Source organism: Rana temporaria, chromosome 10, assembly GCF_905171775.1.
Source record: "Rana temporaria chromosome 10, aRanTem1.1, whole genome shotgun sequence".
Taxonomy (NCBI): Eukaryota; Metazoa; Chordata; class Amphibia; order Anura; family Ranidae; genus Rana; species Rana temporaria.
This window is the reverse complement of record NC_053498.1, coordinates 65,909,399-65,981,487: the sequence shown is the minus strand read 5'-3', so window position 1 is coordinate 65,981,487 and position 72,089 is coordinate 65,909,399.

Here is a 72,089-nt window from a genome sequence, read left to right as displayed (position 1 = left end):
GTGAATGGCGCTGGACGCCATTTACGTTAACGCCTAAACAAATGACGTCCGTGCGACGTCATTTAGCGCAATGCACGTCGGGTAATTTACCCGACGGAGCATGCGCAGTACGTTCGGCGCGGGAAAGTGCCTAATTTAAATGTTGCCCGCCCCATTTGAATTGGGCGGGCTTGCGCCGAGCGCATTTGCATTACACCGCCGCAAGTTTACAGGTAAGAGTTTTGAGAATCAGGCACTTACGCTGTAAACCTGCGGCGGTGTAACGTAAATGGGATACGTTTCGCCGCCGTGGAGTAACGTAATTCTATGTGAATCTGGCCCTATATGTGTATCCTAGCAACCATACATACAAAAAAAAACAATGTGCACATAGGGTAAATGCTCTTAGTCCATGTCTTCTATTTTATTCCTTCTCTTTACTTTATAACGGAAGTGAAACAAAGTGACAAAAAATAACCTTCACAGCAGATAATCGGTTCTAAAATTTTGGATTTTCATTAGCTGCATAAATATACCCTTTTTGTCCCAGTATATGTAGCTCCTCAGGGAATTTTTTTTTTAATAGACAGCAAAAGTGGAGAAATAGAACCACAATTAAACAAAAGATGTATGCAGTATATTATTACTCAGTTCAATGTGTCCAATCTTACATTATTTGTGTAATAGCTTAACAATTAATCAGTTAGAATGAACTACAAGGAACAAAGTTAAAAGACATTTATTCCAGTAATGCTACTTTTACAGACACATTTCATTTATTTCAAACTCTCTAAATTACATTTCATTACTTTGCCTACATAAGTGATATGACCTCTCATACGAGTTTTGGTTATGTGCTTGCAAATTAATCATAATAACTTGTGTTAATACTTCGGTATTTTAAGATAGACCAATCTCTATGTCTATTCTAGTAGAGATACCCATTAATGTTTAGGGCAGGGTTGTTTTCAAAGTTGGACTTTTACACAGTGGAGGGCATTACCTCTGCCTTAATCTACACAATCACAGGCATTTCTTCCTCTTTTTATGTTGCACTCCCCCCAAGGAAACACTGTTTTCTCAGGTCCTCTGTTCTCAGTGTCCACAACTCTGAAAGCGAAACCATGCTCTCTGTCACAGCCGGTATTAAGGGAAAATATATATTGAAAAAATATACAGCACTCCAAAAAAAAGAAGCTTAAAATATAAGTAAAGACAACTTAAAAAAAAAAATTTGGATAGAGTGGAGATGGTTTAGAAAACATATTAGATTTGTATTGCTAATAAACATTGCACTATCCAATTAAAGTGCTAGTGCATCAATAGTCAAATGAAAACAAATAAAAGTGTTTAGGCAAGCAGAATTCATGCAAGATAAATAATTTCATAACCATCCAAAGAAATTTCATACAAAAAAAAGTGCACAGTGTAAAACAGTTCACAATCGTGATGCCCAAATCCAAAGGCGCTGCATGTACATACACCACTTCATACCTGGGTGTGCACCCCACTCACAAGCTGCTTACCGACAGGTAAGACCCCAAAGATGGAGGTCTGGCTTCACTTTTAGGGAGAAATTCCACTGGGATGGATGGATGGCAGAGTCCCGTTCTCAGGAACGATGATTTAAAAGGTAACAAAGGCAGTCCACAAATGAAGCTCAGGAAGGAATAGATGTAAATAAGGGACCCATAGTGTAGCAATATAAGATAACAACATATATTTAAATAAAAACTGCTCACAAAGGCAGGTCAAAAACAGCATGTAAACCAGATCAGCAGAGTCAGCACCTTGGCGAGCGTAATTACATCACCGTTGAAGCTCCACCCGACGTATTTCATTTGGACATCGTCCAGGGGTACAGGAGTATATCAGGTTTTATTGCTGTCTGTGCTCCCATTAGGGAGATTCACCCTCTCTATTAGGGATGAGCCGAACAACCCCCCATTCAGTTCCAAATTTCGAAAATTGAAAAATTCGAAATTCTAAAATTAAAAAAATCGAAAATTGAAAAAAAATGTTTCAAATTTCGAATTTTTCAATTTCCGAATTTTCGAATTTTCGTATTTCAGAATTTTCGTATTTCAGAATTTTCGTATTTCAGAATTTTCGTATTTCAGAATTTTCGTATTTCAGAATTTTCGTATTTCAGAATTTTCGTATTTCAGAATTTTTCGTATTTCAGAATTTCGAAAATTCGAAATTGAAAAATTTCGAATTTGTTGAGAACAACGAGATTTTGTCTTGACATGAGCCCGCTGAAAAGTATTGCAATAACACGCCCCTGTTAAACAGGGGCAGAAAAATTGGGCCTTAGGCACTGGTGCTGGTGCCACAACACTGCAACCCCTCACAGATACTCTAGTTGGAGCGCAGGAATGAGCCCGCTGCAAAGTACTGCATCAACAATTGTAATTACACGCCCCTGTTAAACAGGGGCAGAAAAATTGGGCCTTAGCCACTGGTGGCGGTGCCCAGAACCAAAAATGTTCTTACAAGCTAGCAGCATGATCATTGAGGAGGAAAAGGATAGTCACTCAGCATTAGCATAGGCAGTCTTGAAGGTATCTGACATTTCAAAAAAAATGACTCAGTTACATCAGCATCAGGTGCTTGGTAGCTGGCGGTGATCCAAGCCTGATTCATTTTTATGAAGGTCAGTCGATCGACCTAGTCGGTGGAGAGGCGTACCCTGTGATCGGTTACAAAGCCTCCAGCAGCACTGAATGTGCGTTCTGAAAGAACACTGGATGCAGGACAAGCCAGTAGCTCAATTGCGTACTGTGCAAGCTCTGGCCAGTGATTCATCCTCAAGACCCAGTAAGCCGGAGGATTTTCGGTGGGAAAGGTGTCCAAGTCTGATCTTGCCCCTAGGTATTCCTGCACCATGTAAAACAGACGCTGGCAATGGTTGCTGGAACCGGTCATACCTTGGGGCTGCGGACTAAAATATTGTCTGAACGCATCGGTCAGACGGCCACCTTCTCCATCGCTCCTTTTGTGACTGACCGAAGCCTCAGCAACACGTTGTCCAGGACCTGGATTTTGTAACCCCCCAGTCTCTGGGAACGCGTTGCACAGACCTTTCTGCAAGGCCTCCCGAAGATGTTTCATCTTCTGCTCCCTCTGCGCCGGCAAGATAAGGTCCGCAACCTTATTCTTGTAACGTGGATCAAGGAGAGTTGCCAGCCAGTAATGATTCCTCTCCTTGATAGCACGAATACGAGGATCCTTCCGCAGGCTTTGCAGTATCAGGGAGACCATACAATGTAGGTTTGCTGAGGCATTCAGTGCGGAGTCCTCTGGGTCACTGAGGACGACAGGATCCGCAGCCACCTCATCCCAGCCACGTACAAGTCCATGGGTTCCTTGGGACAGTAATTGATCCCTTGAAGACTGCTGCTGATGCTGAGTGCTAGGCTCCACCTCCATGCTGACACAATCTTCCTCCTCTTCCTCGTCCTCTTCCTGTGTGATAGGTGGGCAAGCAGGACACTGTCTGGATAAAGGGGACCTTGAGAGGTAAGGAAGTCCTCCTCTTCCTCCCTCTGTTCTGCCTCAAGGGCCCTGTCCATTATTCCACACAGCATGTGCTCAAACATGTGAATAAGAGGGACAGTCTCACTGATGCATGCACTGTCACTGCTCACCATCCTCGTGGCCTCCTCAAATGGTGACAGGACAGTGCATGCATCCCTGATCATGACCCACTGGCGTGGGGAAAAAAACAAGCTCTCCTGACCCAGTTCTGCTGCCATATTGGCACAGACACTCATTGATGGCCTTTGCTGCGTGTGCAGCCGCTGCAGCATGGCCAACGTAGAGTTCCACCTGGTGGGCATGTCACAGATTAGGCGGTTCTTGAGCAGGTTGTATTCCCTTTGGAGGTCTGCCAGCCGAGAACTGGCATTATATGACCGTCGGAAATGCACACAGACTTTCCTGGCCTGCTTCAGGACATCCTGTAAGCCCAGGTACCTGCCCAAGAACCACTGCACCACCAAATTAAGGACATGAGCAAAACAGGGCACATGGGTCAGTTGTCCCTGTCACAGGGTGGAGAGGAGGTTGGTGCCTCCTTTCGCAAACCACCATTTCTGGCTTAAGCTGGCGTGGCGTCAACCACCTCTGAGCCTGCCCCTGCAGAGCTGACAGAACCTCTGGCCCAGTTTGGCTCCTGTCCCCCAAGCACACCAGCTCAAGCACTGCATGGCATCTCTTTGCCTGCGTACCCCCTTGAACGCCTATGGAGCACCGCTGGTTCCAAGGACACATCAGCACAGGAAGAGGCCAAAGAGGAATAAGAAGAGGAGGGGGTGGAGGAGAAAGGTGTGTCACAACCAGTAGTAGCATTTTGGAGGCGTGGTGGCGGAACAACCTCCAACACTACTGTACCCTGTTCTGCGTCCTTCCCAGCTGCCAGCAGAGTCACCCAATGCGCCGTTAAAGATAGGTAACGTCCCTGTCCATGCCTGCTGGACCATGAGTCAGCGGTAATATGCACCTAACCACTGACCGCCCTGTCCAGCGAGGCATGGATATTGCCTTCCACATGCCGGTAGAGAGCCGGAATCGCCTTCTGTGAGAAAAAGTTGCATTTGGGAACTTGCCACTGAGGTACCGCACATTCCACAAACTCACGGAAGGGGGATGTATCTACCAACTGAAAAGGCAGCAGTTGAAGTGCTAGCAATTTAGCTAAGCTAGCATTCAACCGCTGGGCATGTGGATGGTTGGGAGAGAACTTATTTTGGCGCTGCACCAGCTGGGGCAGGGAAATTTGCCCCGTACAATCTGCCATCAGTGTACCAATAGTAGATTGCCCACATGTACTAGGCTGTGACACACCTAATTCTACACCTTCAGTCCTATCAGTGCAGGCTTCAGAGAGGACTGAGGGTATAGTGGGGTTGGAGATCCCAGCTGATGAGGGGCAAGTGGAGGTCCGCTTAATTCTTTGGTGTGGGTCTTTGAGGTACGCTTGCCAACGAACTGCATGGCAGGTCGACATATGTCTGGTCAAGCATGTGGTGCTCAAGCAGATGTTTTAGCAGTGGTGCGATCTGATGCACTCGTCTCAAAAAAGGCCCACACCAAAGAACTTTTGGAATAACGCTGAGACACAGCAGCGCCCTGCATATGCGTAGCTCTGCATTGTGATGCAGTCAGTGTGCTGCCCTTAAGCTGGCCCCTGGAGGGCATCCTGCCTCGTTGGAGATGTGCCTGTGCCTCCTCCTCTCTCCTATCAAGCACCCACGTAGAGTCAGTGACCTCATCATCCCCTCTCGCATCATCATTGTAGAAAACCTGGCAGTATGCTGCAGCTGGGGGAACATGACTGCCAGATTGCTGTCCTTTTTGGGCACCCTCTCTCTCTGGGCTCACGTTACTGCCTTCCTCTATCTGTGTACCATCATCGGAGCCTTCAAAACGCTGCCCATCCTCATGCAGCATCTACCCAACACTGTGGTCAAACAGTTCAGGGGACTCCTCAGGAGGACATGGTGGGGCTAGGGAAGGAGTGACTGATGCCATTAAGCAGAGGGAAGAGGACGCCTTGGCAGCTGCTTTGCCAGACAAAGTACCCTGAGCCCAAGTAGCTTTAGGTGAAAACTGCAAAGGACAAAGGCAGTACACACACTACGTAGCTTTAGGTGCAAACTGCAGAGGACACGGGCAGTACACACCAAGTAGCTTTAGGTGCAAACTACAGAGGACACGTGCAGTACACACCAAGTAGCTTTAGGTGAAAACTGCAAAGAACAAAGGCAGTACACACACTACGTAGCTTTAGGTGCAAACTGCAGAGGACACGGGCAGTACACACCAAGTAGCTTTAGGTACAAACTGCAGAGGACACGGGCAGTACACACCAAGTAGCTTTAGGTGCAAACTGCAGAGGACATGGGCAGTACACACCAAGTAGCTTTAGGTGCAAACTGCAGAGGGCGCGGGCAGTACACACCAAGTAGCTTTAGGTGCAAACTGCAGAGGACACGGGCAGTACACACCGGGTAGCTTTAGGTGCAATCTACAGAGGAAACAGGCAATACACCATGTGAGAATACTGCAGCTAGCACAATCACCTGCCTGCCAGTAAATTAGGAATAGCTGATCTAGCTAAACTATACAGTGTATAAATATATGTACAACACCTGGGATGCATATATATCCTCTACACACTGTAACTTTAACTGACTAGCATGCCTGCTCTATGTACCTAGAAAAAATGACACTGTCTCTCTCTCTCTCTCTCTCTCTATCTGTCTTTAGCCACCGCCGCAACTCACTGCACAAGGCCGACCTGCAGGTGGCTTTTTATAGTGTGGGGCGTGTACTAAACTCCCTGATCCATAATTGGCCAAAGCCACTGGCCAATTATGGCTCTCCGTTTTTTTGCGCGCTGTGATTGGCCAAGCATGCGGGTCATAGTGCATGCTTGGCCAATCATCAGCCAACAATGCACTGCGATGCCGCAGTGAATTATGGGCCGTGACGCGTCACTCGAATTTGGCGCGAACAGCCCGTAATGTTCGTATTTCGACGAACGGTCGAACATACGATGTTCGAGTCGAACATGGGTTTGATCCGAACACGAAACTCAGCCCTACTCTCTGTTACCTGTTTATCATACTTATTGAAAGTGAAAGTAAAAAATTACCAAATTTCTGGTTGTCCTTTAGAAAAATAATAGAGTGGAAATCTACCAATTTGGAAACTAGTTCTGGTGATCTGGAGGGCCCCAATAGATTTACCTGACCAGCATGTTGGGGCCAAAACCCAGTGTTTTAGTGCTCTGAATAAAGTTACTCCGAACCCAAGTGAAGGTCCCTTCACTATGACCCACATAGGCAACACTGTTCCTCTTTAACAAAGTGTAGTGGGGTTGACCAATGGCCTTTCACTAACTCCTGGGGTGACTGCTGATCTTTCTCCGTTCCTCATTAGCAGCTCAAAAAAATTAGCAATCACAGCGCTTTCTCCTACAATTGGGCAGTGGGCTCAGTCAGCGACAGTGACAATCTGAGCTATCTGGGAATGTCCTCTTCTGTGCCTCTTTCCATCCCATATGCAGTTGTGAACATGTTGCCAGCATCTCTCTCAATGTCCTCCTCACATGTCCTTGAGCCCTCCACAGAGCTCCAGTGAACCTGGGAAATGTAGTTCCTCCCCCCAGACTACAAAATAGGCTTGGTCTATATAGCACTACCTCTCCCATCATCCTCAGTTCCTCCCAGCATTCACAGCAGGCCATGTAGTCCTCATTCTTTTCCTGTGTGATGGGTGGGCTTAAACAGGCTACACACAGAACTGCAATAACAGTCTCCTCTTCACAGATGTACCTTTTTCAGCTCAAGCAGGAACAGCACACTGTAATAACTTACAGCCAGGTCCATGTGGCTGCCCCTTTTCTGTCAGTGCTGTGGACTGGGGCTACATTTGTTTACTACAACTAACAAAAGACGTAAACTACTGTGTATATACTCGAGTATAAGCTGAGATTTTCAGCCCTTTCTTTAGACTGAAAATGTCCCCCTCGACTTATACTCGAGTCTATACTCCTGCCTGAAGATGAAAGAATGTCCGTGATAGGCGGAACACTAAACACAGTGTCTGCTGGGAAACTGCATGTTTCGCCTATCACAAAACAGAACGAGGAGGAGGCACGACTTTTCTAGAATGGCCACCCGCTGTCTGACTCTGCAGTGCACCATAATCAGATAAACAGAACGAGGAGGAGGCGCGACTTTTCCACAATGGCCGCCCACTGTCTGACTCTGCACCACAATCGGGTACACAGTCAGGAGTATAGAATCATTTATGACGATCAGCAAGGCTGCAATGGGCACATTGAGGTGAGATTGCAATGGGCACATTGAGGTCAGATTGCAATGGGCACATTGAGGTGAGATTGCAATGGGCACAGTAAGGCTTGCAATGGGCACAGTGAGGCATGCAAATGGGCATTGTTGACCCTCTTTTCCACTTACAGTAGCTGCTGCATTTCTCACCCTAGGTTTATTCTCGAGTCAATACATTTTCCCATTTTTTTTGTGGTAAAATTAGGTGCCTCGGCTTATACTCGGGTCGGCTTATACTGGAGTATATACGGTAGTTCAAAACAGATGTTTTGTCAGCTTTGTCTTGATCAGGGTTTCTCTTCAGTAATAAACACTTTCAAAGCAATGTAGAGGTAGACACAACAAAATGCCTGCTATTACCTTTGTGAACCAGAGAAGCCTCTTTTGTGCGCCCCTTGTACCTAGTTTGACTTTCTTATTAAGAGCTAAGGTTCATCGGCAGGACTCTCCTACCCTTTTTTTAACCCTTTTAAATGACAGTGCCCATATAGGCTATGGGGATGCTCTCACTGGAGTACATCAAAGCAGGTGAATGTTAATAAACGTGGTGGTAAACCAAAAAAAAAAAAGCCTGTATGATAAAGGTATAATGACCTAAAATGCATTGCAGAGTAGCTCATTATAAAATGCTAACCTTAGATCTAAGCTGTTGCTGCGGTCCCCTCACTCCGCTGTGACCGGCGACATGTCTTATGGGGTTATTTCCAGGTTTGTGGGTTCACTGGGATTGGACGGAGCCACAATGACTTCACTCAGGGGCGTCGCCAGGGTGGGCTGGGGAGGCTGGAGCCCCGAATGGGTAGCCGTAAAGCCCCGAGTCTCGGGCACACCAAAGTTAATTACGAGCCCCGAGCTGATTAACCTCCCTGGCGGTATGATTCTTTCAGAAAAAACATGCTAAAAGCGGTACCATTATTTGCAAGGAAATTTGGCGTTTTATATTGTAGGTCTGTAATTTTTAGAAATAACTCACTTAAATCTGACCAAACAAGATTCTAATAGGCATCCCGTGTATTACATTTTTTTAAAAACAAAATTATAAATTATAATATAATAAATAATTATAAATAATTATAACAAATAATAATATAATTATAATAAAAATTATTCAATAATGTAATCAAATCAAAATCACTGAAATTTGCTCAGTTGCAGAATTGTCGCTGTCATTACTTTTATTTTTTTATGACGAATTTCCCCACAAATCGCTATCGCACAATTCTGCAAGTGATTATAATTTATTATCGCTGTTTTTTAGCTGATCTAAAACTATTTTTGACATAAAGGGACACTTTTGGTTGCTATGGACAATCTACAGTTTGCAGGGAGAAAAAAAGGTTTTTATTATATAAAATGACATGCAGGACACTGGGCAGACCACTAGGGACAGGGGGGGTGTGTTTTTTTTACATACAGTACTGTAATCTATAAGATTACAGTATACTGTGTGTATAGTGTTTGTTTACGTTTTTGAATTTGGCGCCGTTCTCCGTCCCCGTGCGTCGTAACGTCGCAGGGAACGGAGATCGGCGTCACACGGAGGCACTATGTGAATCGAGCGAGGTCCCGCTCGCTCACACAGCGCGGTGGCATCGCTGGATCCAGGGACAAGGTAAGTAAAAAGTGCCTGTGGATCTAGCGAGGCAAGCCCGTGACTGACACGGGGTTACCGATAGTAGCAAGAAAATCTAACCCCGTGTCAGTCTCGGGAAGACCGCCAGGGAGGTTAAGCGCCGTGTTGACTAGTGTGGCCGAGAGACACAGCAGATCCCGCCTTCTGAACCTGCAGCGCCCATGAAGGACATCCCACTGGTCCAATCCGGGACTGCCGCCCGGCGCGCCATCCATCCCTGCTCGGTTCAGCAGCTCTTCTCTCCTCCTCGGCTCCTCCTGAGCCTGGCTGCATCTCATGACAGAGTCAGGCTCATTGGGCACGTCAGCACCGCACCTCACATCCCAGCTCCATGCAGCGGCTCGGCTGTCCTCCTCGGCTGTCCTCTGCTCTTCGGCTGTCCTGCTCCTTGGTTCCTGAGCCTCCTTGAGTCCTGGCTGCATCTCTACCACGGCTGAGGTAGGTTAGTGTATGTAGGTCAGTGATTGTGTATATTTACAGTACCTACAGGTAAACCTTATTATTGGCTTACCTGTAGGTACAAGTGGTGTAACAACCACTTTAATTTTAGAGGCTGAACTAATCCTAGTCAGAGATGTTGAATTTTGGGGGTTGATTTACTAAGGGAAAATAGGCTTGTCAAATTAGAAGGTAATTTGCCTCAGGGATTAGTAAATATGGAGAAAGCTCTGCTGACTTTCATCAGCTAATAGTGTGCAAGCAAAAATGCTATTGTTTTATTTACATTGCATGTGATTAGGTATTTGTTGTTGCAAAGTGAAACTTCACCACGATCATCATCAAGTTCTGGGGCAAACTCCCTTGCAAAGTGAACAGCCTATTTGCCTTTAGTAAGCCCACTCCTAAATTAACCCCTTAAAATCCAGGAACAGAGAAGTGCTCAAAGGAAACTCTTTGGTTAACAAAGGTAAAATGTAACAAAGGTAAAAGCAGGCACCCTGAGGTTATTGCAGTCTGCAAAGCTTTTACATTTATTAGTTTAAAATTGCTGTCGTGTAACCGTCTACATTTTGTAAACAGTTTTAAACCTCCCTAAATTACTGAAAATAAGTTTAAAAGCTAGGCAGCAGGATACTATAGGATTCTCATGCTAGCTGTCAATTCCTTGACTTTTTTATTCAAAAGGAAACAGAAAAATTTAATACAACAGCAGGGTAGACAAAGCTAAGAGAAGAACAAATGTAAACCTGGGGAGTATTACAGATCTCAGAGTGCAATAACAGAACATAACTAGATGGTATAATGATACTTGAACCTGTCTGAATGGGATTAAAACCTAACCAAAACTGTCATTTCCGCATAGTATACACTGAGAAAAAAATATATTTCTAGCTTGAATAGGAAAACATTAGCTGCTATAGGCAACAACAATATTTTTTTTTTATTATTGATCAGCTTTAAGTCCATTATAAAACGGATGCTTTAAAACACTTAGGAGTGTGTTTATAAAAATCCACAGAGCTATTCATCCTGTAAAACTGCATGCATGCTTTTTCTGTGCAAAATGTTATTAGACCATTTTCTCTCCAGTTCTAATTTTTTTCTTCTTTTTTTTTTTCTTTTCTTAATCCATACAGAATACAATGAATCAGAAAAATAAAGCATTAAGACCACAAGGTAGAGTTGATGCTCATAGGAAATAAATACTGATTTCCCTATGATCATCACCTTGTCTATTAATGCAGTATATTCCTGGTCCACCATATCCTATATGAATAAAGAACATTCATTCTGGCATGAAAAGAGTCTAATAACATTTGATTTTGCCGATATTCACACAGAAGTAATGTGCATGCAGTATTACAGAACAAATATTTCTGCAATTTTTTATTTATTTTTTATAAAAAAATAGCTAAAAGTTGCCGGACATCTTATTGCAAAAGTTTTTTTTTATAGCTTTGGATAGTGTGATGAGCAGTTAAAACACGTCATTTTTTTTTATTCATTCTGATGGACATTGTCAAAGAAACTCAAAATGAGAAACGTTTTTGAGCTGTCACCAGGACAAGATTGGAGTGGAAATCTTCCAATGGGGGAACATGTTCGTTTTGGTGACAGCTAAGATGGGTTTTCCCTCACTTTTAAAAGATTTATTTATTTCCTTTTGTGTCTTCAAGATAGAAAGTGAAGGAATAACTGTTGCAATGGACACAGATGGCAAAAAGTTTTTTTTTTACCATACTTTTGTTTATTATATAGGCCAAGAAATTTCAGCCTTTTAGGGGTTCGATTTATCAATGTTTTCACCTTTAAGATTCACATAATTTTTACCCAAGAGTCACATTATTAGAAGCAAGAATCAGGTTGAAATTTTGTGTCTCTTGGGTGAAAAAATTAATTAACCATTTGCCGACCGCCTAACATACTTGTACTGCGGTAAGTCGGCTCTATTGCACAAATTCACATACCTGTATGTGATTTAATGCAATAGTAGACACTGGAGGGAGGTGTTCGAGTGCCACGGAAGGTGCGATCACAAGCTGATTGGACAGAGGGGGAGCCAATCAGCGGGTCCAGCAGACCGGATGTCCACCGGCTAGCCGCGATTGTTCCCGAGAGAGGCAGAACGGCGATCTGCCTATGTAAGCAAGGCAGATCGCTGTTCTGATAGGGGAGATGATAGAGATCTTGCGATCTGTCTTCAACCAGTCAGAGCAACCCTCACACAGTTAGAAAGCACCAGCTAGGCACACACTTAACCCGTTCATCGCCCCTGGCGTTAACCCCTTCCTTGCCAGCGTCATCAGTACAGTAACAGTGCATATTTTTAGCACTGATCACTTTAATAATGTCACTGGTCCCCCAAAAAGTGTCAAGTGTCAGTTATGTATCAGATTTGTCTGCCGCAATGTCACAGTCCCGCAAAATACAACATGGCGCTGCCAGGACCCCTCAGCAGGGCAGCCATCAGAAATCTTGGGGCCCCTTACAAAGCTTTTAGGCCTGGGCTCCCCTCTCCAGCCGTGATCTGAGAACAGGGGTGCTGCCGAGTCATCTATCTCACCTCTCCTCACTCCAGCCAAGCTCTGCTGAGAACTGGGGGGGGTGCTGCCAAGTCATCTATCTCACCTGTCCTCTCTCCAGCTGAGCCCGCTCAGAACCGGGGGGATGGGTGCTGCCGAGTCTTTTATCTCACCTCTCCTCTCTCCTGTGGAGCGCGCTGAGAACCGGAAGGGAGGGTTGCTACCGAAGAAAGTGTCATCTTTAATCTCTCTAGCCACGAGCTGCAAACAGGGGCCCCTGGGGACATTTGGGCCCCTTACAGGTGTAATACCTGTACCCCCTGATGATGGCCCTGACCCTCAGCAGCGTGGCCAGCATGGCACTGAGAAGAAGGACACAGTGAGTAAACAGCTCAAGTCCTTTAAACCCATCGTCAGTGACCAGCCTAGGGACATGCGATTCTATGCACAGAAACTTGCTGGGATGGCTGACCAGGTGCATAGCCTGAGGCTATGGCAGGGGGTGAGGACACAAAGCATGAGGAGGGGAATGGTGATCTGGCACAGGCAGCCATTGCTGAGCAGCATGAGATGCCCTCATCTGAGCCGGAGGAAGAGAAAATAGAGGGTGAGGAGGACACTGAACAGCCGACTTTGGCTGCTATACTGCAAGCAGTTAACAAATGCACTGCTTCGGTGAACACATTACAGGCTCAGTTTGGGGGGCTGAAAGAGGAAGTGACCCATATCAGACAAGATTTGCAAAAAATCAGGGAGAGGACAACTGCAGCTGAAAGCAGGATCAGTGAAATAGAGGACAATCTCCCTCCCCTGATCCGGGAAACACAGGCTAATACCAGAATGATCAAAAAGGTCGATATGCGGGCTGATGATCTCAAAAATAGGATGAGCCGCAATAATGTGTGCATCATAGGACTCCCAGAGAAGGTGGAGGGGAGAGACCCTACGGACTTTGTGGAGCAATGGCTCCTGGATATATTTGGGAAGAAGGTCTTCACCACCTTGTATGCTATTGGCATATTGGCAAACAAAATCTAATGGAACCAATTGCCTTCAGAAGTCACCCAATTAGTAAATAGAGTCCACCTGTGTGTAATTTAATATCAGTATAATACAGATGTTCTATGAAGCCCTCAGATGTTTGTTAGAGAACCTTAGTGAACAAACAGCATCATGAAGGCCAAGGAAGACACGAGACAGGTCAGGGATAAAGTTACGGAGTAGTTTAAAGGAGGATTCGATTTAAAAAAAAAAATATCCCAAGCTTTCAACATCTCGTGCAGCACTGTTCAATCCATCTTTTGAAAATGGAAAGAGCATGGCACAACTTCAAACCTAACAAGACATGGATGTCCACCTAAACTGACAGGCCAGGGCAAGCAGAGCATTAATAAGAGAAGCAGCCAAGAGGCCCATAGCGACTCTGGAGGAGCTGCAGAGATCCACAGCTCAGGTGGGAGAATCTGTCCACAGGACAACAATTAGTTGTGCACTCCACAAATCTGAAGTGTTGCAAGAAGATAGCCATTGTTGAAAGAATGCCATAAGAAGTCCCATTTGCAGTTTGTGGGAAGCCATGTGGGGGACACAGCAAACATGTGGAAGAATGCTCTGGTCATATATGACGAAACATCACCCTGAACACACCATCCCCACCGTAAAAAATGGCGTGGCAGCATCATGTTTTGGGAATGCAGGGATAGGGAAGCTGGTCAGAATTAATGAGAAGATGGTTTGAGCAAAAAATACAGGGCAATCTTAGAAGAAAACCTGTTAGAGCCTGCAAAAGACTTGAGACTAGTGCAGAGGTTCAATTTCCAGCAGGACAACGACCCTAAACATAACGCCAGAGCTACAATCGAATGGTTTAGAGCAAAGCATATTCATGTCCAGACCTAAATCCAATTGAGAATCTGTGGTAAGACTCAAACTGCTGTTCACAGACGCTCTCTATCCAATCTGACAGAGCTTGAGCTATTTTGCAAAGAAGCATGGGCAACAATGTCACTCTAGAATGTTCAAAGCTGGTAGAAACATCCCCAAAAAGATTTGCAGCTATAATTTTAGTGAAAGGTGGTTCTACAAATTATTGACTCAAGGGGGCTGAACACAAATGCATGCCACACTTTTCATATATTGTATTTATTTGTAGAAAACTTTGAAAACCATTTATCATTTTCCATCCACTTCACAATTATGTGCCACTTTGTGTTGGTCTATCACGTAAAATCACAATGAAATACATTTATGTTTTTGGTTGTAACATGACAAAATGTAGAGAATTTCAAGGGGTGTGAATACTTTTTCAAGGCACTGTATGTTTGTTATTGTGCAGTACTCCTTTCAGCTGTTTCTATTTGTTCAGATATTGACTGTTCTGCATGTTAAAGGAGACGTATGGTCAGTTCATTTTGCACTCCTTAGACCTATTTTCAGCCGACAGTGGGCTAAAGTCCGATGTTGGTTGGCGCCACTGAGAGCTTGAGCCAGCCCCTCTCGCCTCCTCCACAGCCCAGTGTTCCAGTGAGTGCTGGAGGGGCAGAGCAAGGAGTCGGTAACTGACAGGCATTGGTCTCTGTTTAAAGTAGAGTAGAAGAGATCTGAGTGTTCAGCAATGTTTGTTCACTCAGTTACATAGTTACATAGTTACATAGTAGGTGAGGTTGAAAAAAGGTCCATCAAGTCCAACCTATGTGCAGTGCTCATTGCAGAGCTAAAATAGTTTGGACTATTGTTTTCCTATTTGTGCCAATTGAGAAAGTAAACCACCCTGTCTTGTGGAATCAAACATTGTACAGTAACTACTTGGGGTCTTAATTATTTATCTATGCCAATATAAGAAGGCACGGCCAAATGTTTCTTTCACTTTATGAAACATTACACTGATTAGTGTAACAGATTTGAGAACTACATATGATAAAAGTTTTTGCTGTCAATCTTCTGACGCTTTTACATTAATTGTGTCTATCTTTTCTGCATGTCATAATCTATCAGGCTGATAGCTTTATATTCTCTCACTGCCATGTCAAAATCTCTCCGCAAATTTCTTTGCTGTATGTCACCTCACATCTCAGTAAATGATGGCAGAAGGAGACATGCTAGGATTTTTCTCATTGTCTATATCCATCTCCCTTTAGGCTTATTCGCTTCCCTTTCCTTGTTAGTCTGAAAGTCTCATGATACACAAGGTGGTCGCTGTCCATTAAATAGAGTGTGTAATAAGTCTTGCATATTTAATTATCCTGAGAATAACTTCAGATGTTCTAATAAATATGGTTCGAAATCTGAACAATATTAGCACAATTCACAGACCATATGGTTTACATTAGCTATCTTTTTAATGAGCTGAAAGACAGCTAGTTTCAACTTACAGTTTTAAGTTTTGCTCCAGTTTATATTTATACATTCATAATGTGTACATGTTTTTCTATTTGCCTCTTGGGGGGGAGCGGGTATTCATTATGAGGCCAAAAGGAGGCTGTCTATTACCTATGCTTAGGCAGAGAGCCCATAGATAGACCCGTACAGGACTTCAGGGATGGGTCCTGTGTGGGAGGTATGTGTCTCCATTATTTGGGTTGTGGTCCCTTTAAGGAAGTTGACAAATAGAAGTTTGGATTACTCAGATAATCTCACTTGTGCGGCTTGAGAGAATCAGGGTGACCCAGTAAGTCCTGGTTCACATTGGTATGACAAGACTGTTGTAGGACTGTTGTCATCCTTTTTTGCCCTGCGACTTCGGTCCTACATCGGGCCTACTTTGGTACTACTTCCATCCGACTTGAATCAACAGGATAAGATTTTGCTCTGACTTTTGACCAATCAAAACAATCCCAGTGTGACATAAATTTCTTTTTCTGCTGCTGTAATCACCATGTCGAATGGTTAGGACAGGGATATAACTTTGATCTGACTTTAATGATATTCAATGGGCTGAAATAGAACAAAAGTTAGACCAAAGTAGTGCAGGAACCTTTTTCAAAGTCAGACCGACTTTTGTCGGACCAGTTAAGGCAGCTCTCATTAGGAATCATTGATTTACACACATCATGCGACATGTGCTCCCAAAGTCGGAAGAGGGAAAACTGACTTGAATATATCCTGGAATGGGTCCCGAAATTCAGGGGCTCTGAGAGGTTTTGTGTGGGAAAGAGCCTACGACCTAGACTCTGACCTCGTACACACGACCAAGAAACTCGTCGTAAAAGACTATTTCCGGCATGGACATTATCAACCTCTCTAGCTATGTATTATCCTTAGAAGAGAGAACGCTACTGGCCAAAGGCCTCACCTTCTGTCCTGAATCCCAGCTTGATACTTTTGAGATTACCAAAGACCTGCATCTGTTTGCACGAAAATTATTATTTAAAAATCTATACTCCAAACACAAAGGTGATATTTCACCTTCAATGACCCAACAGCATCAGGCTGATTTAGAACTACTTCTATCCCTGTCAGACGACGTAGATCTGATTGACACATTGGATCTCGAAAGCTTACCTGTTGAAGAACTATATCCAGACACCCCTGAGATTGCAACGGGTCCTCTGAAAAATAAATCAGACACATTTCCTCCTCTGTCCACCAATTCCAACCTAGCTGCATTTGTCGCCCTCACCTCTGCGGAAATCAAAAATTCAAAGACCTAAAACTAGTGGGAACCTCACCAACCCACTCAATGAAGCCCTTGAGAAACTCAAAAATTGTAATTCACTGACAATTAAACCATCTGACAAAGGTGGAAATATCGTCATCCTTGACAATGACCAATATAGGAACATGTGTCCAAAAATTCTCTCCAATACCGAGTGGTATATGTCGATACCTATGTCAAGTATTCTTAAATTTGAGACACAGTTCTATGCACTTATGGATGGAGCTTTTGCTCAGGGTGCGATCAATCAGGACACCTGGGAATTCCTTCGGACCAAATACCCAAAAATACCAACGTTTTATTGTTTACCTAAGGTCCACAAAAACCTTACTGACCCCCCAGGGAGGCCTATAGTGTCAGGCAATGGTGCCCTCACCGAAAATCTCAGCATTTTTATCGACACGCATCTACGGCCCTTTGTAATTAAACTCCTGTCCTATATTAAGGATACTATTCATCTACTTCAAAAAGTTGATTCCCTGCATACATCAAGTGATACATTATTGGTAGTCATAGATGTTGAAGCTCTATACAGCTCCATCCCCCATACCCTTGGGGTGGCGGCCATCAGGCATGTTATCTCCTCCATTTTTCAAAGGGATCGCAAATTAGGCGAATTTCTTGTGATGGCACTTGAATTTGTCCTCGAACATGGTGTTTTTTCATTCGATGGCTCCTACTTCCTCCAGGTGCAGGGGGTTGCGATGGGGACTTCTTGTGCCCCATCGTATGCCAACCTGTACCTGGGGGAGTGGGAGCACTCCTTCCTTTCCAGCAGGGGTGCCAGGCCGTGGATTCATCATGTATCGGCTTGGTTCCGATACATTGATGATATCCTTATGCTGTGGGAGGGATCTGCTGCTGAGCTGGATTTAATTATGTCTACTATGAACTCTAACGGCTTCAACTTGACGTTCACAGTATCTAGTAGCAACTCCGAAATTGCATTCCTGGACGTGCTCCTATCCAAAAACCCTGAAGGTGGCCTTTCTACTGGTCTATACATAAAACCCACAGCGGGTAACACAGTGCTACACGCTACCAGTGCACACCCGGCAGCACTCATTAAATCAATTACCTACAGTCAGTACCTGCGCCTCAAGCGCAACTGCTCAAACCAAGATGTCTTTCTATCGGAAGCTGCTGCATTGAGAGACAGACTCCTACTAAGAGGATATTCCATGAAATCTTTGAAAAAATCCTTTAAACGCGCAGATGGACAAACCAGAACTAGCCTGTTATTTAAGCCCAACCAACAAAAAAAGACCACGAGTGATACTCTTAGGATTATCACTAAATACCACGGCCAGCACCAACAAGTCAGGTCAATCATTAAAAAATTCTGGCACCTCCTATCTATTGATCCTAACCTGAGTCCATTTGTACCAACAGAACCTGCGATCACGTATCGACGAGCATCCTCCCTCAGGGACCAGTTGGTCTCCAGCGAATTCAGGGGTACCTTCAGAAAGGACCCTTGTAAACGCTGTGGAACCTTCACCTGCGGGGGATGTTCTATCTGTCGATACATGAACACTAAAGCTAACGTCACCCTACCCAATGGTCGATCATACCGGCCTCGACATTTTGCTAATTGCAAAACTGCAGGGGTGGTATACCTACTCACCTGCAGCTGTGACAGATTTTACATCGGTAAAACCAAATTATCATTTCACATACGTGCCCTAAGACACATTCACTCAATGAAAACAGCTAACCCAGATCTGCCTCTAGGCAGGCACATTTTGTTGCACCATGGAGGCAAGTTCTCGGGAGCTAATTTTCTTATTCTGGACAGAATCCACCCAAACGCCAGGGGTGATGACTGGAACAAAATATTACTTCAACATGAAACCCGTTGGATCGCTAACCTTGGTGCGAATATCCCCCCAGGTCTTAATGATCTGATTAGCTTCAGACCGTTCCTGGAGGGTTTTGCATCCGGTGGCTGTGAAAAAGATTAAGATCTCCTGATCCTTGACAGTACCTAGGTATCTTTTCATTTTGTCCATATTATGGGCATTTGTTTTTGGATTTTTTAGATGTTGTGATTTTACATGCTTTGTTCAATCATGTTTAGGGGTGCTTACCGGTGTTCACTGCTCATGTGTTGTCATTTTGGGACCTTGTCGCTGCTCACGCTAAGTGTCCCCTCCATTTGTTGCTGTTTATTTCATGTGAATTGTCTCTTTTAATTTATATTTATTTTTGGATTGTCCCTGTCCTTTATTTAGTATTTTTTTGTTTTTTTGTTTTCCCTGGACCCTTTTTTGGGCATTTTTTATATACAATACACAATTGTTTACAATATAATTACTCCAATTACCGATTATAAGGAGAATGTACCTTACCACTTTCCAAACTAATGTAATATCTCCTCCTAAATCTGTCATCAATCAGCCTCTTTACTCTTTATGCACATGCCTCTGCCTGCCTTCCAAACACCTTTAGAGCAGCCCCTTGTTTTTATACTTTATTGGTTGCCATGACAGCGCTCCCTGTCAGCAACGCCACCTGTGTGTGTATTTTTTCCACACAGCGTGCACTCCTCTATCTTCCGTATATGCTGGGCGTTCTTTGGAGATGGTAGGCACTCCCCCCCCCGGCCTCCGTGCTGTCTCCCCGCCCTTGTTGGGCGATCAGCTGCTCGGAGGGGCGCAGTGACGTCACACGCCGGGAACCATCGTGTTCTGAGCCCGCCCACCTGCGTGTCTATACGGAGCACACTGTACCCAGCGCCAATCAGATGCAGGGGGCGGTGTTTTCCCCTGTCCCTCCCCTATTACTGGACAGCTATTTACTCACACGAGCGGCCGCACTAGTACAGCGCCGACTGCTGATCTTAAACTACCTCTATCCTCCCTGTCCTGGTAAGACTGCTACTATCTTCCTTTTGCTGTTCTTTTACAAGCTCTTATCACAGTAACTTGTTGGGCTCTTACCTCCCTGGCTCTGCCCTCAATGATTTTAATATTCATGTGTTCTCCACAGAGTTGGATAATCTGTGCTGTCACACCACTGACCTCCTGAACCCCTGGGATCGTCCCTGGCTTACCCCCTGCTCCATTGCAGGTATGCAGTAATTTCTGTGCTCACAGTGAAAGCCACCGTTCAGTGTCTTCTTTGACATGCCAAATTAACTCTTTATTACCCATCTATACTTACATGTCTCTCCCTTGACTTTCTCAGGAGTCCCACTGATACCAATAATTCCTATTGGGGTAGCTCGTGTTTCCCTGCAGGTATGCCAATATCATGGGTTTTTAATGTTAAATACAATTTACGTGCAGCATCATTCGTTACGCACGGTAATTAACCCATGACTTTCATTTCTTACCATCCTTTTCCTGCTTGATGCCTTTAGGAGCCCTACTAATACTAATATACTCCAGTTTGGATTTCTCCTTCCTTGATTGTTTGTTTATGCTTCAAACACTGGGATCACACCTTTTGCCCCTTGGCTGCTTTCCTGCTCTACTCCAAGCATTTTAAGTTTCATTACAGGTATATACCCCCTTTTTTCCTAAAAACTTTTATACAATTGACATTTTTGTACATCGACATTAGTTATGTCCACCTTTATCATACTATATTCTTTTTTTTCTACTCTGCAGGAGCCGTGTGGCTCTGCTCCACATCTCCTCCTGCTTGCCCAGGGTTTGTCTTCAGGAGTTCTGGGACACGATCCTGTGTCCCCTTGGTTGGCTCCCTATCCACCTTAGGGAATTGGTGCCTCGGTGCTCTTCGGTCCTTTTTGGTCTACACAAGTGGTGATGGGTACGTGTTTAATGTAACGTGTAGATTTTTAATTTTTGCCTTCCCTTCTGATATATGAATACATGTTAATCTGCTTTACGATATATGAATACATGTTAATTTGCTTTATCATAATCTTTTACTGCATACAGTATAACTGTCGCATGGACTCCGGCCCCTGAAGAAGGGACTGAAATCCTGAAACGCGTAGGGCCTGAACTCATCCCTGCGGATATACGCACCACTTAGTGACGTACCTTGTTTTTACAATAATGTGTTGCTTATCATAATTTTTGCTTTGTATTCTTTCATAATAAATTTTACTATACCTCATACTTTTTCTTATCATTGTTACCGTTAAAGCCCCACCCTGGGGGAATCTCTCCTCTTTCCTAGCTTAACCAGGGGTGTTGGTAACGCAAAAGGGTCTTCCATCATAAAATACTTTTTCCTTTTAGTTTTCCTTGACGAGTTCCTGACGGCTTGTCGAGAATCTTGTCAAGCTTTCTTTGCGTACACACTGTCAAGACAAAATCTCGTTGTTCTCAAACGCGTGTTAAGTAAAAGTTTGGTAAGAGACAATTTGCGCTTTTCAGTCTGTTACAGCGTGACAAATGTGCTATCTCCATTACGAACGCTACTTTTACCGAAGGTGCGCTCCCGTCTCATACTTTATTCTGAGCATGCGTGGGTTTCTAAGCATACATACAAACTTGTTTCTCGTTGTAAACCAGCCCGATCAGAAACACGACGAGGAAACAGACTCCCGACGAGAAAAAAGAGAATTTGTTCTCTTTTTTTCTCGTCGAGAACCACAACAGTTTTCTCGACGAAAAACATACACACAACCGTTTTCCTCGGCAAAAAAGCTCTGCCACCAAGTTTCTTGATGGATTTTGTCGAGGAAAACGGTCATGTGTACGAGGCCTCTGAGTATTTTTTTGGTCCTGAAAGGGTTAACCCACCTGCAAGAGAGGACGGCTGAAAAGGGCAGGAAGCAGACTTTGGGCCAGATCCACAGCCCGGCAGCGCAACGTAACTTTTTAGATTTAAGTTACACTGCCGCAAATTTCCTAAGTTAGGTACCGATCCACAAAACACTTACCTGGAAATTTGCGGCGGTGCAACTCAAAACCGTCCGGCGCAAGGCGGGCCAATTCAAATGGGGCGAGTCCCATTTAAATTAGGAGCGCTCCCGCGCCGGACGTACTGCGCATGCTCCCGACGCTTTTTTCCCCGACGTGTATTGCGCGACGTGACGTAATTTTTTGAATGGCGCATAGCGTATTTCCGTATTCCCGTACGGCTTACGCAAACGACGTAAAATGTAAAAATTTGACGCGGGAAGGACGGCCATACTTTACACAGCAGTACGCCTGCTGTGTAAAAGTAGGGCTGCCTCACAAAAGTGTAACTAAGCGACGGGAAACTAACGTAGCGGCGACGTAGCGAACGCGAAAAAGCTTTGAGGATCGACGTAACTCCTCATTTGCATACCCGACGCTGGATTGCGACGCAAACTCCCCCAGCGGCGGCCGCGGTACTGCATCCAAAGATCGGGCAAGGGTAAAACAATTACACCTGCCGGATCTTAGGAATATCTATGCGTAACTGATTCTGTGAATCAGTCGCATAGATAGAAACAGGGATACGACGGCGTATCAGTAGGTACGCCGGCGTATCCCTTTTGTGGATCTGGCCCTTTGTTTTTGTTTCTGGTTGTGGTGATTTACAGTTTTGTTTTTATACCAGAAGAATAGGGACTTTTTTGGTTATGCTGAAGAAAAAATATAAAAACAAAGTATCAAAATAAATATGGAACCGTGGTTCAATGATAAAACAGCGCTAAGAAGTGTGTAGCCCCAGGTAGGAGCTTAAATATAAAAAACAAAGGTGGTGTGCTAGGTGATCAAGAAACAAGGTGTGAGTGCACCCTGTACCCTATTTAAAGATTCACCAAAGTAGTAATAATATTATTCCCATCTGGGATGCAGGCTTACCACAGCCTGTAAGAGGACTGGCTTGTTAATGTCAATCCTCTCAGGCACAACCTCCTTATGTTTTCAGAATCTGCCACAGGTCATTCCAAAGGGGGCACATATAGGCAAAAGAAAATACTCAATAGTGAAGTATGACTAAATAAATATCCCACACAATGCCAAGAAGACAGAGCCCCCTTAAGAAAATGCCCGTACAGAAAAACCAAAGTAAATGAACAAATAAGCAAGCCTGTAATGTTCTGCTGTCACCGCCGTCCACGAGCACCAGGGGCCGCACGAGTGTTTGTATCGCTGGTATCGCTGGTAACCGATGGTCAGCTTGTGGAGCGCAGAAAGACTTCCTGTGTTGCGCCGATGTAGCCACGCCCTGACGCGTTTCGTCACTTCCGACTTCGACTGATGGCGTGGCTACACAGCGCTGTCACTCTCCCTTTATTCCCCGACATCAACAGCTATTGGATGGAAGGCCTCCGCCCTCCGGTTTCGATTGGTGCACAACGAACCGGGAGGAGGGGCGGACGCCAGCTGTGCTGTTCGGGGCCAGCAGGGAAACGTAGACTATTGCTGCACGTTCTTTAATTGAGTACTATGTCTCCATAAAATAAAAATAGGATGCATCAGCCGTAGTACAGCCTACGGAATCATTGGTAAATGACTAATGCATTCCAAAGTGAAATTTTAAAAACGTATTATGAACACGGACACTGAGCTGGTGTATATGGAGTAACAACCAATCAGGGAAAAGCCTGTGCGGGAGTTATGCAAATAGATCTACAGACTGCGTTACAGGCATTTAAAGATCACACTGCCTCCAGCCAATCTGCAAGCACTAGGGCGGGTATAAAAGCTGTACACGATTGCAGACCAGAGTAAAACATATCGCCGATACCAACGCCACAGACTTTATACTGTAGGTATAGGATTGTGCCGTTGATCAGACAGATAGCCCAAAAAGGTCACCAGATATTAATATCTATAATCTATATGGGTTGTTATAATGCAAGCAAAAAGTATAAATATATATATCCCGCGTGTGGCTGGTAGTCACGTATATATATAAGTCACATACACATATGATTGCAAATATAACAGTAGGTAGAGTCTAGTGGAAAATCCATATTAGCTATGTACTCTCTTTATTTGTGGACCCCATATATACTGTACTGGTCATATCACAATGTAGAAGAGGATATAACCTGAGAGACATATATATACACTGAAATGGCCCGTATGGTCAAACTAATAGAAAGGTAGCTGAATAAAATAAATAAATTAAAATATTAATAAAATTATCAATATAAAAGAGTAATTCTAAATATAGATAAAATGAATATAGATAAAATGAATGAAGAATAGCCCTGAGGGGGGAGGAAAGAAGAGGATTGATGCACCCAGAATCACAGTGGGGATGCATTGCAACAATGGACCATAGGTTGCTAACGATTGTAAGGAGAAGGGTCAGTGGTCATATTAATAAATAACTGGCACTTTTTAAAAAAACCAGAACGGGTAAAAAGACTGTGATAATAAATAGATAAATATCAATAAATAAATATCAATAAATATCAATAAAAGAGAGGATATCAATAAATGTCAATAAAAAAGAGGGCTCAGGGTCTATATAAGAATATCCCTAGAGATAATAATGTGGAACACCATGGAAGATTAGGAATCACTGATAAAACAGTTTATATCGAGTTCTACATTCAAGCCTTTAGGCAAGAGCGTATCAGCAATGTAGATCCACTCAGTCTCACGTTTTGAGAGTTCCCTCACCAAATTAGAGCCTCTCCATGCTGGTTTAATATGGTCAATGCCCCAAAATTTCAGGCCGGCTGGATTTTGCTTGTGATGTTGCATAAAATGGAGCGACACACTGTGATCTCTGTATCCCAGCTTGATATTTGCAACATGTTCAGCAATTCTCACTCTTAGGGCTCGTTTAGTTCTCCCAATGTACATCAACTTGCATGGGCATTCCAACATGTAGACCACATGGGTGGTGTTGCAGGTAATAAAATCTTTAACATTAAAAGTCATTCCGTTTGATGTAGATGTGAATGTTTCAATAGGGCCTCTAGATCTATCAGCCTCCCTGCAAGGAAGACATTTTCTGCATGGGAAAAAACAGTCCTTATCCCAAAAAGAGGGGGGTTTCTTTGGGGCATCGAGTACTTTATTTATAATTTTGTCCCCAATGCTGACTGCCTTTCTATAGATGAACCCGGGATTAGTGGGTAATACTGTGTTTAAAACCTTATCTAAAAACAGGACATGCCAATGGGTTTTAAAAATTCTCTCCACTTCTTTGTACTGACTGTGGTACCCTGAAATAAAACTCCACTCATGCACATTGATAGTGTTCTTGGGCCTAGTTGTGAAAAGGCAATTTGCTCTTGGTATCAGGGATAAATCATTAATGACTTTGTCCAAATGAGCATCCTTATAGCCCTTTTCAACGAATTTTCCTTTCAGGATCTGGGCCTGTGAGATAAAGTCGGTGTCATTGGTGCAATTACGTTTCACCCTCATTAGTTGTCCTTTGGGTATATTTCTAAACCACATGGGATGATGTCCACTCTGGGTTGGGAGGTAGCTATTTGCATCAGTTGGCTTAAAATATACTTTAGTTCCTAATTTATTGCCATTCCTGAAAATATTCAAGTCCAAAAAGTGTATGCTCTGTAGATTGTATTCACTAGTTAAAACTATATTACAGGTATTGGTGTTGAGATCATTTAAAAACTTTTCCAACGTTAAAAGCGAGCCCACCCATATAAAAAACAGATCATCAATATATCTTCGGTAAAACAGTAACTCCTTGGGTCTCGCATTAAAAATGGTCTTATCTTCCCATTCTGCCATGAACAGGTTAGCTATACTGGGGGCAAATTTAGCCCCCATGGCAACGCCGTTCTTCTGGGAGTAAAAGCAACCATCATACCAGAAATAGTTGTGGCTTAGGCAGAAATCCAGACAGTTACGCAAAAATATTTTTAGGGTATGTGTAATATCATCCCTGACACAAAGTGCCCAATTAAGGGCCAAAAGTGCGTCATCATGTTGTATCACTGTATATAATGAGGACACATCTGCTGTTACTAAGAACACATCTTTTTGATCAGCGAGGTCTATTTCATCTAATTGAATGAGAAGGTCCTTTGTATCCTTCAGATAGGCTTTTGTGACCGTGACGCTTTTTTGCAAATAGTGATCAAGGAATTGGCCCAGACGTGATGTCACCGAGCCAATTCCATTTACTATCGGTCTCCCAGGTGGATTTTCTATGTCTTTGTGTATCTTAGGTAACGTATAAATGGTTGGTATCCTGCTGCAACTGGGTAATAGATATTTCCTTTCTTTAGTCAAGATGGCATGTGAATGGTAGCCCACCTGTACCAGAATCTGTAGGTTTCTTTCGTATTGTGTTGTCGGATCACTCTTTAATTGTGTGTAAGTATCTGTATCTGACAGCATCCCCATCATTTGGTTGTGATAGAAGTGTTTGGATAAAATCACTATACCTCCACCTTTATCCGCTGGCCTGATAATGATATCATTCTTCTTTTCCAGTAGCTCGATTCCGTCTCTAACATACCTCGGATTAACGTTTTTTTTAGGTTTTATGGGCTCCAAATCCCGTAAAAGTAGCCCCTTAAAAACTTCCAATGGTTGATTCGACCCAAGGAGAGGGTTAAAAAGCGATTTATTTCTTAGGCCGCTATCAGTTGGGGGTGCCGGTGTTCTGCTATTAATGTTCAGATTCCTATTAAGAAAGTACTTTTTAATATTCAGTTTCCTGATATATTTGTGAATATCGATAAACACATTGAATTTGTTTATTGGTCGATTTAATCCACACTTCAGGCCTAAATTTAAAACGTTGGTCTCTTTATCAGTTATAACTGCATCAGTGAGGTTAAAAATCCCTCCTACTCGTGATCCCTCACTCTTCTTCTCTTGTTTCCTCTTGATCCGTCTTCCTCCTCTACAACCTCTTGATCAAGACGGACCAAGAGGAAACAAGAGAAGAAGAGTGAGGGATCACGAGTAGGAGGGATTTTTAACCTCACTGATGCAGTTTTAACTGATAAAGAGACCAACGTTTTAAATTTAGGCCTGAAGTGTGGATTAAATCGACCAATAAACAAATTCAATGTGTTTATCGATATTCACAAATATATCAGGAAACTGAATATTAAAAAGTACTTTCTTAATAGGAATCTGAACATTAATAGCAGAACACCGGCACCCCCAACTGATAGCGGCCTAAGAAATAAATCGCTTTTTAACCCTCTCCTTGGGTCGAATCAACCATTGGAAGTTTTTTAGGGGCTACTTTTACGGGATTTGGAGCCCATAAAACCTAAAAAAAACGTTAATCCGAGGTATGTTAGAGACGGAATCGAGCTACTGGAAAAGAAGAATGATATCATTATCAGGCCAGCGGATAAAGGTGGAGGTATAGTGATTTTATCCAAACACTTCTATCACAACCAAATGATGGGGATGCTGTCAGATACAGATACTTACACAAAATTAAAGAGTGATCCGACAACACAATACGAAAGAAACCTACAGATTCTGGTACAGGCGGGCTACCATTCACATGCCATCTTGACTAAAGAAAGGAAATATCTATTACCCAGTTGCAGCAGGATACCAACCATTTATACGTTACCTAAGATACACAAAGACATAGAAAATCCACCTGGGAGACCGATAGTAAATGGAATTGGCTCGGTGACATCACGTCTGGGCCAATTCCTTGATCACTATTTGCAAAAAAGCGTCACGGTCACAAAAGCCTATCTGAAGGATACAAAGGACCTTCTCATTCAATTGGATGAAATAGACCTCGCTGATCAAAAAGATGTGTTCTTAGTAACATCAGATGTGTCCTCATTATATACAGTGATACAACATGATGACGCACTTTTGGCCCTTAATTGGGCACTTTGTGTCAGGGATGATATTACACATACCCTAAAAATATTTTTGCGTAACTGTCTGGATTTCTGCCTAAGCCACAACTATTTCTGGTATAATGGTTGCTTTTAAAGCTTTTGAAGGCCCTGGAGCACCAGGACAATGGAAACGCCCACAAAGTGACCCCATTTTGGAAAGCTAACACCCCAACGTATAATCTATGAGGCATAATGAGTCTTTTGAACAGTTCATTTTTTTCCAGATGTTTTTGGAAAATGTGGAAAAAAATAAAAACGCATTTTTTTTTACAGAAAGTTGTCCATTTATAGGATATTTCCAACGCATAGCATGTACATAGAAAAAATTACACCCCAAAATATATTCTGCTGCTCCTCCTGAGTATGGCGATACCACATGTGTGAGACTTTTACACAGCGTGGCCACATACAGAGGCCCAACACCGAAGTAGCAACTTCAAGCATTCTAGGAGCATAAATTACACATCTAATCTCTCAACCACCTATTACACTTTTGAAGGCCCTGGAGCACCAAGACAATGGAAACCCCCACAAAGTGACCCCATTTTGGAAAGATAACACCCCAACGTATAATCTATGAGGCATAATGAGTCTTTTGAAAAGTTCATCTTTTTCCAGAAGTTTGGGGAAAATGTGGAAAAAAAATGAAAACGCATTTTTTTTTCACAAAGTTGTCCATTTATAAGATATTTCCAACACATAGCATGTACATAGCCAAAATGACACCCCAAAATATATTCTCCTGCTCCTCCCGAGTATGACGATACCACATGTGTGAGAATTTTACACAGCCTGGCCACATAGAGGCCCAACATCCAAGAAGAACCATCAAGTGTTCTAGGGACATAAATTACGCATTTAATTTCCTTACAATCTATCCCATTTTTGAAGGCCCTTCATATTTCTAGCATATACATACCAAAAATTACACCCTAAAATACATTTTGCTGAGTAATGGGTAAACAAAATATTACCTGTGGTTTTAGTAGTCCAGTTGTCCACAGGAGGAGAGCCCTGATCCAGGCAGCAGGCAGGGACGTGGTCAGCGTCGGTGAATGGAATTGTCCAGGCAGAAATATTGTCCATAGTCAGTACTGGCAGGGTTACAGTCCAGGGTCAGTGCAAGTAGAGACATTGCCAGCAGTGCCAAAATATTGGTCCTGGTAGTAAGCAGGAACATGGTCCAAGTAGCAGGCCAGGAAAGAAGGGGGACAGGGGTAGAGGCTTCTCCCACCCAAATCTCTTTGAAGCCTCCGGGCAACCAGACCCTAATCCGGGAATGAGAAAACTAAAAAACTAGTTTTTTCATCCAGAAAAACAATTCTGGAGCCCCTCACATATGTGAGACCCCTGTGTTCCCACTAGCATAGCAGGGTAAAAGATCAATCCAAGGGGCAGGCAAAAAGCGTGGTCAAACAGTCCAGGGTCAGTTCCAGAGCGGGCAGAAGTAGGTACAGTTTAGTGTTAGGCAGAAGCATAGTCGTATAACAGGCCAGGGTCAGTTCCAGAGCAGGCAGAGGTAGGTACAGTTTAGCGTTGGACAGAAGAGTAGTCGTATAACAAGCCAGGGTCGGTTCCGGAGCAGGCAGAGGTAGGTACAGTTTATCGTTAGGCAGAAGAGTAGTCGTATAACAAGCCAGGGTCAGTTCTGGAGCAGGCAGCGGTATGTACAGTGGCATAAGAGGTGTGGCGGTAAATGACAATTACGTTTACCATACTTTCCTAATAATTTAGAAAAGAATGGTAACGGCGGAAACATTGATTGAAACAAAGGCCTGGTTGGGAAGGACAGTCAGGGCAATAATATATAGTGTCTCTTCTAGTTCCTGCTTTGGTGCACACACGGCATCTCTTCTGACGTTTTCGGCCTGATTCATGGGGGGGGATTTTCTCAATATAGTGTCGTTCATGGAGTCTGCTCACGCAATCAGAGCGAATGACATCTGGTGAATCGTCAGGGTACAAAAGGGAGGAGACAATTTCTTCTTGGTAATAAAGATAAGATAAGGGGTTACTTGTAGATTTACGGTAAACGACATAAGTGTTGTAAATGGCCAAACTGAAAAGATATATGGAGACCTTTTTGTACCAATAGCGGCTTTTTCTTGTGGGAAGGTATGGTTCGAGCATCTGATCATTGAAATCTACTCCCCCCATGAACAGATTATAGTCATGAACACATGCCGGTTTTTGGACAGGGCCGTTTCTTTTGGAGAGTTTCCACGTAGGTGTAATTATGTATCGTTGAGAGCATGTGGACGTTTCGTTTGTCCCTCCACCGGATAGCCAATACTTCTTCATTCCGCAAAGACGCCGTCTCCCCTTTTTGCAGTCTTTCCATAATGAGCCTTTGTGGGAAACCCTTCCTATTGGGTCGCACTGTACCACACGCTGGAGTGCCCATCCGGTGAAGGTTGCGGAAGAGGGGCAAGCTAGTATAGAAGTTATCCACATAAAGGTGGTAACCCTTTCCAAGGAGTGGATATACTAGCTCCCAAACAATCTTTCCGCTGGCTCCGATATATTCTGGACATTCAGGGGGCTGCAGTTGGGTGTCCTTCCCTTCGTAGACCCGGAAGGCGTAGACATACCCCGTGACCCGGTCACATAGCTTGTAGAGCTTAACCCCATATCGGGCCCTTTTGTTTGGGATAAACTGCTTGATGCCAAGCCTGCCTGTGAAGTGGACCAATGACTCATCCACGGAAATATTTTGGTCGGGGACAAATAACTGGGGAAATTTCTCTGAGAAAAAGTTTAGAAGTGGCCGAATTTTAAATAATTTGTCCTGTGATGGGTCATTTCGGGGAGGGCACTGGTCATTGTCATTGTAATGGAGGAAACGCATTATCCTGTGGTATCTGGTTCTTGACATAATGGATGAAAAGACTGGCATGTGGTGGATGGGTTTTTTGGACCAATATGAGTATGATTCATTTTTTTTTGAGAGCCCCATGTTGAACGTTAGGCCTAAAAATAATTTAAATTCCTCCACTGTCAATGCTTTCCATTGATAGGGACGGGCGTAACTTGAATCAGGGTTGTCTCTTATGAATTGCTGTGCATAGAGGTTGCACTGGGCCACAATGGAGGATAATAGGTCTGGGGTAAAAACTAAATTAAAAAAATCAATAGGGGCAAAGTTCTCTGTGTTCACCTTAACACCTGGCTGGGCGGTGAAAGGGGGGACGTTTGCTGCTCCGGAATTGGGGGGAAGCCACGTAGGGTTTTCAAGGGCATAGGGAAGGCTGGCATGGGTCCTAACCCTTTGGGGCTGAGATGACACTCTGCTGGTTATTGGCCTTTGCTGCAGTGGTACTTCATTTCTCCTGGATGGTACTGAGCTGCTAGTTGATGCCACTGTATTTCTGGTGGATGGCTGCGAGCTGCTGGTTGATGCCACAGCGCTACTTGTGGTAGCCTGCTGCCCCATGTCAGAACGCCTTCGTTTCATGGGCACACTTTGCTCTTCCTCTGAATCTGTAGAAGACCCAGTGCTTCCAACCGGTTCATATTCTGAATCAGAATCAGAGAGCTCCCCGCTGCTCTCGTCGGTCAAGCACATATGTTCGTATGCCTGCTGAGTGGTAAAAAACCTTTTTGCCATACTGGTGACTGTGGGCTGTGGTGACAAACTATGGTAGGGAAACTGGAACAGATATGGCTGCACTGATGGGTGCTGATGAGATGAGGCTGGTCTAATGAGTGTGCACTGATGGGTACTGAGGGTGCACTGATGGGAACTGATGAGGGTGCACTGATTATCTGCCACTGATATGCACTGATAAGGCGGCGGTGATGAGGATCCACTGATGAGCACTCACTTATGGGCACTATTGGGCACTCTAGTGGCACTGATGAGCGCTGTAGTGGTGTAGATGAGCACTATAGTGGCGCTGATGTGGTACTGATGGCACTAATGTGGCACTGGGCACTGATGGCACCGATGGGCACTGTAGTGACACTGGGCACGGTAGTGGCACTGACGGAGCACTGGTGGCACTGATGGAGCACTGGTGGCACAAATGGGCACTGTAGTGGCACTGATGGTGCACTGACGGACACTGGTGGCACAGATGAGCACTGGTGTAGCACTGATGAGCACTGACAGACACTGGCGGCACAGATGAGCACTGTAGTGGCACTGATGGAGCACTGACGGCACTGAGCACTGTAGTGGCACTGGTGGTGCACTGATTGGCACTGATGAGTACTGTAGTGGCACTGGGCACTGGTGTGGCACTGATGGACACTGGCAGCACCGATAAGCACTGTAGTGGCACTGGGCACGGTAGTGGCACTGACGGACACTGTAGTGGCACTTATGGACACTAGCAGCACCAATGGGCACTGAAGTGGCAGAGGTGGCACTGAAGTGGCAGAGGTGGCACTGGTGGGGACTGTATTGGCACTGGTGGAGACTGTATTGGCACTGGTGGGGACTGTATTGGCACTGGTGGGGACTGAAGTGGCACTGTAGGGGCACAGATGGGTACTGTAAGGGCACAGATGGGTACTGTGTGGCACAGATGGGTACTGTGTGGCACAGATGAGCACTGCTAGGCACTGCTGGGCACAAGAAAAAAATGACACTCACTTTAAAATGTCTTCTCTCCTCACACTCTGTAACAGGGTGAGGAGAGAAGAGAAGGAGACCTTTGAGTGACCTGTTTTTGTTTACATATTGATCGCTCCCTCATTGGAGGGAGCGATCAGGTGGTGAAGAGCCGCTTTCATTGGCTCTTCACCGCGATCTCTGTTGCGCCGGGTCTCCTGGACCCGGCAAGCACACACACTCCCGCGAGCGCGTCGCAGGACTCGCGCGAGACACGGAGGTGTACGAGGACGTCCCATGGACGTCCTGTCACAATAACCCGGCCGCGCTGTAGCAGTATTTCTGCTATGGCGCGGTCGGCAAAAGGTTAACTAGTGAATACAATCTACAGAGCATACACTTTTTGGACTTGAATATTTTCAGGAATGGCAATAAATTAGGAACTAAAGTATATTTTAAGCCAACTGATGCAAATAGCTACCTCCCAACCCAGAGTGGACATCATCCCATGTGGTTTAGAAATATACCCAAAGGACAACTAATGAGGGTGAAACGTAATTGCACCAATGACACCGACTTTATCTCACAGGCCCAGATCCTGAAAGGAAAATTCGTTGAAAAGGGCTATAAGGATGCTCATTTGGACAAAGTCATTAAGGATTTATCCCTGATACCAAGAGCAAATTGCCTTTTCACAACTAGGCCCAAGAACACTATCAATGTGCATGAGTGGAGTTTTATTTCAGGGTACCACAGTCAGTACAAAGAAGTGGAGAGAATTTTTAAAACCCATTGGCATGTCCTGTTTTTAGATAAGGTTTTAAACACAGTATTACCCACTAATCCCGGGTTCATCTATAGAAAGGCAGTCAGCATTGGGGACAAAATTATAAATAAAGTACTCGATGCCCCAAAGAAACCCCCCTCTTTTTGGGATAAGGACTGTTTTTTCCCATGCAGAAAATGTCTTCCTTGCAGGGAGGCTGATAGATCTAGAGGCCCTATTGAAACATTCACATCTACATCAAACGGAATGACTTTTAATGTTAAAGATTTTATTACCTGCAACACCACCCATGTGGTCTACATGTTGGAATGCCCATGCAAGTTGATGTACATTGGGAGAACTAAACGAGCCCTAAGAGTGAGAATTGCTGAACATGTTGCAAATATCAAGCTGGGATACAGAGATCACAGTGTGTCGCTCCATTTTATGCAACATCACAAGCAAAATCCAGCCGGCCTGAAATTTTGGGGCATTGACCATATTAAACCAGCATTGAAAGGCTCTAATTTGGTGAGGGAACTCTCAAAACGTGAGACTGAGTGGATCTACATTGCTGATACGCTCTTGCCTAAAGGCTTGAATGTAGAACTCGATATAAACTGTTTTATCAGTGATTCCTAATCTTCCATGGTGTTCCACATTATTATCTCTAGGGATATTCTTATATAGACCCTGAGCCCTCTTTTTTATTGACATTTATTGATATCCTCTCTTTTATTGATATTTATTGATATTTATTTATTGATATTTATCTATTTATTATCACAGTCTTTTTACCCGTTCTGTTTTTTTAAAAAAGTGCCAGTTATTTATTAATATGACCACTGACCCTTCTCCTTACAATCATTAGCAACCTATGGTCCATTGTTGCAATGCATCCCCACTGTGATGCTGGGTGCATCAATCCTCTTCTTTCCTCCCCCCTCAGGGCTATTCTTCATTCATTTTATCTATATTCATTTTATCTATATTTAGAATTACTCTTTTATATTGATAATTTTATTAATATTTTAATTTATTTATTTTATTCAGCTACCTTTCTATTAGTTTGACCATACGGGCCATTTCAGTGTATATATATGTCTCTCAGGTTATATCCTCTTCTACATTGTGATATGACCAGTACAGTATATATGGGGTCCACAAATAAAGAGAGTACATAGCTAATATGGATTTTCCACTAGACTCTACCTACTGTTATATTTGCAATCATATGTGTATGTGACTTATATATATAAGTGACTACCAGCCACACACGGGGATATATATATTTATACTTTTTGCTTGCATTATAACAACCCATATAGATTATAGATATTAATATCTGGTGACCTTTTTGGGCTATCTGTCTGATCAACGGCACAATCCTATACCTACAGCATAAAGTCTGTGGCGTTGGTATCGGCGATATGTTTTACTCTGGTCTGCAATCGTGTACAGCTTTTATACCCGCCCTAGTGCTTGCAGATTGGCTGGAGGCAGTGTGATCTTTAAATGCCTGTAACGCAGTCTGTAGATCTATTTGCATAACTCCCGCCCAGGCTTTTCCCTGATTGGTTGTTACTCCATATACACCAGCTCAGTGTCCGTGTTCATAATACGTTTTTAAAATTTCACTTTGGAATGCAGGAGTCATTTACCAATGATTCCGTAGGCTGTACTACGGCTGATGCATCCTATTTTTATTTTATGGAGACATAGTACTCAATTAAAGAACGTGCAGCAATAGTCTACGTTTCCCTGCTGGCCCCGAACAGCACAGCTGGCGTCCGCCCCTCCTCCCGGTTCGTTGTGCACCAATCGAAACCGGAGGGCGGAGGGAGAGTGACAGCGCTGTGTAGCCATGCCCTCAGTCGAAGTCGGAAGTGACGAAACGCGTCAGAGCGTGGCTACATCGGCGCAACACAGGAAGTCTTTCTGCGCTCCACAAGCTGACCATCGGTTACCAGCGATACAGGCGATACAAACACTCGTGCGGCCCCTGGTGCTCGTGGACGGCGGTGACAGCAGAACATTACAGGCTTGCTTATTTGTTCATTTACTTTGGTTTTTCTGTACGGGCATTTTCTTAAGGGGGCTCTGTCTTCTTGGCATTGTATGGGATATTTATTTAGTCATACTTCACTATTGAGTATTTTCTTTTGCCTATATGTGCCCCCTTTGGAATGACCTGTGGCAGATTCTGAAAACATAAGGAGGTTGTGCCTGAGAGGATTGACATTAACAAGCCAGTCCTCTTACAGGCTGTGGTAAGCCTGCATCCCAGATGGGAATAATATTATTACTACTTTGGTGAATCTTTAAATAGGGTACAGGGTGCACTCACACCTTGTTTCTTGATCACCTAGCACACCACCTTTGTTTTTTATATTTAAGCTCCTACCTGGGGCTACACACTTCTTAGCGCTGTTTTATCATTGAACCACGGTTCCATATTTATTTTGATACTTTGTTTTTATAGCTTTATTGGGTTTCACCCATTTTAAAATAGCAGCTTTTTGGATCTTTTTATCAATTTTAATCACTATTGATAAATCCAACACTTATCCTTCACTTCTTTTTCTATACTTGGGATCAGTTAATTTATTGTCCGCTGGCGCCGGAAGTGCATTTTAGTCCCCTACCTGTCCAGTTTATGCACCTTTATCTTTATGCTGAAGAAAAGCTACTTTTTTTGCCTGTTTTTTAAGGAATACCTGTATGTGCTTTTAGCAGGATGGCTGGTTTGTGATTCAGATCTTTAAATATCACAGACCTATCAGCAAGGGGACCATAAGAGGCGAGACTGTAATGGTGTATAATTATCACCCTTGCATGGATCTGCAAAAATGCCTGTGTTTAAAGCGGAGTTCAACCCAAAAGTGGAACTTACGCTTTAAGGACTCCTGACACCCTTCTATGCCACATTTGGCATGTCATCTTTTTTGGGGGGAGCGGGTATTTAGCTTTGACAGGTACCCAGCTCCCACTTCCTCTCATGGTGCTGTGGTGTCCAAGCGGAAGATTTCCTCTAGATATTTTCTACTTTTTGTTATAAAACATATCAAATACAATCTAATTTCTTCAAAATTTAGGCCAAAATGTATTATGTTACACGTCTTTGGTAAAAAAATATCAATAAGTATATACTAATTGGTTTGTGAGACAGTTTATTAGGTAGATTCAGAAAGAGTTAGGCCGGCTTATCAGTAGATAAGCCGATCTAACTCAGAATCTACGCCGACTTATGTTTAAGTGTATTCTCAAACAGAGATACGCTTAAACATATCTAAGATACGACGGCTTGCGCTGTCCTATCTTAGGTTGCAATATTGAGGCTGGCCGCTAGGTGGCGCTTCCATTGGGGTTGCAGTTTTAATTGGCCCTCGTATGATTCACCCCCCCCTCCCTTCCTGGCAAACTCTCACAATAATGGTGTGAGTGGTGCATGATGTCATAAGCCTAGTATAATGACCAGACAAAAAAGGGAAAGTGGGCTGTATAAGGTATTTACTGGCAGAAAAAAAATAAAGTTTTACTATCCAAAGTTAAAACAACAAGGGCAGAAGATTTAATAGATGGAAAGTTGAAAAAATTACTGAAGGTCCGCTTTAAGTAAATAAATAATTTGAACTAAAATTTAAATGCTACTGAACACCTCAGTGCTAATTGCACATTATAAAACAAATACACCAAATGTCCACAGTCTCTCAAGGCTATGCTTTCCCTCACAAATTAGCTCATACTGTTTATTAAACTAATTGGAAAAAAAAAAGTATAAACAGCATGTTTTGCCTTTATGATGCTTTTTATGCTGTGCTAACTTGACACTGTGACCTGTTTGGGGACTTAAAGCGGGAGTTCACCCATTTCTAAAAATTTTTTTTTTCTTCCCCTAGATTCCTGCTCGTTCGGTCTAGGGGAATCGGCTATTTGTATTAAAATAGGTGCAGTACTTACCCGTTTTCGAGCTGCATCTTCTTCCGTCGCTTCCGGGTATGGTCTTCGGGAGCGGGCGTTCCTTCTTGATTGACATTCTTCCGAGAGGCTTCCGACGGTCGCATCCATCGCGTCACTCGTAGCCGAAAGAAGCCGAACGTCGGTGCGGCTCTATACTGCGCCTGCGCACCGACGTTCGGCTTCTTTCGGAAAATCGTGACGCGATGGATGCGACCGTCGGAAGCCTCTCGGAAACCTGTCAATCAAGAAGGAACGCCCATTCCCGAAGCCCATACCCGGAAGCGACGGAGAGGATGCGTCTCGTAAACGGGTAAGTACTGCACATATTTTTAAATAAATAGCCGATTCCCCTAGTAATAACGAGCAGGAATCTAAGGGGGAAAAGTGCCCTCTAAGGGTGAACCCCCGCTTTAAGAAATTGTAATAAAGCATAACCACAGTAAACCCAGGAATAAAAATGCAATATATAACAGCTTACCAGTCCTTACATGTTGTTGGCTGAATTAGTCTTCTTTTTACAGAGTATGGATATTTTCAGCATGTACAAAAACTACTTTGTGATCTTGAAATTAAAAGAATACCTATAAATAAGAACAGAGGGCCAGATTCACAGCAGAAATACGCCAGCGTATCTACTGATACGCCGGCGTATTTTCAAATTTGCCACGTCGTATCTTGATTTGGAATCCTCAAACCAAGATACGACGGCTTTTGGCATAGATCCGACAGGCGTACGGCTTCGTATGCCTTCGGATCGTAGGTGTAATTTTCCGGCGGCCGCTGGGTGGAGTTCGTGTTGTTTTCCAGCGTCGGGTATGCAAATTAGCTGTTTATGGCGATCCACGAAGGTACGCGCGTTCGTCGCATTCTCTTACGTCGGTTTTTCCCGTCGTAAAGTTAAGAGTGCTATTTAGATGGTGTAAAATTACACCATCCATGTTAAAGTATGGCCGTCGTTCCCGCGTCAAATTTTAAAATTTATTTTTTTGCGTAAGACGTCCGGGAATACGAAAGTACGTTATGCACGCCGCCGTTCAAAAACACAACCGGGCGCCGTAATTTCGCGCAAAGCACGGCGGGAAATTTCCAAACGGAGCATGCGCAGAACGTTTGGCGCAGGAACGCGCCTAATTTAAATGGTACACGCCCCATTTGAATTAGGCGGGCTTGCGCCGGATGGCTTTACGCTACGCCATCGCAAGTTTACAGGCAAGTGCTTTGTGAAAAAACTTGTGGCAGCGTAACGTAAACGGGATACATTACGCCGCCGTAAATCTACATGAATCTGGCCCAGAGCTTTGAGATAAAAATGTTTTTTTTTTTTTTTTTGCATGGCTCTCAACAGGTTATAATTATGTGATTCTAGGGTACATCTATACTATACAATAAAAGTAAAGTCCCGTGATTTCACTATAAAATTCACAGTATGCTTTACTGGAATATGTAGTGTTCTACAGTATGATTCCCTGTATGCAATAATGAAATATGTGATTGTGAAGTATGATTCTCAGCATGTGAATTTAGGATCATATAGAATTCACAGTATGAAATAAATAATGTATATCTTTGTACAATAGAATTCACAGTGTGATGCAACTAAAATTGCATTGTGCAGTACAGAGTAAGCTTGCATGTGTACATTTTGATATTAATCATGTACTTTTATCACCATAACACATCATAGATGCAATGACTAAACAAGGCATGCCAAGAAAAAGAGATAACAGGTTGTATTCTAAGTGTTCTCATTATTCAAACATTCAGGAGAGATGCACATATTTCCAAATGTCTAAAAGTTTCACTCCTTTTGCATATCTAGTTCTAAAAAGGAAAGCCTGGATGTATGTTATGTACAGTATACATAGCTTCCAACTGTCCCTGATTTTGACAACACAGTCCATCTATCCTTCTTATTTGTCCCTCATATTGGTCTGATCTGTATAATATATAAAATGTACTACCTATTTATCAAAAAGTGTTTCCCAGTGCTAAACCTTTTATCCAATTCTATATTGCTGCATTTGTAAATGTCAAAAGCCAGTATAAAGGATTAGTAGTGGTAAAAAAAAAAACACTTGCGGGTTTAACCAATTTTCTTATACAATTCTCTTTTAAACTGGGTGTGGCATGGGGCATGTCCTTTGCCAGGGGTCCTCAAACTACGGCCCACGGGCCTGATCGGGCTTGCCAGTGTGATTTACCTGGCCCGCGGACTGCCCCTTTAATATCGCAGCAATCCCCCTCTCCTCTGCTAGCTTTTTATCACACAAGATGGGAAACAGAGAAAAAGTGAGCCTTTTGAGTTAAGCAGTGGGGCAGTTTCAGCAATCAAACACCTGCCTTTCACAAGCAAAGTCCCGCCCTTTGTCCGGACCTGCCATGCTTTGCGTCTTGTGTGATTAGCAGAGAGGCGGAGTGCTGGGATGTTATAGAAGGGGCGACAGTGTAATGGCGATGGGGGGATCTGTGATAAGGAGGGAGATCTGTGATGGGGGGAGATCTTTGATGGGGGAGTCTGTGAGGAGAGAAGCTTGTGTTGGGTGGGCTTTGTGATGGGGGAATCTGCTATGGGGGGGCCTGATATGGGGGCTTTTTGATGGGGGGAATCTGTGATGGAGCATCTGTTATGGGGTCTGTAATAGGGGGTCTGTTCTGGGCTTTGTGATGGAGAGGAGTTTGTGTTGGGGGGCTTTATGATGTGGAGGATCTGTTACGGGGGCTTTTTGATGGAGTGGAGTTTGTGGTAGGGGGTCTGTTATTGGGGGCTTTGCGATATAGAGGAGTTTGTGTTGGGGGGCTTTGTGATGGGGGTCAGTTATTGGGGCGCTTTGTGATGGAGAGAATTTTGTGTTGGGGGGCTTTGTAATGGGGGGCCTAATATGGGGGGAATCTTTGATGGGGGTGTAGCGCCTGGTTACTTCCAAGTACCGGTGCTATTAAAAATTTAGAGGGAGATAATGTTCAAATTGGGTCTCTGTTTCAGCTTGGCTGTGCTGTGGGCTCATTCTGTTACTGGGGTTCTATCCCACCCCAGGGCAACAGGTGGCAGCAGCAGGGTCGAGACTTGGGTGTTCTTTTCCAGCAGCCAATCAGGAGGGAGTGTCCTCGCTGGGCATGCTGGGAGAGGGTACTTATGGAACAGACGCCTTTGAGTCTGGGTTTTCTTCCAGTGTGGCGCCCCCCTTTAGGGTGAACACATCACGGCGCCCCAGCATTATGGCCTACCTGGCCGGGGTGCGCGTGCCACACGGTGTTCCTGGTTCTGGGACCATGTTGGTCCGGAAAGTTTGAGCAACGGCGGGGACCCAGTGATCAACTGGGCTCCCACTTTGAAGATCCCAAGCGGAGAGGCTGGCGGTCCAAAAGGATTTTGACGAACCACCGGGGATCAAGGTAGCCGGACACTGAAGGATTGATCACCTGTCAGTCGGTACCTGGGCGACATTAAGAAGGAGATCCAAGCGTAATTCTTCCGAGGAGGATTGCCTTCGCATTTGCAATCAGAGAGGGCCTGTGGCAGAGGTGTCTCCCTGAAGTTCATTCCAAGGAGGGTCTGTGGTAGAGACTTTTCCTCAAAAGGTTTGAGTGATACTCTGGCTGCCAGGTCAGTGAGAGAGGCCTGTCCGGGTACGCTAAACTCACTCAGTCAAGATTGATACAAAAAAGATTCACTGGCGCTCTATGGGTTAACACTATAGTCCAATATAATATTTAAGACCCTCGTATGGGCTGTAAACGATCCGTGCTGCAGAAATCCAGGTACCTAGAAGCACCACCAAAATACAGTTACAACAAAAAGGAATTCTGCGCTCATAAAGGTTTACCATTCAAATTCCACATAATGTTTGTGAGGAATAACATTCAGTAGATCTCAGTTTGTTCGGAAGAACCAGTTCTTTATGTAGAAAAGATAAACAAATGTATACAGCACAACGCAAAAAAAAATTCCCAGTGCCTGCATGAAAACACACACAATCTTTCAGGGCTTCAAGGGTTAAAATTTTGCAATTTTGTTTCCAGCTGCATTCATAGAAAACAACCGTGCTGATTGTAATTGGAGTACATTACCCAGGACGTCACTATGGCGTTTGATGTCACTTCCTAGTTAATATCTGGCATCTGGGCTCCTGTACACTCTCCTGTATGTGTCCAAACGTGCTCCAGCCTCAGTGTTTGCAGCTGCTAGGAGCGCAGCACAGAGATGACAGCCATGGAGAGACAATCTTCCTGTTGGAACGTGCTGACAAGCAGGCAGAGAAAAGTTCAGCCGAATGTTAGGCGCCCTCCAGTGGACAAAGTGCAAATTGCATTGAGGAAAAAAAAAAATGTAAGTTGTAAATGGCGATCATAAATGAAAATCTTTTCTTGATATTACTGACTTAGGTCTTCCAAAATAAAAGAGGGGTTTTGAAACAGTCCCAGACTACGCGTTTCGCCCTATCCAGGGCTTTGTCACAGTCACATGACTAGGAAGTGACATCAAACGCCATAGTGACGTCCTGGGTAATGGCTGAACTGGGTAATGGCTGTCCTGGCTGAACTACGCCACTTAATCACCTACAATTAAGTGGCGTAGTTCAACCACGCAACGCCTCAGGTGTTTGGAGAAGTGCCATCGGTGACGTTATTTCCGCTCGCGGCCGAGAGCGGAGATTAGCTGTCTGTCATTTTGTTTGTCTGTGAACCGTTTGCTGTTGCTGCTGGTGTTCAAAGATTTTAACTGTAAGTGATACTATGTGTTATTAAATGTTATTCCTACCTACTACACTATGGAGTTTTGCCTTATGCTTTATTGAGAGCGGCTGGGGCCTTATGTGATGAAAATTACCTGGGACCTTATGTGATGAAAATTACCTGGGCTGCCTTGGATCCAGAGCTATCCCCTGCTGACCTTCATATTACCTAAAGGCTCTAATTAGCCTTTCATGAGGTGAGAGGCTAGTATTTACCTTCTGATTCTGCACTACTACACGGAATGGATCGTGCATTGGATTGCAGCATCATCCTCTAACCTAGCACTATTGCACTTTTTGGGAATTTTTGCATCAAGCACTTTATTATTTATTCCACGTTCACTGTGATACAATTATCCTGTTTTTTGCATGGGAATTTTTTTGGGACACTTTGATTACTGGAACATTATTTATTTATTTGGCACATTTAATTAGTGCACCTAACTGGAACATTATTTATTTATTATATATTTATATTTTTTAGGCACAGACTTTATAGTGCACGTACTGTCATTTGGGTTCACCATTTTACTACGTTTATTTGTGGTTGCATGGATTCACTCTTACAAATGCAATTATCCACATTTTGCTTCATCATATATGATTGTGTATGAACTCAAGACTTTGAGTCATAAATATTGTTTGGATCTCATTATCTTCACACAATCTCTCCTTCACATCATAGTCATTGATGTGAGAGGAGTTTATAGAGGAATTTGGAGTGGAACACATTTTTTTGGACATTATCACACGTTGCTGTGCGTTTTTTTTTTTTTTTTTTGTTTGCTTATTATTATAGTATTATAGTGCACGTACTGTCATTTGGGTTCACCCTTTTACTATGTTTATTTGTGGTTACATGGATTCACTTTTACAGATGCAATTATCCACATTTTGCTTCATCATATATGATTGTGTATGAACTCTAGACATTGAGTCATAAATATTGTTTGGATCTCATTATCTTCACACATCCCCTCCTTCACATCATAAGTCATTGATGCGAGAGGATTATAAAGATGAATTTGGAGTGAACACATTTTTTTTGGACATGCTGTGCGTTTCTTGTCTATTTTATTTATTTACTGCAAGCGCCACTACACCCCCTCTTTCTTATATGCTGATTGGTGCGTGAGCACTTTCATGTAGTGGCTGCTGCATATATTTGTTTATTTATTTATACACTTTGTTTATTAGTTAGGTTACCTTAGGTTAGTTGTGGTTTTGCGCATTGGTTCCCCCCCCTTTTACACATCTGAATGTTCTTACTGCCACCTGATGCCTGATTGCTTCATATTGGAGGTGGACACATGAAACCACAATAGCTGATTTGTATTCTTGCATGACATATATATTATGATTGAACTATTACTCAGAAAAAGAACCTCCCTGTGACCCCTCTTACTATGTATATAGCAGGTGTTAGTACTTATTGTTAAATTCATGTACATACTGTACAACTTAAGATCCCTTTTGAAGCAGAGCCTAAAATGTTGTGTTTTCTATTGGTATATGATGCTGGAAAACTTAAAAAAAAATACATTCAATCTAAAATATATATATATTTTTTTTATTTTTTTATATATATATATATATATATATTTTTTTTTTTTCAGAAACAAAAAAAAAGATATTCTAAATATAGGGATACACATGGGTTTGAAACTCTATACATTTTTTGGATTAAATAGGACACATTTTTTAAATAAAGATTAAAGGCTCATCCAACCCAAAATACTATTTCTTTAAAGGTGAAGTCGGGTGGCTTCTTTTACATACAGAGAATTATTTTGGTGGACTTCCCTGCTGTAGCTCATAACTCTCGCCATGGATTTTTAAATGTTTCAGCCTAACACTGGCTGTTCCCGACCCTTACAGTCCCCATTTCCATAATATAAAATCAATTATAAATCTCATAGGCACAGTAGAGCTTTCATGTGTGGGCTGGGACAGGTGTGCATGACTGGGAACCAACATGTTATGCTTACCTGCGCCGTGCAATGGTTTTGCACAGAGCAGGCCAGATCCTCCTCTTCTCAGGTCCCTCTTCTGCACTTTTGGTTCCTCCCTCCAGTTGAGTGCCCCCACAGCAAGCAGCTTGCTATAGGGGCACCTAAATTGAGTAGCTGCTGTGGGTGTCCACTCAGACACGGAGCTGGGGCTCAGTCCTGCCCCCTTTCTCTCTTCATTGGCTCATTGACTCATTAAAAACAGTGGGAGCCAATGGCACTGCACTGCTGTCTTAGCCAATTAGGAGGGGAGTCCTGGACAGCCGAGTCTCTCATGCAAAATCGCTATCTAGATGGACCTCAGGTAAGTATTAGGGGCTGTAGAAGTAGAAGGGGCTGCTGCACACAGGTTTTTTTTTTATCTTAATGCACAAAATGCATCAAGTTAAAAAAAAAAAAACTGCCTTCACAACCACTTTAAATGAAAAGTGTTTTTTCTCCCTTTTATACTTACCTAGGTGGATGCAGCATGGGGCCGATTCTGCATATGTCCCCCAGCATCTCTACACTGAGAACCAAGCCATCGAACATTGCCGATGGCTCGGTGCTCACAGATCCCAGAGAGGAGAGCTGCTGACTGTCAATCAGCAGTTCTCCTCTCTGCTCCTCCATGCTCCCTGGAGTGCTGAGCTGTGGAGGGGCGGGAATTGGCTGTCTCTGTCTCTCAGTGTCTTGCTGAGAGGCTGAGACAGGCACCAGTCCAGGCACCTGGCGGATTCAGACTTCATTGTCGTGATGACGCTGTGTCTGAACTGATTCCTGGGACATCAGCAGAGAGCGGACTTCAGACCGCTCTCTGCTGAAAGCGGGTCACAGGAGTGCAAAATTAATTACACTCCTGTGACCCATAGGAGAAGCCCAGCCAAATGAGCTCGGGCTCGACCTTAAACCACTTCAGCCTTGGAAGAATTTACCCCCTTCCTGACCAGAGCACTTTTTGCGATTCAGCACTGCATCGATTTAACTGACAATTGTGCAGTCGTGCGATGTGGCTCCCAAACAAAATTTACGTCCTTTTTTTCCCCACAAATAGTTTATTTTGGTGGTATTTAATCACCTCAGCGGTTTTTATTTTTTGCGCTATAAACAAAAAAACAATATTTTTTGCGCTATTGAAAAAAAAAATATATTTTTAACTTTTTGTTATAATAAATATCCCCAAAAAAGATATATAAAAAAAATTATCTTTTTAGGCCCATATGTATTCTTCTACATATTTTTGGTAAAAAAAAAAAAACGCAATAAGCGTATATTGATCGGTTTGCGCAAAAGTTATAGGGGCAGATTCACGTATATCGCCGCAAATTTGTGCGGGCGTAACGTATCTGATTTACGTTATGCCGCCGCAAGTTTTTCAGGCAAGTGCTTTATTCACAAAGCACTTACCTGTAAAGTTGCGGCGGCGTAGCGTAAATCACCTGGCGGAATTCAAATTCGGCGGGTAGGGGGCGTGTATCACTTAAATGAAGCACGTCCCCGCGCCGAACGAACTGCGCATGCGCCGTCTGTAAAATATCCCAGTGTGCATTGCTCCAAATGACGTCGCAGGGACGTTATTGGTTTCGACGTGAACGTAAATGACGTCCAGCCCCATTCACGGACGACTTACGCAAACAACGTAAATGTTTTAATTTTCGACGCGGGAACGACGGCCATACTTAACATTGGCTGCGCCTCATAGACCCAGGGGCAACTTTACGCTGGGAAAAGCCTAACGTAAACGTCGTAACTTTACTGCGTCGGCCACGCGTACGTTCGGGAATTCGTGTATCTAGCTAATTTGCATACTCGACAGGGAAATCGACAGAAGCGCCACCTAGTGGGCAAAAAAAAATTGCAGTTAAGATCCGACGGCGTAAGAGACTTACGCCTGTCGGATCTAATGGATATCTATGCGTAACTGATTCTAAGACGGCGTATCTGGAGATGCGCCATCGTATCTTTTTTGAGAATCTGGGCCATAGTGTCTACAAAATAGCGGATCGTTTTATGGCATTTTTATTTTATTTTTTTATTAGTAATGGCAGCGATCTGCAATTTTTTGGGGGACTGCAACATTATGGTGGACACATCAGATTTTTGACGCTATTTTGGGACCAGGACTGACACAGGAGGGAACCCCAAACGGGTTGACTCAGAAGTTAGTCAGTAGTTCCAATGCTGGTATCCATACCGTACCCCAAATAAATTTCTCCAAACAGAGCATTACTCACCCAGCCAACCTCTGCCTCTCTCAGAGAACCTGCCTGCCGCTGGGAAGAGGCCTGGACTGGCCCTTCTCCCTGGAGTCCTTTCAGCCATTGGAGAGAAGACAGGGTGACTGGGCTCAGTCCATCATGCTGCTGGGGATCTGGGCCAACTAGCCCCCATACCTGGGGTATACCAGTAGAGACTGAAGTCCCATCCACTGGTGGTAAGTGAAAATCCCCGGTGCTTGCAAAGCAAAGATGACTTCCTCCTGTCTCAGTGCCGCACCATTTTTAGGGGTTGTGTCAGTGAAGACTGAAGTCCCATCCACTACCACAGGAACTCCCTCTTCCATTAGTCGAGAGAAGAGGCTTGTGGCACTCTGCTCTGTTGCCAGCTCTTCTGCTGAGTTGCTGTGAGTGGAGACCACAGTCCCATCCACTACCACAGGAACTCCCTCTCCTGCTAGTTGAGAGCAGAGGCTCGTGGCACTCTGCTCTGTTGCCAGCTCTTCTGCTGGGTTGCTGTGAGTGGAGACCACAGTCCCATCCGCTACCACAGGAACTCCCTCTCCTGCTAGTTGAGAGCAGAGGCTTGTGGCACTCTGCTCTGTTACCATCTCTTCTGCTGGGTTGCTGTGAGTGGAGACCACAGTCCCATCCACTACCACAGGAACTCCCTCTCCTGCTAGTTGAGAGCAGAGGCTCGTGGCACTCTGCTCTGCTGCCAGCTCTTCTGCTGGGTTGCTGTGAGGGGAGACCACAGTCCCAAACCCCGATATCAGCTCAAGCTGCAGTTGTGTGCAGCGGTCAGTAGCATCTTGCCCGGCTGCCAGTGATTCAGCTGGGAGTAAAAGCTTTACCACCTCAGCTTGTTGCTGGAGAGAGGGGCCAACTGCCCCGGCTCCCTGGAACTCCACACCATCCGCTTCGGCTTTAGGGATGGCAATCTCCATATTTTCCACTGCCGATTCATCAGCTAGGATTTCAGAGCTGTCATCTGAAATTTCCTCATAATCCTAGGCAACGGGAGCCCCACCCTGCTGCTGAGCAGAGTCTAGCAGCTGTCTGTAGGCGATCTCCAGCTCCCATTCCTGAATGGCCAGAAACTCCAAATCTTCCTGCAACCAGTGGACTTCCGAGACATTCAATTTTTCCTCTTTGTGCTCCATTATGTCCTCCAAGCGCCACTCCCTATCATCCCTGAAGTCAGGATCACTGGACATCCTCCAATACAATAGTCCCAGGCCATCATAGTCAAAGCCTTCCTTGGGGCTGCCATCTGCTGACCACGGGCACTCTTGTGCTATATACCACCGGAGGGCTCTGTAGCTCTCATCCAACCGCATCTCTGTCCAGATCAGCCTGCTTAACTCAGCTGTCCACTCCTGCTTCAGTTGTTCCCCCAACAACGGCATTTGTGCGTCATACTGTGGCCAGTACCTTACATGGATGGAGGGGAGAACCTTCCCCTGGTGTTGCTGCTTAAGAGCTAGCGCTTCCTTCCAGAGTTGGCAACAAATTACATCAGACCATCCCAGCAGGGCCTCCTCTGATACTGGTCCTTTGTGCTGTACCTGCATCTCTTGTAACCTCCTTCTGAATTCCTCTTCCATGGAGACTGGTATCTGCACCTCTCCTCTCTCTTCAGTTGGTGCTGCTGTGACTTCTGCTGCTGCAGCACCTCTTTGATGTAGCCAAGTGGCATCCACAGCCGCTATAACCAGGTCTATGATCTCCAGTGGAGGATTAGACCCATACTGTGCCAGTCCATGTTTAACAGCCCGATCAAAACTTTCTTCCTCGGGTGTGCTGTCTGTTACGCCAGGCCTTTCAGCTCTATCCATTTTAACAAGTTCTGCAATAATGTCCCTTTTCTTACGGTTGCTGGCCGGTCTGCCCCGGCTCTCCAGTAACTCCATGAGGGAAGAGAGCTTCAGACGTTCATACTGTGTCTCCATTGTCCTGTGTCCTTGTAGCTGTTCCTCGGATGATGGAACCATCTCACTGCTGTGCCACCACTGTAACGATCACCACCGTTTACGATATTCCCATTCCATCAACCAAGACAGCTTATCTGACACTCCAACCATCCAACAGACACGATCCATTCCATTCCCCAGAATAACCGAGACTCACACAGCTCTGGTACTGGTTTCAAAATGTATGAATGAACTTTAATGGTATCTTAGCTTTCTTATATACAGTACAGCATGTTAAAGTTAATCACAGGGACAAAGAAACTCTCCACCCACACAGCACACAATGGGGGGGCTTCAATACATCTTCTCTTAGACAATGACATCCAGTTGAGATAACCATTAGTCATCCCCCAGACGTCCCGTCTCCACAATTAGAGGGGGTAATTACTACAGCTTGACAAGTTACATTCCACATACAAAACAGTGTCATTAGCATCACACAATGGACAATGGAATGTCTTTCACAGCAAGATACTTTAACATCCCATAATAGCAGACTTAGATAGCATCTCAACAGCCTAGGTTAAGCATTGAAGTAGACACTCTTATTGACCAGTTGGGAGTCAGCATGAAATCAAACTGTAATATTCCAAGATATCCTGCAAAACATGTTGTCATGATCGCCCAGTTGGCTCTGGGTGGAATCGAACCCAGGACCTCTCCATTACAGGTCCAGCTCTTTGCCTCTGAGCCACTGCTCAGTGTTATTCTGCTTGCTGTCTGTTGGAGCCTGGTTCTGAACCTGTGCTACTTTGGACCAATCAGTGGCCTGAGCGGCCTATTTAAGCCAGCCCCTTCCTCCTTGCAAATTGCTGGTTCATTGTCAGCTTTACCTTGTTTGAAACACCTTGAAGAAACCTGAACCTTTACCTGTTTGACCCGGATCTGGACTACTCTTTTGCCTTCTCCTGCACTTGACCCCTGGGTTGTTTATTGGACCTGCTGCCATCTCCACTCCCTTTGACCATTAGCTTACTTACTTGGACTCTCTGCCTTCCGGAACCCCTGACCATTTGGCTTGCTTCTTGGATCTCCTGTTGTCCTGACCTGAACGGGCTCCCAGCCTTCTGGACTTTGTTTTTGCACCTGCATCTCTGCTATATCTACCACAGCTTCCCTGGTGTCTTCGCATCACATCTCCAGTGATTCTCGTCTTACCATCTTCCGCTGCTGGTAGCCGGTGCCTCTTTGTGCCCCTCCTCGCTGTTACCACCTCCAGGGGGTGAGGTGCACAGAGTCGCAAAGGTAGCCGCCCTCGGCATCTCGGCCTCGGTGAGTACTTACCTTAACGGTCCTGACACATGTGTAGCGCCCCCTTACTTTCAGTATGGGCACTACGCTAAAGTTAGTGGGGAATGGGAGAGTTACTTTGCTCCCATTCTGAATTTGTTAAAATTGGGACTTCTGTCACTCCAGAGACGTCCACTGGGTCAGTCTGTGCTCCAGGGATGCAATACCATCCCTGGCCAACAGTTGGCACCAGAGGGGTTTTGGCAGAGCACCTTTCCCCAGCAGCCAATCAGAGAAGTTTCTTCCTTTGCAAGGCATGCTGGGGAGGGGTATATCCGGGACAGGTGTCATGTGCTAACAGAGTTTTCGAGGGGTCCCAGTTCCAGGTGCGGCATCCACCTTCAGGGTGCGCGCATCCATGGACCCCATCAGCAAGGCCCACCAGGCCAGAATTGCAGTCTACATAAACCCTCATCCTGAGGTAAAAAGGGACTCCAGTGAGAGAGAGAGAGACTTGTAAAGTGCAACACATGCAAAATGAATCGCCTCTGGGCGCTGTATCCATTTCATGGGTAAGGAACCCCTTGACCTCACTATAGATGGGTTTTAATCTTTCTCCTGAAGGCCAAGTGGTCCGACTCCAGTCGGATGGTGGTTGGTAGTGCATTCCACAGGCGAGGTCCCTGGACTGCAAATCTTCGATCTCCTTTGGACTTGTATCTGGCTTTGGGTATCTGGAGGAGGTTTTGATTGGTGGATCGCAGAATGCGATTGGGGTTATGGGCTTTTATTTTTTTGCATAGATATTGGGGGGTGTTGCCTTGAATACACTTATGTATTAGGCAGAGTGCCTTGAAAGTGATTCTGTCTTTTAGTGACTTACTGGGTTCCCGGTTCTATTGAAAGGATCCCAGGCTGGGTGCCGTTAGATTGGGGAGTCGGCTTGAGGGGAACCCGGAGGCAGGTTGTCCAACAGGGCTGGAACGAACCAATCGGGGATCTGGTGACCGGAATAGTGACAGGTACGTGCTGCTGTCATCCGGTGACCTATGCTACAAACCTACTGGGAGGATTCACTCAATCTATCCATCTAGCTCACCTAAAAGTAATTGGCCTGTGGCAGTGGCCCTAGAGCCAGGTCTGTGAGAGAGATCTGTTCCTCCCAGAAAATCCTAAGTGACACTTCGGCTGCCAGGCTTGTGAGAGGGGTCTGTCTGGGGGCACTTTACCCACTCCAACTAGAGAGGCGAGGAATAGCAGTTGGTACTATATTGAGCAAGTACTGCTCATTTAATATCCGGGCCTGACACTGCAAGGTTCTTCTTTCTTCTTCATCAACCTGCTCTTCCCACTTAATGTTGATGTTGGCCGTGTTTGGCCTGGAATAAAGCATTGGAAAACCCTTTATTCACTGTCTGGACTTTCGATCACTGCTTTGTTCTCCAACTGCACCCATACGCCACATTAAGGTAACTCAATATGCCGATCCCAAAAACAAATCAGCGGCTCCTGCGGGGGTAGCGCTACACATGAATTATCATTTATCAGTCACCCTATGCCCAAAAGGGGCACATGGTGACCCAAGAGTCATCAGTGATGCTGGCACAGGAGTACCCCCCAATCCTTCAAAAGTCTTTGGGTGTCACGGGTCATTCCGTTACACTCCTCTTATCGTCGGTGGTGGTTGTCTGGTTGTCTCGTTACGTATATATCCATAGGGTCCTACCTATTTTTGGACTATGTCCACTATTTTGGATCAATTTTCCATTGCCTGGATTGTATTAGTCACTATGTGGACTATTTTTGTGCACTCAATATTGTTATGTTGTTAACATATGTATAGAGACGTCTGGAGTAAATTGATCATCTATTCTTTGTTTGATGTTGTTCTGCATCCAAGAAAGGCTGAGGCTGGCCCCAGAGAGCATTTGTGACATGATTCCCCCCATGCAGCATTAGGTTTCTCTGCTCAAGCCCTGCTTTATGGGGTATGCTTGTGTTTGCTGTAAAGTTCTAAATGTCCGTTTATACCCCACAGAGGAGATTTTTCTTCCTCTTCTGTCTGCCAACCAACTTGAATGACCATCTGCAGACTTTAGGAGAATACAAAAATATTAATATGACAAAAAATATGTATTTATTGATTTCTGGGATAAATAAAGATTATTCAAATTAAAATGATGAACCATATGTCTCTAGTTCCACTTCTGATATAATGACTGGAGAGCTCAGGATCCCTATGCATAATGCAGCCAGTGGTTCCCCGCAGGAACTGGCACAGACCTGCTGCCTTAGAGAAGGCTTTACATGTTAGTACTGTTGGGACAATTTACAAACATTTTTATAGATTAATAGTGAAAGAAGAAGCCCCCAGAGGCAACACTGTGAGAGGTTTGTTTGCAAATGCTTGTTTTATTTAAATTAAAAGAAAATGTTAAACTACCAGCCTAAAATCCAGAGGGAACGCATAATCAAATTCTGCCTTTTAGGTGGAGAAGGGGAAATTCTAATCAACATATAAATAACTGTTATTTTAATGTAATTGTTGCATTAAAATGATTCCCAGGTGCTTTGATGGGAAAAAAAAAAAAAAATCTGTCATAGCTGTGCTTTCTATTTTCTTTTTAATTTTGTCTCCTCAGTGATTTCTCACTGTATGAGTTAAAATAGAGTGAACATGCAAAGTAAGCAGCACAATGCATTCCAGTTGTAATAAATATTTAATGCCTTTTACTGCCACATTGCTGCGAGTGCTCATTATGATATAGTAAGGGCAGAAGAATACCTTAGGATGCGTCATTTTCAGGGTAAGAACACACATTCCTGTACTTACTGTGCTTGTTTTTATTTTATTTATATTAAACATGTTATTCACAGATCACATTAGAAAATGTAAAGAGGAAAAAAAGTAAAGGAGTCAAAGGGCTAGTGAATACAAATCATGGTCATTATCATCAACATTTTCAAACAAGTTACCCTGGGCCCCATTTAGGGATGGACCAAAATGCATTGGGTCCAGTTTGAACAGGGTTTGGTTAAAGGGGATGTAAAAAATTGTTTTTTATTTTCTAAATAGGTTCCTTTAACCACTTCCTTACTGGGCACTTAAACCCCCTTCCTGACCAGAGGACTTTTTGCGATTCGGCACTGCGTCGCTTTAACTGACAATTGCGCGGTCGTGCGACGTGGCTCCCAAACAAAATTAACGTCCTTTTTTCCGAACCCAAATAGAGATTTCTTTTGGTGGTATTTGATCACCTCTGCGGTTTTTATTTTTTGCGCTATAAACAAAAATAGAGCGACAATTTTGGAAAAAAAAATGTTTTACTTGTTGCTATAATAAATAGCTCAATTTTTTAAGTGTTTTTTTTTGTTTTTGTTTTTTTATACTCAGTCTAGGCCGATACATATTCTACATATTTTTAGTAAAAAAAAAAAAAAAAAAATCGCAATAAGCGACTGGTTTGCGCCAAAGTTATAGCGCCTACAAAATAAGGGACAGAATTATTTTTTTTTTTTTTTTTTACTAGTAATGGCGGCGATCTGCGATTTTTTTTTTTTTTTTTTTTTTAACATTCAGCTTTTATTGAAAAGAAAAGAGGAATCAAGAAACAGGTTACATAGTATGTCATATGCAAGTACAGGTATATCAATAAACAACGTGATACCGTGTGTACATGAGCCAAAAGATTTGCAGAGTAATCACATTATGAGCAGATCAACAGTTCAAAGGTTGAAACTTAATCTACTTGTGCATGCCCTAAAGGGTCTAAATACGGGTGACGTAGTTTCTTTCTGAGCCTGTGGCCTAGTTCGCCTTCAGAGTTTAAGAGGATATCAGCAGTGATGCGGCCTAAGGTTGTAACGGTTCATCAGCATACGGTGCACATGAGACCATGTATGAAGAGAGTTAGAAAGAAGTGAAAAGACAGGGGGGAAGGGAAATGAGTAGAAACAGTGGGGAACCCCAAATATGACACAGGAAGGGAAGGAGGGGGAGGGCGAACGCCAGTATGCCCACACTTGCCCTCCAGTCAGGGATGTGCGAGAGAGAAACACTGAGGGATTGGATCTGCGGAAATCCATAAGGTTAATCGTCCCTAGTTAAGGGTTCTGCATAATGTCATCATATTCCTGTGAGTATCGGAAAGTAATCCAAGGTCTCCAAGTAGTTTGGAAGGCCTTGACTCTGCTATGTTCTTGCGCCACAGTGTCCTCCATTTCCCATACATGCCCAACTCTCTTAAGCCAGTCAATCATTGTGGGTACCCTAGTTGATCTCCAATGAATAGGAACCAATGACCTTGCTGCATTAATCAGATGTTTGGTTAGTGAGTGTTTGTATGTCTGTAAACCGAGGTGGTTGATGTGTAACAGGCAACAAGCTGCATCCAGGGACAACTCAGTTTCTGTGATTTTTTTGATCAGGTGTGTGATTTTGTCCCAAAAGGACACAATCAATGGGCACTCCCACCAGATGTGGAGAAGGGTGCATCTCTCCGTCTGGCACCTCCAACACATCTGAGGGTTCCACTTATGGAGTTTGTCAGGAGTATTATACCAGTGTGTCAACAGCTTGTAGCCCGTTTCCTGGACAAGTGTACTTATGGAACCTTTATGTGCCAAAATGCATGCATACCTCCATTGTTTGTCCATGAGTGTCCTCCCCAGCTCTTCCGACCATCTCCTCCTGTAATCGTCCGCTCCACCACATTCAGCCAGTTGCAGCCAGCTATACGAGGTCGATGTAGCCTTATCTAGGGGGTTCCCATCTAGGCATGTCGTCTCCAAGTCAGTCAAAGGTCTGCGGAAGTCTTGTGAGCGTCTATGTTTAGTAAGGTAGTCTCGTAATTGGAAATATGACCACCACTTCAGTCGTGGGAGTCCATTTCCGCCCTGCAACTCCAAAAGGTTTTTAATTTTATCTCCTGAGAAACAGTCTTTCGCGAGTAAGGGGGTGTCGCTATGCTCCGGTTGGAACAAATCCCTGTCCTCTCCCGGAGGGAAATCAGCATTTCCCACCAAGGGTGTCAGAGGGCCCGTGGGTGTTGTAATCTTGCCCCCTTTGGCGATGTCTTGCAGGACTTCCAGTGTGGTTCGTGTAATCGGTTGTAATTTAGAGGCGGCGTCGGGTTTAAGTTTGGATGTCCATGGGGAGAACCTCAACGAGCGTGGGGATAGTGATTCCTCCAAAGACACCCATGCTTTTGAGCACCTATGGCAGTGCCAGTCAATTACCCTGGCCATATGAGATGCATAATGATAATGTTTAAAGTTAGGTAGCCCAATTCCGCCCGCATCTTTGGGTCTGAACAACCATGACAATTTAATTCTGGGTTTACGTTGGTTCCAAATGAACCTTAAAATGGTAGAGTTCATTAGGCGAAAGAAGTGTGCTGGGATTTTTATGGGTAGGGTCCTGAAAAGATGAAGGGTTCAAGTGCCAGAATAAACAGTAGCGGGGAGAGGGGACAGCCCTGTCTGGTGCCATTGCGGATGTGTACCGTGTCTGAAAGAGTCCCATTTATTTTGAGTTTCGCCGTAGGGTTACGATGCAAGGCAAAAATCCATGCAAGCATACATGGGCCAAGACCTATGTGTTCGCATACCGCCCTCAAAAGGTCCCACGCCACCCTATCAAAGGCCTTCTCCGCGTCCGTGGACAGGAGAAGGCCTTCAATGTTCTCGCCCTGCGCCGCCTGTATAAGAAGTAAGGCCTCGGTGACATTGTCCTTCGCCTCCCTACCTGGAACGAATCCCACCTGTTCCAAACTTGACAGGAGTGGATTCAGGCGCAGCGCGAGAATTTTTGCAAATAATTTGGCATCAATGTTTAGGAGGGAAATGGCCCTGTAGCTGACGCAGTCCGTGGGGTCCTTGCCAGGTTTGGGAATTATGGCAAACTTGGGCTGATAGAAATGCGGATGGGTTGTCTCTAGGCGTAGACATGGAGTTCAAGGCAGCAGCCAACGGTTTGGTCAAGACATCGGTGAAGGTCTTATAATATATGGCCGTGTAGCCATCCGGGCCCGGGCTTTTCCCATTTTTCAGCAGTTTAATTGCTAGGGTAATCTCCTCGCAGGTTATCAGTGCTTCTAGTAGCGACGCGTTAGCGGTCGCTAGGGTGGGCAGTCTACTATTGGTCAGATAGTCCTGAATAATTTGTGCCCTGTCTCCGTCCATGCCCTTGAGCTTGTGTTGGGGAGGTAAGTCGTAGAGTTTAGAGTAAAATTCCTGAAAACGGGCAGCTATGGCTTCCGTAGTCTTGTAAATTTTTCCATCCCCTCGTCTAATGCCGTGATATCATTGGCAAAAGTGTGTTCTCTCAGAGCCCTGGCCAGGAGTTTGCCTGATTTATTGCTCGACTCATAGTATATTTTCTTTTTAAAGAACAGCATTCGCCTCGACTTCGAGTCGAACAGATGCTGTAAATCCTTCCTGGCTTCCAGCAACTCTCCTGACGATTTTACCGTGAGCGAGTGTTTGTGTTGGGATTCCAAGGAGCGGATCAAAGCTGACAGCCTGGAGATCTCCCTCTCTCTGTCTTTCTTACGTTTAGAGCCCATTCTAATCAACTCCCCTCTCAATGTGCACTTGTGGGCTTCCCATACCATAAGAGGGTCTGCTCCTGGGATGGAATTATGGACGAAGAATTCCTTCAAAGAGCCGGTGAGGGAGGCCAGAAGATCTGGATCTGTCAGGAGGGAGTTCCGTGGTTATCCGGTTACAAAATGAGGCATGGTCTCTGTTGGGGAAATATAAGTCCCCTTTAAGAATATAAACCTACCCCCTGGATTACATTTCTGTTCCGTCAGGTGAAAAGGTGCGTCCTTACTCACCAATATAGACACTCCCTTTGACTTGGAGTCACTATTGGTGGCATGGAATGCCCTTGTAAAGTATGAGTCAGTCAATTTTGGTGTGTGATGTGTCTTGAAGTGTGTCTCCTGAATGAACACGAACTGGGGCCTACCTTTCTTCAGCTCACGCAGAAGGGTGGAGCGGCGTTCTGGAATATTCAGACCCCTAATATTGTGTGAGATCACAGTCGGTGCCCTTTCCAGCGAAGAGAAAGCCATTGGAGCGGTACAGGAGGAGACGGCCTAGAAGATCAGCTGTGTTGGTAAGCAGAGACAAAATCAGATTAATGCAAATACAATGGACAGTGTCAGGCAATGTTCAAATCAATCCCTCCCTCCCTGAGGTCACCGGACGGGGTTAGAGAGAGGAAGAGCAAGGGGAGAAAGGTGGGGTCAGAGAGGGGAAGAAGGAAGAAATACGGAGGGTAAATTAGTGAGAAAGAGAGAGAAGTAAGGAGCCGTACTTATACGGCGGAGAGCAAAATAAGATATGGGTACTTCTCCTGAGCGGGTCACCCCACCCAGGAGTATGTAACTTCTATATGTGTAGTGTCACCTGTGTCCTTAAAACAGGAGCACCGGGCCACTCTGTAGGGTTATAGGGAGGCACTTGAGGATACGGCAGAATTCCACCCAAGATACAATCCAACAGGGATTGGAAATAGCAGGAAAAAATTCAAAAAAGGTAAATGGCCGCGTCATCGGCAGCCGCACATATAAAACAAAAGAAAAAGGTTGCAGGTCTGGGGCCTACACAAAACAAGGAGATTTATACATCCTAGTCAGCAGTAAGCTACCTGGCCCCCAGACTGAGCTTAGTTCACACCCGACCTGGGTGTTGGGAAGAAACACATTATGGGCAGAAACATATCATAAGCAATATAATGAGAGCTATGTGGAAGCTTTCAGCAAAAAGAGGAATTTTTAAGGAAAAAGAAAAATAGTCAAAAATACCATTGAAAAAAAACAAGAAAAAAAAACTGCGTAAGATAAAACCATTGACAGTAACTCCCCTGGGAGGGATACATCTGCAAACTGGGTGCAGGGAAGAAGCTGCAGGAGGGGGACACTGCGGTTATCGCGGGGCTGTTCGTGGGCGAAAGTCTCCAGCTCAACCTCTTGCGACTTCTAAGTAAGGGGTTTAAGTGCAAGGATCCAGGGTAGCTTTGCAAGCAGTTCATTGTCGTTCCGCGATTTCAATGTTCCGCCTCTGGTGTGCGGCAGACAGGGAAAAATGAGTCTTCTAGGATGGCATAAAATGTGGCTTGGAAGCAGGGGGGACGATGTTGCCCTGGGTCAGAAAAACAGGTCGTTTGGTAGGTAGGGCACTCTCGCCCATCGTGGGTGATGGAGGGGGGGGGGGGGTTCAGCAGTCCGAGTCCCCAAAAGCTGTGCAGTCAGAACACTTTCAGTTTACACCAGAGTTCAGCGTGTGTCATATGGTAGAAAAAAGAAAAACAAAAAACAAAAACGAAAAATCAGAAGAAGGCAGAAGGCCTGACAAAATCAGGGAAGACCCAGATAGGTTCAGTCATCTTCATATTCCAATTCAGGAACAACTGGGCGTCTCGGGGTCTCCATCTTGGAGCTGCCGGCCCGATTCTGCTTCTGTCGTTTAGCCTGCCGCTTCTCAGGCGTGGATTGCGGTGACCTGAGATGGACCGGGGGTAGGACAGGGTGCAGGAATTCTGCGTACCAATCAGGGAGATCCGTCTGTTCCAGGTCAAGTGCAGAGCAGAAATCGGGTAGGTCAGCTGGTGTACGGAGGACTTGTTGTTGGCCATTTAAGGTGACTGCCAGTGCAAATGGGAAACGCCATGAGCAGCGAATGTCCTTGTTCCGCAGCTTCTCCAGCAGGGGGCGCAACGCACGCCTGTTTTTCAAGGTTATTTGGGACAGATCCTGGAACCGCATTATGTTTTCTCCATTGAAAGCTATATGGTCATTTCTCCTAGCCTTCCGCATAATTTCATCTTTCAGAGTGAAGCTCTGAAAGCAACAAATTATGTCTCTTGGTGGTGCATTGTCTGGTCCTCGGGGCCTAAGGGCCCTGTGCGCCTGTACAAAATATATAGCTGTGTCCTCTTGTCTTTCTAGTAAACTGTTGAAGACCCTCTGTAACGCCGGTATTATCTGGTCATGGCCCACTGATTCAGGGATCCCCCTTACACGCACGTTACACCTGCGTCCTCTGTTATCCAAATCTTCTATGTGTCTGTTCATCTCTATTAAGTGCAGGGCCTGAGCAAGCGAGGTCTTTTCAAGCTTATGTATGGCTTTGTCCCTCTGTTTTCCAGCATTCTCAGCAGTGGCCATTTTGTCATTAAGCACCAGTAGGTTTGATTTTAGGTCAGTGATCGCTGCTGAAAAAGTGGACTTTATGTCTGCTGCAAACACTGACATGTCAGCAAAAGTCAGGGGGAGATCCGATCTCTTCTTACCCCTTCCTGAGTCCTCTGTGTCCGACTGTGAGTCTTCACTAAATTCCTCCTCGTGGAGCGACGGCGCCATCTTGGATTTCAGGCTGCAGGCCTGGGCCGGAGTTTTGCTTTTAAAAAGCTCTGTGATGTCTCTCGCCGAGTGGGGTGCCGATCCGCGGCGTGTGCGAGAGTGAGGGGTGTTGTGGAGCTTCTTCCCGGGCATCTGAGTGCCGTTGGTCGGGTGGAGAGCTGTGTACGGCTGCCTATGTCAGCGGAGCTCCTTCAGTGTGCTGCCGTCTCCATCGCGCGCCAAGCCACGCCCCCGATCTGCGATTTTTATTGCGACTGCGACATTATGGCGGACACATCGGACATTGACACATTTTTGGCGCCATTCACATTTATACTGCAATCAGTGCTATAAATATGCACTAATTACTGTATAAATGTGACTGGCAGGGAAGGGGTTAACACTAGGGGGTGAGGAAGGGGTTAAATGTATTCCCTAATTTGTTCTAACTGTGGGGGAAGGGGGGTGACTGGGGGGGGGGTGACCAATCTGTGTCTCTATGTACAAGAGACACAGATCCGTCTCCTCTCTCCCCTGACAGCACCGCTGTCTGCGAGAGCCGGGAATGAGAGATGATCTCATATGTAAACATATGAGATCATCTCTCATTGGCCGCACAGATCGCCTAGGAAACGGCCGCTCCGATTGGCCGTTCACGGCGATCTGTGACTGGCTGTGTCCAAGGGACACGGCCAGCACAGCAGTTCCCCGCTGCGCGCTCGGGAGCGCGCGCGGGGAACGAGCAAAGGGGCGGCCGTAAAAAGACGGCCTGTTAGAGATTGGGAGCCGCGCTGCGGCCGTACAAAGTCGTACGGCCGTCAGCTAGTGGTTAAGCTAGTGCATTGTTGGTTCACTTACCTTTTCCTTTGATTTCCCTTCTAAATGTTTTTTTTTCTTTGTCTGAATTTCTCACTTTCTGTTTCTCCTCAGTAAACTTGGCACTATCATCCGAGCGGGGGTTAGTCAGCCAGAACAGCTTACTGAGGAGGAACAGGGAGTAAGAAATTCAGACAAAGAAAAACAAAAAATTAGAAGGGAAATCGAAGGAAAAGGTAACTGAACCAACAATGCACTAGCTTAAAGGAACCTTATTTAAAAAAAAAAAAACTTTTACAATCCCTTTAACTTCAGATGTTGAACAAAAACCACATTGAAATCAATAGGAGCCAAATCTGTCAAATCAAAAATGCCCATTTTTTGAGCTAATATTAACGGGGTGAAGGGTTGTCAAAAAGAGCATGGGGGGGGGGCACTATGGTGGGGAACATGTACCAGTGCAAAAAAAGCTCTAGGCTCCTCTGTATCTGACCCCATAGCAAACAGCTTGCTATAGGAGCATTTGTCAGGTTCTGTGTGTCCATAGACACACACAGCATGTTTCACCCCACCCCCTGAACCCTCCTCACTGGATTTAATTGACATCAGCAGGAGTCAACAGCTCCCACTGCTATTAGCAAAGCCTGTGAGGCCAGGAAGAGAGGGAAGAAGACTTGCAGCTGGGCACAGTGCTGGGTTGAAAGAAAACTAAAGTAACTGTTAGGCAAAGGGAGGGGGGAGGAACAGACATAGCTACGTTTTTTACCTTAATGCAGAGAATGCATTAAGGTAAAACAATATTTTTGTTTAAAACCACTTAAAAAGGAAAAACAGCACAGATCAGTTACGCATAGATATGCCTAAGATCCGACAGGTGTAACTGTGTTACACCGTCGGATCTTAACTGCAATTTTAAAATGGCCGCTGGGGGCGTTCTCGCTGATTTACGGCGACGATATGTAAATCAGCGAGATACGCCAATTCACGAACGTACGCGGGCCCGACGCAGTCACTTTACGTAAGCGTTTTCCCGGCGTATACTTACCCCTGCTTCTATGAGGCGCAGCCAATGTTAAGTATGGCTGTCGTTCCCGCGTCTAAGGTTTTTTTTATGTCGTTTGCGTACGTCGATTCACTAAACCGCTCTTCGCAAGTTACGCTCACGCCGAAACCAATGACGTCCTAGCGACGTCATTGTTAGCAATGCACGCCGGGAAAATTCGCAGACGGCGCATGCGCAGTTAAATCGGCGCAGGTACGCGCCTGATTTAAATGCTACACTCCCCCTAGCCGCGGAATTTGAATTCCGCCGGGGGATTTAAGATACGCCGCCGAGATCCCATAAGGTGATGGGATCTAGGGGGTCACGGGGGAGGAAGGGGAGGGGGGGGTTTCGTCTTTCCTTTCCCTTCCTCCTCTTTCTCTCTCTCCCTGGCGTCCCTCCCTGCCTCTTGTAGGTGGGGAGCGGGACGGGGGGGATTGGAGGAGAGGGAGGGGGAGGCCGATGGTGCCCATGGGGGGGGGGACAATGTAATGTATGTAGGTATTTTTTTTTTTTTTTTTTTTTTTTCTTGATATTGTTATTTGTTTTTATGTATGTGATGTAATTTGGAAAAATAAAGAAAAGAAGCAATTATAAAAAAAAAAAAGATACGCCGGTAAGTGTTTAGTGAATTACCCACTTGCCACTAAAACTTGCGCCGGCGGATATTAAATCAGATAGATTACGCGGATCTAAAGATCCGCTGATCTATCTGAATCTGGCCCAGTGAGTTGTTTTCACTTAAGATTGCAGCAGCAATTATATTATATACACGTTTGTATTATATTCATTCAATTCACTTTGACTAGCGCTAAAGATTACCACATATTCACCAATATTTTGGACAAGCCTTTATTTCTTGTGATGAACTTTGCACGCAACATAATTTCTCTGCTCACGGTGCCTTATGCTGGCCATACACGGCTAGAATTTCGAAATAACTTTCTTTAGAAAATCTTATCTAAGAATTTTTATTCATATTTCGCACCATTAGTGGGTTGCAGCAACAGCCGATTTTCGTGCGGCCATCGAATTTTAACGATCCAACATGTTGGATATTTTTTGAAAAAACAAACGATTTTCTAATCAATGATGGGAGAATTGTGCGAGAAATGTAATCGAAAAAGAAATGCGCATGTGGAAGAAAAGAAGATTCCCGGAAAGAAAAGATTCCCGGAAAGAAAAGAAGATTCCCGGAAAGAAAAGAAGATTTCCAGACACAAAAATAATTTTCTGTAAGAACATGAGGTTAAATTGAAGGTTTGGTTGGTCGAATTTTGAAATCAATGGTAGCACCATTGAATCACAAAACGCACACATTTTCTGATTTTCAAAAGAAAGTTCTATCGAAATTTGACCCGTGTATGGCAAGCATAAATCTTTATATGATGGATGTCTTCTTTTTGTTCCAAAGGTATATGACCAAATTGTTAAAAATGATGTCATAGATTTTTGGGGTGTGGTTAAAATTAGGTGTCCTCAGTATGGTGTTCGTAAATTTAATTTTAGGCCTATGTGAACTGGATGCAAGTTTTTCCGCATTCAATTTGCATAGCAGGAGAATGTGACTGGCTCTCTGGTTCACATATCCCCGCAGCAGGTCCGGTGTGAATTGCTGGAAAAACGTGTGTATTTTTTGGTGCATTTCAGGTCCGAATTCAGCCCAAATCGGACCTGAAACGGTGAACCAGCATGCACCGGACCACTGTTGTGCGAAAGATGGGGTCAATAGTGTGAACCGAGCCTTAAAATTCTGGTGACATTATTTTACCTAATGCTCTAAAATGAGAACTGAGAATATTGAGGTTCAATAATTATGTCATGGGGCCCTATATCGGACACCTTTTCCCCAACTTTGTGGCCACTTGATCATAATTAAATATTATCTTTGCTGTAGCAAATTGGATCATGCTTTGCTGGGGTTTTTTGCCTTCCTCTGAATCAACTGTGGGTATAGAATTGGGTATATGATTATTAATGGTAAGTTTAATAATAAAATCACAGTGTATATGTGGACATATCTCTTCTGCAGTGGTTACTGGGCTGCTTTAAAACTGATCTGCAGGTGCAGAACACCTCTGGGTTACCTGAACTGAGCCATAGACTTCTGTTATTACCTGTGGGTTGGTGCACTTCAGAAAGTGCACCACACCTGCAGGATATAAAATAAGTCTAAGTGCAGCCAACTCGCAGGAAAGTCCCAGGTGTGCTGCGCTACACCCTCGGTGTGGATATACCACAGCACATCAGTGCGAAAGCAGCCTTAGGCCCCTTTGACACAATCAGTCTGACCCAATTGGACCCTTCGTTCACCTCTGTTGAGCCACAGATGTAAACGGACTTGTGGCCATTTACATCCACCTACCTCTAATTAGATCTGTCCCCTTCCATCTGGGCAGATCGGATTGGCGTGCCAATAGAGTAGAGTGGGCTGTGCCCCTGTCTGCTCTGCATATGCAGAGTGGACAAGGACCTGTCATCTGCCTGCTCTGTTCTTTGTGGCCCAAGACCGGTTACCCCTGCTTTATTGCATACAGACATTGTGACATTACCTTAGAGGGCTTAGAGGGCTTAACATTAAAAAGGTAAACTTATAGTTATATTTATTTATTGACCTTTAAAAATAGTTTTTGCTATTTTTATATGTCTATTTTATGTACTCGGCTTACATTTATACATTGTCAAACTTTGCATACAGCATCATTAAGCTGCATCACAGATGGTCTGAGTTTATTTATCTTGCAGACTATTTTGTGTTACAGCAGTAAGTAATTTATAAGTGAGAAAAAATCTGAAGCTTTAACAGTTATTTAAATGTTCAAACTATTTATTGAGATTCATATCTCTAAGGTAACTTCTGTAATGATCCTTGCTAAGTACATTCCTTTTTTCTTTCAAACGATTGCAGCTAAAACTTGTGGTTTTTAATGACATGTATATATATTTTACCCAGAATTATTACAATGACCTGTTTATTTAGAGCTGATACTAAGGAGTAATGTGTTGAAAGACAATTATCTTGAGGTTGTATGAGCTGAGTTTGGCATTTTCTCTCTTGAGCTGCAGGGAGCAGAACGTTTGTTACAGATGGATATCACGTAGAAGCTTGCAGCACCTACAAATGTTGCCAATTCAAGCTTATCTAATAAAGATTCTGATAATCTAGACCAAACAAAAAGCACTGAAGTCTGAAACTAACTAATCCAATTTGATTAGCTCTCCTCTGGTCCTGAATTCACCATCGTTTATAAATTTAATTCAGTGAGATGTTGTTACCCATCATACAGATACACCCAGGGTTGGGGGAGCAGAGAAAGAGGTCCAGAGTTAGGCCCCATACACACGAGAGGATTTATCCGCAGATACGGTCCAGCGGACCGTATCCGCGGATAAATCCTCTCGAGGATTTCAGAAGATTTCTATGCGATGGCGTGTACACACCATCGCATTGAAATCCGCGCTGAAATCCTCTGCAGATGACGTGTCGCGCCATTGCCGCTATTATGACGCGGCGACGGGCGCGACGCTGTCATATAAGGAATTCCACGCATGCGTCAAATCATTACGATGCGTGCGGGGAATCCCTTTGGACGGATGGATCCGGTAAGTCTGTACAGACGAGCGGATCCATCCGTTGGAATGGATTCCAGCAGATGGATTTGTTGAGCATGTCAGCAAATATCCATCTGCTGGAAATCCATCCCAGGGGAGATTTATCTGCGGATAAATATCCGACGGAGTGTACACACCATAGGATCTATCCGCAGAAACCCATTTGATGGGATTTATCTGCGGATAGATTCTATGGTGTGTATGGGGCCTGAGAGTGGTGAAGACAGTAGGATACTGAATTGGCTCACTGGCCTGTAATAAATTCTGCAGAAAAGCGGAACGATATTTAAGGAGTAAACAGTTCATGTAGTAAGAAGAGAAGGGTTAAAGTTGATCTCCCACAATTGCATTAATCTAATATAATTGCTAACATGGTAACATATCTTTCAATAAAATAATACCCAGTATTCCCGCTTTCTAGGTCCTTGTTCTGACACTTTATTATACTGGATCACAATGCTTTTTTCCCACTTTTGCAGTCACTCTGCACATGCACTTCCAGTTTTGCTACAGACAAAAATGTAAATATAACTTAAGGCAATTTTTTTCGGTTTTGTATAGAGCGGTAATGGATTAGAACATGTCAGGATTTTATTGATAAGTTAATAGTGCTGCAGATCAGCAGAGACAAGTGAATAAAGGGACAAAAAGCAGCTAGAGAGATCCTTCTTTAGTAGTACGTACAGTGCTACTAAGTGCTACAGTGCTACTAAAGTATTTGCCTCCTTCCTGATTCAAATCATCAAACAAATTGTAATGTTACACAAAGATAACCCAAATAAATCCAATATTCAATTTTTTAATTATTATTTCATTTATTAAGAAAAAAAATCTGTTTAAACCTGCCTGGCCCTATGTGAAAAAGTAATTGCCCCCTCCAATGCTGAATCATAAATGAACTGTAATTAACCAGAATATTTTGGAAAGCTGAGTTAAATTTCACTTGCCACACTCAGGCCTGATTACTGCCAGGCCTGTTAAATCAAGAAATAACATAAATAGAAGCTGTTTGACAAAGTGAAGCACTCTAACAGATCACAAAAAGCCACACATGCCACAATCTTAAAAAAATTCTCCAGCATATTAGCTTTCCACAGTGTGGCCTGTCATTACATACTTTCTATAATATTACTGTGTCAACTGTATCCATGTATGTGCACCTGTAACACTGCTGATCTTGTGTTTGTACTGTTTTTTGTAGTCCTTGCGGACCAGTTTCTTTGACATAAATAAAAAATAAAAAAAATAAATAAATTCTAGAACAGATTATAAACAAAGTAATGTACATGTATCAGTCTAGGAAGGGTTTAAAAGCCATTTATAAGGCATGCACGTTTTTTCTCCCCTCGTTAAAGCGTACACACGACCGTTTTTCACAATGTGAAAAAGAACAATGTGAAAAAATAGAGCAGGTTCTAATTTTTTTTCAACCATTTTTCTCGTAGAGAAAAATGCTGTGGAGCATACACATGACAATTTTTCACGACCAATTAAAAAAATTGCTTTTTTCTCATCATGAAAAACGGTCGCGTGTACGCGGCATAAACATTTTTAAATATAGCTTTTCACAGATTGGTGAACCTCTGCCCATATTTACTTCTGAGACACCCTGACTCCTTAAGGTGCTTTTTTTATACCCAATAATGTTACTGACCTGTTGCCAATTAACCTAATTAATTGCAAAATGAACTTCATTCTCTTCCTTATTAGTATCACTTATTTTGCCAGTTATTTTGTTGCCCTGTTCCAACCTTTTGAGACATGATGCTGCCATACATTTCAAAATTACCTTGTTTTTTTCCTAAATTTTTACAATATCTCAGTTTAAACATTGTATATGAGTTTTCTATTGTATATTGTGAATAAAATATGGGTATCAGATTTGCAAATCATTCTGATTTTATTTCTATTTTACACAAGTCCCAACTTTTTTTGAAAGTGAGATTGTACTTTAAAGAAGAAAAACAAACGTTAAAGTGGTTATAAAGGATTTTTTTTTTTTTTACCTTAATGCTTTCTCAAAGTTGCTCCCCTCATACCTGAGCCTGATCTCGATACAGTTTTGTGTCTGTCTGCAGCAGCTTTTATCCCCTCTTTCTTTTGTCTCACAGGAGAGGAGAGAGCAGGGGGCAGAGCGAAGCTGGGATATGTGTGTCTGTAGATACACATGGCCCTGCTCGGGCTTGAGCCCTCACAAGTGCCCCCATAACAAGTGACTTGCTATGGGGCACCCGAAGAGGAGGAGCCAAGATTGCCGGTGGGGGACTCCAGGAAAAGGAGGTCTGGGTCGCTCTGTGCAAAACCATTGCACAGAGCAGGTAAGAATAACATGTTTGTTATTTGGGAAAAAAAGAAGCTCTATAACTACTTTAAATGCACTTTATTATTGCATCTCTTACCTTACAGCCATGTTTCCCAGCTCTGAGCTTTGTGACCCCCTCCATCAAAGCACTGCTAGTAGTAGTATTATTATTTTATTTACTTAGCACTTTTTTGCCCTTTGGTTCTTCACGTGAGGCTTTGGACTTTCTTTCTCTTCAGCCTTTTAAGACTTCAACATTCCTGAATAATGCAGCATAAAGAGCACAGTGATGTGATGATATCAGTGTTACTCTCTGCATCAATACACTGTGAGTGCAGAACACAGTGCTGAGGCGCTGACACCCTGAACTCACAATCTTTTCTCAGTCATATGGCAACCCAGAGACTGTGGATGTAGTATGCAGGCTTTCTCATCCGACTCATGCTCAGAATCACTAATATTTACAGATCAAGACCTTAATAAGTGCTGCATATGGTCAATGTAAACACACAACTATGGTCATTACAGAGCCTAAATTTCAATCCGGCCTGATTGTTGTCAGCAATATAGCAGATATATTCCATCATAATGGAAAATGTTGAGATGATGCCCCTGCAATCAGTCATAGTTTTTCTTTCATTTTTAAACCTGTACCAGAAAAGTAAAACTGAAATTAGCTTTATTGCTATGGTCAAGATCTTCTTTTTCAAACTTATTGGTAATTAATTGGCAACGTATTATTATAACCTGCTAAGACCATGGAAGGCAAATTAACAGCACTATTGTTGTATTCCATGCAGTATAAGTGAGTAACACAGTGGGCCAAAGCAACTTAAATAAATTGGATAATACAGACAGAACATTTCATAAAATATTGGCAAAGGCAGAGCCTGAAATACATATTCAGAAGTGGGTACCAAACTATCTGACTCTGTACATCACTTCAATGCCAATGGTTGGTGGGTGTTGAATTTGTTTTTGTTAAAACCCCTTTGATTGTAGCCTTAGCGGAAGAAATCTACAAGGTAATAAGCAGTATAAAGATAAATTATGTTTTACATAGCGTGCTAAAGAATAGCTGAGTAGCAATGAAAAGGTTTTTCTCTTGAGGATCTTAGGCATGGCGTAGTTTGTGAGCTTAATTTTTTCACAGCACCACACTGTTTAATTTGTAAAGTAAAAAGAAATATGTAAAAACAGTGCACAAAATAATACTTCACACAACCACTAAACATTCCCCGCAACTGGTCTCTTTTGCTATATCCCTAATTCTTTTAAAAATATTCTAGCTACAGCTTTTAGGTATATGTGGGTAAATATTGGACAGTGGTAGCAAAGTTTAACAGCAATGACAGCAGTGTGGAGACACATGCAACTATCTTTCAAAATAGTTTTTATAAATTTGCATGGGGGAGGGGGAAGGGATCTGGATCTGGTCTACACTGACCAGGTACAGACCCTTATGAAACAAATAGTAAAAATAAACATACAGTGTGTATATATACAGTATTAACATATAGTATATGCATATATGCATTGTTTATTTATATATATATATATATAATATATATATATATATATATATATATATATATATATATATATATATATATACTGTATGTATGTATGTATATATAAATATATATAAATATATATATATATATATATATATATATGTATATATGTGTGTGTGTGTGTGTGTGTGTGTATATATATATATATATATATATATATATATATATATATATATATATATATATATATATATATATAATGTCCCCTCCCAAAATGAATCCTCAGGTCTCAACAATGATGATGTAGGTGAAATTTTATTTTCAATGTTTTTAATTGAGTAGGCATAGAAAAATATCAACAAATACAAGTTAATGTTTTAAAGGCCTACATGGCCCGAAACAACAAATATCAAAGGATATAAATTAGTAGATGGCAGGATAGCTGTATATAGCACACACAAATCTATCCATCCGTATAGTTAGATGTGATGAGTCATATCACTTGGTATATTACTCAATACATGTTGGGGCCTTGAATCATGTTGAACAGAAATCATCTATTGGGGATGGTCTAAGCCAGTTCTGAGCCCCATGGGACAATCACTCCACCTGATGGGTTCACACTGTGGAGTAATAGAGCCCATGGACCTAGTTTAAAGGCAGTGCCAGTCTGCATCCTCTTTCCTCTCCCAGGGAACGGAGACCACGGTTGAGCCCTAGGTCACTACTTTCCCCGGGGTGGAGGAAATGGGAATTACAAACATGTTAAACAAGCCCCTTTAATCCAATAACAACCTATCTTATAAATGTTATATGGGACTCTGATAGAATTTATATAGCTCAATATATATCTGATAGAAAGTTGCCATCAATATCCATTTAACATTTTGACAGTATGTGCAGTAAAGGTATAGTGATACGGAGAAAAGCCAAAAAAGGTAAGGAAATTCAAGGAGGAGATAAGAGAGAGTAGATCTTCCTAAAGGATCCTTTGGGTAGATAAGTGACCAGGGTAAAGTGGGAAATTCATGTATAAAGCCCAGGGTTCCCATAGTAGTTCAAATCGTTGGACATAGTCCAACAGCTTAGCTACTATTTGCTCTTGGAACATGATCCATGAGATTTTTTAAATGTGGAATAGACTCCCTCCAGAGCTGGTTCTAGCTAGCTCAGTAGATTGCTTTAAGAAAGGCCTGGATACTTTCCTAAATGTACATAATATAACTGGATACTGACATTTATAGGTAAAGTTGATCCAGGGAAAATCTGATTGCCTCTCGGGGATCAGGAAGGAAGTGTTTCCCCTGCTGTAAAAAATTGGAGCATGCTCTGCTGTTTGTTTTTTTTTACTTCCTCTGTATCAACTTTGGATATAGAATTGGGTATATATGATTGTACTATATATATATATATATATATATATATATATATATAATTTTTTTTTTATTGTTGAACTGGATGGACTTGTGTCTTTTTTCAACCTGACTAACTATAAGTATAACTATTTATATGCTAGAATCGAGACTGTGTTTTTTTTTCCAGGCTTTTGCTATCGTGAGCTTGGCTCCCAGACACATAAAAAGATATAAAGTGACTGTGTATGTTTTGGGAGATTGATCACCCTGTGATTCAAGAGGGCATCGGTGGGGTCCTGAGGGACCGACACCCCTATGTGACATTTTTATTCACTGCACAAGCATCACATACTCATGAACAAATGTAATTTGAATATTTTGCAATCACAAACCTGTGAATTTTTGTTTCACTGTGCGCATTTTAATTTGTGCCCTCATCAACTCAACATAAAGTGCAACTTTAATCAGAAAATTAGGTCCTGATGGATCAGTTCATGCTGGCTCCCTTTGCAGTTATAGCTACATAAAACATATATTCTAATTACAGAAAAGACTGCTGTGGGCTTCAACAAAATGGTGGCCTCCAGCAAGAAGAAACCAGAGCAACGCTGGAGACAATTTATAGTACATACTATTTTGGTAGCATAATTATTAATGTGGAATTCATGTTCTTTTGTTAAAGAACATTAATTGTTATCAAACTGTTATGGGTAAAGTATCGCTTTAAACTTATCATATTGTTACACTAAAAACTTACACAAACCATTGTTTTCCCCTTTCATGTAGCTTTAAATGGAAATAAAGCTCCCCAAAATAAAACACATACATTCACTTTGAGCTTTGCCATTCTGTTACATTACATAAAATTTACACTTATTTGATGCCAACGACAGACTTTGTTGGTTATATATTTTCGTAAAAATATCGAAGTGCTCAGATTATGTTCCCCAGTGACGATGTCTATGTGAGACGAAACGTACGTCGGGAGGTTGACACTCTGACGTCATCGCTAGTGGACGGATGTCCACATGCCGGCCTGCTTTAATATTTTCTATGGACATGGTTTTATCATTTTTCCTGTAAGTGCAAATTTTTTTTTTTAATAAACCTCTAGGTTTTACCGTATCACACTATTGAGTGTTTTTACATTTTGGGGTTACATCTGGTGATCCCTCTGGGATTTGGCTTATCGAGCATATCCAGTGCAGTCCCATATTCATCTCTAGCTATCGGAGTTCTGCAGAATTGGATATCTGAGAGGCTTGTTACACACTCGCCTCTGGTAAGCAGCCAATCTAGGTGGTGGTGGATCAGGAGTGCTTGCGGTGATTAATTTAGATTAATTTCCTCTTTGTTGGCACCCCCAAGTGTGTGACCCAATTCATCTTTGGACCCCCTATATGGACTTTCTTATATTTTCCTAAAGACTATTCAATTTGTTATTCCATATTATTTTTGGATTGTGGGATTGCCATGTTCCTAATTTTTCACTTATTTAATTGATTTAGTCACAATCACGTTTAGCGCAGCTTTTTATTATTATTATTATTATTATTATGTAAAAGTTATGCTGGAAAAAATTACAGGAACATGCATTTTCTTTCTAATGTTTTACTATTTATTCCAAACTAAAGCCAAGCAAAAAAAATACGATACTGTTACCAAAACATTTTTACCTTAATACAGGAAATGTATTAAGATAACAAAATGTTTAGGCTTTACGTTAAAAAAGGATATGTGAACATTGCACAATTACATAAGAGGTAATATTCCACGTAACTAATCTCTCCCTATGTCGTCAGTCAGCTGTCACTAAAGCAGCACCAACATGCTGAAACTATGACTGCTCCTAGGTCTCCTATTTATTTTGAGGGGCTGAGTTATCCAGCTTGTTCACTTGCCAGAGTCCAAAATCAAGACCAGAGTCAAAGGCTACACAGAGCATTATGAGTCAGCACCAGAATGCCTACTGCAAATTTGCCAGAAATCCAACAGTTCAAAGAAGTTTTGAATCCTTTAAATTCAGGCAAATCCAGGTCTCACCTCTACTTGCTACACTTTGCTTTTTGCTTTCATATATGAGCCAGCATTGCAAAATACAGCCAAGACCATAGATTTAGAAACAGAGGGCCAGATTCACAGTAGAGATACGACGGCGTATCTCCTGATACGCCGTCTTATCTCTGCGATACGCTTGTCGTATCTATGCGGCTGATTCATAAAATCAGTTCCGCATAGATAGCCCTAAGATCCGACAGGTGTAATTGACTTACACCGTCGGATCTTAAGATGCAATTCTAGGCCGGCCGCTAGGTGGCGATTCCATTGCGGTCGGCATAGAATATGCAAATGACTAGTTACGGCGATTCACGAACGTACGCTTTACCCGTCGCTCTAACTTTACGTAGTTTCCGTCGAGATACGCCACGTAAAACTAAGGATGCCCTCTAGGTGGACTAACCAATGTTAGGTATAACCGTCGTTCCCGCGGGAACGCGCCTAATTTAAATGGTGCCTGCCCCATTTGAATTAGGCGGGCTTGCACCGAGCGGATTTACGTTACACCGCCGCAAGTTTACAGGTAAGAGCTTTGTGAATCAGGCACTTACGCTGTAAACTTGCGGCGGTGTAACGTAAATCAGATACGTTACGCCGCCACCGCGGCGCAACATATTTGTCTGTGAATCTGGCCCAGAGACACCACAACAAGTTTATTTGATTTTGCAAAAAAAATTGAATGTTAATTCTCTAGTTATTCACAGCATCATCTTCTAACTAATCTGTATACAGTAAACATAAATCTAATTGGTTAATATAGATTTTTAGTCTTTACTAAAAAAAAATGCATGTACATTTATCTATG